The following is a 72,089-nucleotide window of genomic DNA, read 5'->3' as shown; positions in this document are numbered from 1 at the left end:
GGGCTAAAAATGGATGGCAGATGGAATTTAATGCAGACAAGTGTGAGGTGTTGCACTTTAGGAGGACCAACCAGGGTAGGTCTTACTCAGTGAACACTAGGGCACTGAGGAGTGTGGTAGAGCAAAAGGATCTGGGAATTCAGGTCCATAATTCCTTGAAAGTGGCATCACAAGTAGATAGGGTAAAAAAGAAAGCTTTTGGCACATTGGCCTTCATAAATCAAAGTATTGAGTACAGGAGATGGGATGTAATGTTGAAGTTGTATAAGACATTGGTGAGGCCTAATTTGGAGTATTGTGTGCAGCTTTGGTCACCTACCTACAGGAAAGATGTAAATAAGGTTGAAAGAGTACAGAGAAAATTTACAAGGATGTTGGCAGGACTGGAGGACCTGACTTTTAAGGAAAGATTCAATAAGCTAGAACTTTATTCCCTAAAATGTAGAAGATTGAGGGGAGATTTATAAAAATATACAAAATTATGAGGGGTATAGATAGGGTAAATGCAAGCAGGTTTTTCCATTGAGGTTGGGTGGGACTACAAGTAAAGGTCACGGGTTAAGGAAAAATGAGGGGAAACTTCACTCAGAGGGTGCTGAGAGTGTGGAACGAGCTGCCAGCGGAAGTGGTGCCTACGAGCTTGATTTCAACATTTAAGAGGAGTTTGGATAGGTACATGGTTAGTAGGGGTATGGAGGGCTATGGTCAGTTTAAATGGTTTTCAGCACAGACTAGATGGGCTGAATGACCTGTTTCTGTGCTGTACCTCTCTATGACTCTATGACCATCCCTGAGTTTGAATGAGGAAAGCGGCGGCTTCCTCCTCCTTACCCAAATGAAGAGCTGTGCACTTTCAGGTATTCACAGTGCAGGGAGTTAGGGGTGAGGTTGAGGTTTAGGCACAGGGATGGGTCAAAATGGACTCCAGGTTGGAACGGTCTACAGTCAAAAGCCAGTGATCCCTGAAGATGGATGTCAGATTGACGAGCACTGTGGACAAAGACCACCGCTCAGGTCGGTGGGTCCCAGGATCAGAGGCACGAGAGACTGTGACCCCTTAACTTGGCGAGTCTGGATTTTAGGCCTGGATTCTTGTGTCCAGGCATCAGCGAGTCCTGGGGTCAATACCAAACATCAAAGGTCAAAGACCAAAGTCAACAAGTCCAGAAGGCAAGCCCTGATGGCCAAAACCCTGGGTCTGTGAATCTACTGGGGAAGTCAGAAGCCCAATATCTGTGAGTCCACTGAAGGCTGGATGCCCGGCGGAGGCCTGAATGTGTGTGTGTGTGAGGAGCGGTTGGGAGGAAAGGGGCTTGTTTTGCTGCTGTTATTCTGTTGCTGTTGTTGTTGTTGTTCTGATGAGAATTGTGGGCATAGTAAGTTGGTGCCGGAACACGTGGTGATACTTGCGTTCTGCCCCCAGCGCATCCTCAGGTTGTGTTGGTTTTTAATACAAACAACATACTTCAGTGTGTTTTTATGTACATGTGATGAATGTAGGAAGCTGAATCTGAATCTGAATTCTCCAGCAGAGGGCATTGCAAGCCCACAGCTACAGAGAGGGTCTGAAGAATAAAACACAACCTTAAGGTCATCCCGTAATGGAATTTTGTAGCTGTTGTGAAAATAGTTCCAAATATAAAATTCAACTCACTTGATTTCCAATGACCACATTATCAAAATTGTTTTAAAATCCCTTTAATTCAGTTTCTCTGTTAAGAATCAATCAGCTGATGGTACTTGCAAGGAATTGAACAGATTTGTGTATTTTTTTCAGTTTAATCCCTTTTCAAGAGGCCTGTTGAAAGATCACCTGCCTAAAAAATAACAAATGCTGACTGGCAAGGTAGATGCTGAAGTGCAGATTACACAGATTGAAGGGAGGCGTGTGTGTGTGGTGAGGGAAGCCTGGGGGAAGCAGAGAACAGAAACTCTCCGCATGACAACTGTCTTTACTCCAAAGTCTATGCAGCTTGGAATTCTGTTCTCCAGAGATGTGTGGATGAAGGCTCATGGGATATATTGTGGTAATTGAATCAAGTGGTGTGAGAACAGAGTGGTAAAGCTCTAATGTAGAAAGTTAAATGATAGGGTGATTACCATATTCATCTTGTGGAATTTCTGACACAGTGGCACTAGCTTTAACTACAACCAGTTGAAAAAGTAAAAGTAACTATTACCACATAGGTTATGATTGCCTGCAAACTTCATCACTGATAGCAGATCTAGAAAAATGACATGCAAAAGGACAAGGATTCTTGCAACTACAGTTACAATTGTCTGTCTTCATTCTCGAAGTGTTAAATTCTAACTACTAAGGCAGTAAGGAGGGAGGAGAAGATGGCGGCGCGATGCAGCGCACGCGGCTGTTCCGAAGGAATATCGATATGTGTAACTAGGGGTGTCGTGCACAATCCAGATTTGATGGAGGCAGCCATGAGAAGCACAGAGGAACATCCGGAGTAACTTCTGAAATGCCTGCTTCGCTGCCGCTACTACTGTGCGATCGAGAATCTCCAGAGGGGAAGGCCCCAAATCCTCGGCTTTGTGTATCGCCTGTTGCCGGGGCTGGGGTCGAAGCGCTCAGCAGAGATGGTGCTCGGTGCTCGGAGGCTCGGAGTTTTCGGAGGGACTCGGAGTCAGACTGTGGTCGGATGCTTCCAGGATGCTGCATCGGCAAGTTGGCAGCGCTGGAGGTTTACCGTCTGTGTGAGATGATGGGACTTTCGAGAGACTTTGAGACTTTTACTGTGCCATGGTCTGTTCTTGTCAAATTACGGTATTGCTTTGCACTGTTGTAACTATATGTTATAATTATGTGGTTTTTGTTAGTTTTTAAGTCAGTTTGTCATGTGCTTTCGTGATATCATTCTGGAAAAACATTGTTATCATTTCTTAATGCATGCATTACTAAATGATAATAAAAGGGGACTGCGTGTCCTCATAATCATAATAACTTTTACTGAAAGGCAGAGATGTGAGGCACCAGAGGTAGAACACCAGCCGTGACTTTGGATGACTGCAGGGATTCTTCAATTTTTTTTGTCTTTATGAAGAACTTAGACGAGGGAATTAAACGCAGCATCTCCAAGTTTGCGGATGACACGAAGCTGGGCGGCAGTGTTAGCTGTGAGGAGGATGCTAAGAGGATGCAGGGTGACTTGGATAGGTTAGGTGAGTGGGCAAATTCATGGCAGATGCAATTTAATGTGGATAATTGTGAAGTTATCCACTTTGGTGGCAAAAACAGGAAAACAGATTATTATCTGAATGGTGGCCGATTAGGAAAAGGGGAGGTGCAACGAGACCTGGGTGTCATTATACACCAGTCATTGAAAGTGGGCATGCAGGTACAGCAGGCGGTGAAAAAGGTGAATGGTATGCTGGCATTTATAGCGAGAGGATTCGAGTACAGGAGCAGGGAGGTACTACTGCAGTTGTACAAGGCCTTGGTGAGACCACACCTGGAGTATTGTGTGCAGTTTTGGTCCCCTAATCTGGGAAAGACATGCTTGCCATAGAGGGAGTACAAGGAAGGTTCACCAGATTGATTCCTGGGATGGCAGGACTTTCATATGATGAAAGACTGGATCAACTAGGCTTATACTCTCTGCAATTTAGAAGATTGAGGGGGAATCATATTGAAACGTATAAAATCCTAAAGGAATTGGACAGGCTAGATGCAGGAAGATTGTTCCCGATGTTGGGGAAGTCCAGAATGAGGGGCCACAGTTTGGGGATAAAGGGGAAGCCTTTTAGGACCGAGATTAGGAAAAACTTCTTCACACAGGGTGTGGTGAATCTGTGGAATTCTCTGCCACAGGAAACAGTTGAGGCCAGTACATTGGCTATATTTAAGAGGGAGTTAGATATGGCCCTTGTGGCTAAAGGGATCAGGGGGTATGGAGGGAAGGCTGGTGCAGGGTTCTGAGTTGGATGATCAGCCGTGATCGTACTGAATGGTGGTGCAGGCTCAAAGGGCTGAATGGCCTACTCCTGCACCTATTTTCTATGTTTCTATGTTTCTATAACTGATTACTTGCTGCAAAATGGATAATAGATCTACTGGAACTCCATCCATTGGATTTGAGTCAAATAGTTTGGTGGTGTTGCACAGTAATGTCCCCTAGGATCCTGACACGTTGTCCATCAAAACACTGAGGTTTTCTGTGAAATTAAGCATTCCAGCTTTCAAACCTTAAATGGATGCAAGCTTGAGTGCAGAGAGAATGGGAGGCACGGAGGCACGGCTGGTAGAGCTGCTGCCTTAGGTTCAGTCCTCAACTCCGGGTGCTGTCTGTGTGGGGTTTGCATGTTCTCTCTGTAACTGCATGGGTTTCCTCTGAGTGCTCAGTTTTCCTCCCACATCCATGCAGGCTGGTATGTTTTGACTTGCCCACTGTAAATCGTACACATTAAGGGTGATTTACAGTGAGGATTAGTGTAACTGGGTGGTAAAGAAAAAGATTAAAGATGAGCTTTATTTGTCACATTTAGATCGAAACATACATTGAAATGTGTTGTTTGTATCAAATCAAATCAGTGAGCATGTGCTGGGGGCAGCCCACAAGTGTTGCCACATTTCAGGCGCTAACATAGCATGCCCACAACTTAGTAACCCCTAACCCGTATGTCTTTGGAATATGGGCTGAAACCAGAGCACCCGGAGGAAACCCACACGGTCATGGAGAGAATGTATAAACTCCATACAGACAGCATCAGGAATCGAACCCCGAGCAGTGATGGGTAGCGCCAGTACGCTGAAGGGCCTGTTTCTGTGCTGTACTTCTCCATGACTCCATGGTCTTTGAATTTATTTTAAGATTATGGCAATGATTTATACTTACTATTGATTTTCACATCACTTCATAGTGAGATCTGTCTTTACTCGTTAGCTGTGAACATGCAGAAATTAACTAGATTCAACGCAGCGAGTCCAGAATTTCAATCATCTCATATATTGCCTAGGAACTAGTTACCCTGAATCAGACTGCTGTATCGGTCTAAATTCTTTTTGTGGGATAAGATCAGGACTGGGAAGATCAATGGACCTAATTGTTCTTGAATAGGAGACGTTGAACACTTTCTTAAACTGCTGTAGTCCAAGTTCATAGTTTAAGTTTAATTGTTGTTCATCCATACATGAAAACAGCCAAATGAAGCAGTGTTTCTCTTGGGCCAAGGTGCAAAACACAATGCCAACAGCACAGCAAATCGTGCATATAGTTACAATAGCCAGAAAACATAGGTTATATTATATTTTTTGTGACTACGTCCCTGAATGGGCTGGCTTGTAGACTGATGCTGTATGGGATGTTGTCCTGGTCCGGCTTGTCTTCCACCGAGCAAACCCCGAAGGGCAGAACCCACAGAAGGGGGCCAGTCCCCACCCAGCCCAGTATAGATTCCACGGAAGACTCCGCTCTCTCCCACACCTATTTCTCAGTCTAGGTAAAAATGGAATGGGACCCAGGTGATTGCTGGAGATGGGATTCCCATGTTCCTAGTGTCCTGTTTTTTTGGTTAGTGGAAGTAATGGGAAATGCTGTTCAATAAGCCTGGCTACATTGCATCTGGAAGATGGAACTGATTACAGCCATAAAGCACCATAGAAGCAGTGTTGAATGCTCAGTGTGCTGAATGTGGTCAAAACAAGCAAGCGTCTTTGTCCTAGATGGGGGTGATCTGTTGAAGTATAGCTGGAACTGCTATATGCTTTTGAGGTATGAGGAGATGAGTTGATCACTCCAGAATACCCAGACCGATTGTAATCTCAGTACTTATGTCATTGTTCCAGTCACGTTTGTGGTGAAAGGTGGCCTCCAGGTCTCTGGTGATGAGGAGCACAGGAACGTTGGTCTACAGCACATTGATGCTCTCTGACTGGTGATTGGCATTGATTGACAGTTGTGTGGCCTGATTGTTGATGCTGAACCAGAAAGGAAGGTGGAAAGTCACCTGGCCAAGTAGATTTTTGGGGGGAAAATTCTGAAGTAGCAAGTGCAATGCCAAAAAAAGGTGAAGCACAATAATGAACAAATATTTGAATTGTGGTGTAACAAACAATCTGCTGGAGGAATTCGGTGGGCCGAGCAGCATTTGTCATGGAAGAGAATTCATGATGTTTTTGGTTGAAACCCTGCACCAGAACACACAGTTTTAGTTATAGTTATCATAGTGTTCGTTAGTTTTAAGGAACTGGTGTTGACCAGAACAGAAGGGAAATCTTAACAAACTTCTCTCCTTCCCAGTTCTGATTAAGGCTCTTTGATCTGAAACATTAATTCTGTTTCACTTCCTACAGACATAGCCTGATCTGTATTTCCATTATTTTCTGTTTTTTTATTATGTTGTAGTGAAATGTTGTGTCAGGTTGTGATTACTTTGTCATTGATTGAGCTGAAATCAGCGTAGGAGCTTTAACAGAAATGTATTGACATATTTAGAGTACAACTCTGCTTTAGGGCCAATGAAACATCATTAGAGATAGTTGATGGGATTATGCTAAATATTCTGACTGTTTGCATCGCTGTCTGGTATGGAGGCGCCAATGCACAGGTTTGGAAAAAGTTGCAGACGGTTGTAACCACAGCATGGACACTTGCCTTCCCTCCATAGAGGACATCTTCAAAAGGCTATGCGTGGCTCAAGAAAGTGACATCCATCACTGAAGACCCACGCAATTCAGGCCATTCCCTCTTCTCTTTACAGGTTGAGAACCTCTTATCTGAAATTCCAAAATCTGAAAACCTCCAAAATCAGATTTTTTTTTTGAGTATTGAGATGACGTCACAAATGGAAAATTCCATATTTGGCGCCCTTATTTACAAAAGATAGGATGGCATATTTAAGTGCTCCGATAAAGACCTTGGTCCCTTGGGGAAAGTAACGAATAATTATACCAAATTTATTTTGAATCCCATGGAGCATGTGGAAACCTTCCAACACCCAGGCGGTTCTTTTCTTTTTTCTCTCTTTCTTTCTTTTTAGGTAGGACTATATATATGGGGGGGGGAGGGTTAAGGGGAGGGGGGAGGGTAGATTTTATCTTTTCATGTATTCTTTTTGAAAACTCAATAAAAATTATATTACAAAAAAAAATGGAAAATTCCACAAGGCACTGGGAAGGTTCCTAGTGACGTGCAGGTCTCTACACAACCCAGACAGTTCTGAGAAATGATCTCACATATGTATTGAACAGAAGTTAACAAAAAATAGAAAAACACTGCACAAAGTGAAAAATGAAGATCTCGATCGTGTATTGAAAAAGTGGAGTTATCAGCACCAGAATGAACATATGCCGCTTAACTGTATGCTGATCATGAAACAAGCAAAGATCTATCACGACAAACTGAAAATTGAAGGTATTTGTGAATATTCATGAGGTTCATTGCAGAAATTTAAGAAAAGATGCAATATTAAATTTTTAAAGATTTGTGATGATAAAGCGTCTGCTGATCACAGAACAGCAGAGCAATTCATTGACAAATTTGCCAAGATTGCCGCTGATAAAAATCTAACACGCTGAACAGCTGCATCAGTACATATGTGTGATAAACAAGTGTAAGACAAAGAATGCTTACCAGTGGCGCATAAACTCGGAGTCAGGAATGATGGTGATCCCAAGCTATTCATTATATATTCCAAAATCCGAAAAATCTGAAACAACTCCAGCCCCAAGTATTTTGGATGAGGGGTACTCAACCTGTACTACTATCAGGGAGGAGATATAGAATCCCGAAGACACACACTCAATGTTTTAGAACAGCTTTTTCCCGTTCAGCACCAGATTTCTGAATGGTCAATGAACCCATGACCATCACCTCACTCTCTTGCTCTCTTCTTACAATACTTATTTTTTTATATTTTCGTTAACTTCTGTTCAATACATATGTGAGACCAGCTTGCTGTTGCTTTAGGAGTTATCTGAAAACTGTCAACTCTTCACATTACAATGAGCTTCCAGTCCTTTAGCTTTTGAGATTCAGTTTATTTTCCCTGCTTTGCAAAACTCTACCTGTGATCTTTAATGATTGGCCAATTTTGCAATGCCATCTCTTCAACATTTTGTTTTTATCTTCCTTGATTCCACCATAGCTCTAGGACTTCTAACCTGCCCCTAACATTGGTTGTCCTGTCCCTCATAAGCCTCCAATGCGCCCTCATTCCCCCATACATTGACTTGAAGATCCTTGTCCATGTTCTTGAATCTGTCAGCAGCCTTGCTCCTTTCCCGCTTCTTCCTCTGGAAGAAGTTTCTCCCATGTGTAGCTACCACTTGCCGTGCTTGGTCTCCATCATAGCGGTGCCATCCCACCATATCGATAAGAACAGCGCCCGGTGTAAATTCTCAGCAGCTCAGGTGGCATCTGAGGAGGAAGAAATGACATTTAACAATTCAGCTTGATTATATGTCAGTCCAATGTTTCATCAGAATGGTCATTGACCTGAAATTTAACTCTTTCCACTGATCCTGCCTATCTTGATGAGTGCGCCAAGCAACTTCTATCATTACAGATTACAGCTTTGGCAGTTTTATGCTTTTGAATTCCCTGCTGTGTAAAGAAGTTCCATATGTACATAGATGCACTATGTTATGGGACTAACTGAAGCATTTGTTGTATACAGAGCTATACGGCGATCATTTCTAAGAGGCAAGGCAGGTAGTTCCATTCGGCTTCTCCATTTGACCAAAAGACAACATTTTATCCTCCATAGACCTAACATAGAAGAAGATTATATTAGCTAAGCTTTATTTCTTACACATACATTGGAACATACAGCAAGATGTGTTATTTGCATCAAATCAGTTCTTTCTTCCATGGCCTTCTGTCTCTTTCACCAATCAAATTCCCAGCTCTTTACTTCATCGTCCCCCTCCAGGTTTCACCTATCACCTTGTGATTCTCTCTCTCCTCCCTCCACCTTTTAAATCTACTCCAGTCCTACTGAAGAGTTTCAGCCCAAACTGTCGAATGTACTCCTCCTAGATGCTGCCTGCCCTGCTGAGTTCCTCCAGCATTTTGTGTGGGTTGCTTGAATATTGTGCTGAGCAGCCCACAAATGTTGTCATGCTTCCAGCACTAGCATAGCATGCCCAGAACTTCCAACCCATGTGTCTTTGGACTGTGGGAGGAAACCAGAGCACCTGGAGGAAACCCACGCAGTCACAGGAAGAATGTAAGAACTCCTTCGACAAATTGAAGCCTGATCTTACAACTAGTGCTGTAAAGTGTTACACTAACCACTACATATACATAGAAACAAGGACAGCAGAGTTGTCCTTTGGCCCTGTAGTATTTGTGCTGAACATAATATCAATTCCTCCTGCCTGTATATTCCCCCACTGGGCATTTTCATGTGCCTATCTATCTAACAGGTTCTTAAAACTCACATTTCCACTGTCCTCATTGCAACACCCACCACTCTCTGAGTGAGAAAAAACCTTGCCTCACAACTTTAACCTTTTCCTCTCCCACCTTAAATCTATTCCCTTGAGTATTTATGATTTCTATCCCGGCAAAAAAGATTCTGACCATCTACCCTATCTATGCATATCACAATTTTATAAATCTTTGTCAGATCTCCTCTCAGTCTCTGGTGTTCCAGAAAAGAAAATCAGTTAGTTTGTCCAATCTCTCCTTACAGCTCATGACCCCTAATCCAGGCAGCATCTCGAAAAACCTCTTCTGGACCCTCTCCAAAGCCTCCGCAATTTCTCCTGTAATGGGATGACCAGAACTGCACATGATACTTCAAGTGATGCCTGACTGAAGTTTCATACAGTTGCAACGTGACTTCTGGGCTGTTAAACTCAATATCCCAATTGATGAAGGTAAGCATGCTGTATCACTCTTGTCTACTTGTGTTGTCACTTGCAGGGAGAATCCCAGAGGACAGTACATGAAGGGAAGGCAGGAAGGTTATACTTAGACCCATAACTTTCTTGTAAATCTTCTTTGATATATTGTCTACAGCAGCAAGATATTGTACATCCTATACTTTTATATTCTCCCACTTCAACATCTTGTGGGTATGATCTAGTTAAAAAGGTATTGATCTTGTAACTCAATATTATCAACATATATTTAATTAAATGTTATTAACTTCCCCAATGTGCTATGTGACATAATCAGTGCTATAATTTGCATATTGAATCAAAAGCGAACATCACATGGAGCGTGAATGAAAATCATTTGCACAGATTCCTATTGCATCCAACACATCCTGTGAATGAATCATCTGAAACACACAAGGAATTTGAAAGTAATTCATAACACTGACGTATGTACTTATCAACAATTAGCAGTCCATGTTTTTGCATGAAGGCTTCCAGGTTCCTGGGCTTAATAAACAATCTGCTGCCTTACCTTGTTCTAGTTCGTGCCATTATGAGACTGAACCCTTGTGCTTGTTAGCCCATGATGTCTAAGGAAGTGTTTTAGTGCTTTTGTCGATCAGGTGAATGTGGGAATTGAACCTGTAACGCGTTGTGCTAACCACTACGCTACCATGCTGCCTTTGACCTTTGAACATTCACTATCTACTCTCATTGGCGATGGTCATTTGGATTTCACTATCTTCTAATGACACAGGCAAATCAGATGATTGCTCCTGGACCTGTAGTAAAGTGTGGCATCAGACATCATACCACAACCTTGCCGGTTGATACAGGACCAAAACAAATGGATTTGGTCATTAACATATTCATGAGTTGAGAGCCATTGCTCTATTCCGGTTTAAGATGAACACATTCTTATCTGTGGAATGGTTGAAATGCAGATAGGAGAGGGTTCAACTTTGACCTTTATCTGAATCTGAGTTAGACCATAGCCATAGCAGCAGGATTAGGCTATCTGGCCCATTCAGTCTGCTCTGCCATTGGATCATAGCTGATGCGGTGGGAGAGTCACAGTACTTCAAATGCTGTCTGACTAATCAGTTGATGTTGTAGTGTGTGAAGGAAGAGAAGTGGGTGCAGTTACTATGACAAGGGAGAAGGTGCTCAAAAAGCTGAAAGACCTAAAAGTACATAAGTCACCCGGACCAGATGAACTACACCCTAGGGTTCTGAACGAGGTAGCATTAGAGATTGTGCTGGCATTAGAAATTATCTTTCAAAAATCATTGGACTCTGGCATGGTACCAGAGGACTGGAAAGACCGGCCAGATTTGGGAACAGCTTCTTTCCAACTGTGATAAGACTGCTGAATGGATCCTGTCCTGGATCTGGGCCGTACCCTCCAAATATCCAGACCTGCTTCTTGGTTTTTTTTGCACTACCTTACTTTCCATTTTCTATTTTCTATTTATGATTTGTAATTTAAATTTTTAATATTTACTATCGATTTGTACTCCAGGGAGCGGGAAGCGCAGAATCAAATATCGCTGTGATGATTGTATGTTCCAGTATCAATTGTTTGGCGACAATAAAGTATAAAGTATAAATTGCAAATGTCACTCCACTCTTTAAGAAAGGAGGAAGGCAGCAGAAAGGAAATTATAGACCAGTTAGCCTGACCTCAGTGGTTGGGAAGATGTTAGAGTCAATTGTTAAGGATGAGGTGATGGACTACTTGGTACCACAGGACAAGATAGGATAAAGTCAGCATGGTTTCCTTCAGGGAAAATCCTGCCTGACGATCCTGTTGGAATTCTTAGAGGAGATTACAGGTAGGATAGATAAAGGAGATGTAGTGGATGTTCTATATTTGAACTTTCAGAAGGCCTTTGACAAGATGCCACACATGAGGCTGCTTACCAAGTTAAGAGCCCGTGGTATTACAGGAAAGTTACTGGCATGGTTAGAGCATTGGCTGATTGGTAGGAGGCAGTGAGTGGGAATAAAAGGATCCTTTTCTGGTTGGCTGCCAGTGACTAGTGATGTTTTGCAGGGGTCGCTGTTAGGACCACTTCTTTTTATGCTGTTTATAAATTATTTAGGTGATGAAATAGATGGCTTTGTGGCCAAGTTTGCAGATGATACAAAGATTGGTGGAGAGGCAGGTAGTGTTGAGGAAACAGAGAGGATGCAGAAGGACTTACACAGATTAGGAGAATGGGCAAGGAAGTGGCAAATGAAATACATTTTAGTAGTAGAAATAAATGTGCGGACTATTTTCTAAATGGGGAGAAAATCCAAAAATCTGAGATGTAAGGGACTTTGGAGTCCTTGTGCAGAACACCCTGAAAGTTAATTTGCAGGTTGAGTCAGTGGTGAGGAAGGCAAATGCAATGCTAGCATTCATTTCAAGAGGTCTAGAATACAAGAGCAAGGATGTGATGATGAGGCTTTATAAGGCACTGGTGAGGCTTCACCTTGAGTATTGTGAACAGTTTTGGGCCCCTCATCTTAGAAAAGATGTGCTGGCATTGGAGAGGGTCCAGAGGAGGTTCACAAAGATAATTCCAACAATGAAAGGGTTATCATATGAGGAATGTTTGATGGCTCTGGGTCTGTACTTGCTGGAATTTAGGATGGGAGTGTGGGGGGGATCTCACTGAAACCTTTTGAATGTAGAAAGGACTACACAGAGTAGATGTGGAAGGATGCTTCCCATGGTGGGAGAGTCTAGGACCAGAGGGCACTGCCTCAGAATAGAGGGGCATCCATTCAAAACAGAGGTGTGGAGAAATCTCTTTAGCCAGAGGGTGGTGAATTTGTGGTATTTGTTGCCACGTGCAGCTGTGGAGGCCAGGTTGTTGGGTGTATTTAAGGCAGAGATTGATAGGGTCTTGACTAGACATGGCATCAAAGGTTACGGGGAGAAGGCTGGGAAATGGATCAGCCATGATTTAAAAAAAAAGGACCAGCCACGATTAAACGGTGGAGCAGACTTGATGGGCCAAATGGCCTAATTCTGCTCTTATGTCTTATGATCTTATAGTCTTGATTTACCCAAAGCTATAGCTTGGCCTCAGTATGTTTCTTTGACTTAAGGGCAGTTGGGTAAATTGGGCTGAAAGATTAGATTAGATTATGAGGACACGCAGTCCTCTTTTATTGTCATTTAGTAATGCATGCATTAAGAGATGATACAATGTTCCTCCAAAATGATATCACAGAAACACAAGACAAACCAAGACTAAAAAAACTGACAAAAACCACATAATTATAACATATAGTTACAACAGTGCAAAGCAATACCGTAATTTGATAAAGAACAGACCATGGGCATGGTAAAAAAAAAGTCTCAAAGTCTCTCGAAAGTCCCATCATCTCACGCAGATGGTAGAAGGAAGAAAAACTCTCCCTGCCATGAACCTCCAGCACCGCAAACTTGCCGATGCAGCTCCCTGGAAGCACCCGACCACAGCCGGCTCTTGAGTCTGTCCAAAAACTTCGAGCCTCTGACCAGCCCTCCGACATGGAGCACCGAGCACCATCTCTGCCGAGCGCTTTGACCCCGGCCCCGGCAACAGGCAATAGGCAAAGCCGAGGATTTGGGGCCTTCCCCTCCGGAGATTCTCGATCGCACAGTAGCAGCGGCAGCGAAGCGGGCATTTCAGAAGTTTTTCTAGATGTTCCTCCGTGCTTCTCACATCTGTCTCCATCAAATCAGGATTGTGCACGGCCCCTAGTTAACACACACGATATCATTTCGGAGCAGCCGCGTGTGGAGGAAGCATTTTTCCATTTTATCTTGCACGTGTCCTGATAACACTGTCAGGTGTGTCAGACCTGACAGTTCACTCCAAAAACATCCTTTGAGAAATAAGCAGAATTTCCACTCTGTTACTGCCAGTCAGTTTAGCAGCACTGATAGAGAATCATCTGCACACCCTTTCACCTGATCAGTTAGTAATTTTGTCCACCATCTATTAGCTTCAATATCCAACCAACAATTAACATACAAGTTGGTACATAACATAATTTAAACGTTTATCAAAATTAAATATATCAAGAATCGTCTAGCTAGCCCAGGCCTAAATGTGTATTAAAGCTGACGTTTAAACCTGCTTTGTTAGCTATGAATGATCTGAATTTACTTTGCCCTGTAGGTCAGAAGATCCTGGGTCCCTGGATTCAAGTCTCAGTCCAGGGAATTGAACGCAGTAGTGAAGAAGCATTTTGCTCTCAGAGATGCCATCACAACATCTTGGAAACATCATCTTCCCCTCTGCTATTGGTCCATGCTATTCCTCTTTTGCAATAATTATTTATTTTTTGTGAAACTCAAAGAATTTTTTATGTTTGCAGTGTTCTTCTGCCACAAATCAGTAAATTTCATGGTATATGGCCGTGATAATAAACCCCATTGTGATTTTGATTTTGATTCATTCTGGTCAAGCAGAGAATGCCTGCTTGCAGTTCTACTGGTTAACCACCAGGGGTCAGGATCGCCATACAGAGCTGAGTTAACAGGAGCTGGTATTGAGATTGGATTTGGTTGAAAGGACTATTAAATGTTGGTTCATTTGTTAAGCTAGAGACTATGGCAGAGGTATAATTTGCTGTAGTTGTTGGTGTCTGCTACATCTTTCTATCCAGTCTTATTTATTGCAGATTCCTTGTCAGTGGAACATAAGATATTCTTAGATTTTTGAGGCACTTGACTGAGTATTTGACTCAACAGGAAAATAAATGGTGGATACTGGGAGGACATTTCCCCAAGTGATGGGTTGTATAGAACTAGGGAGAATGGTTTCAAAATTGGAAGCTGTCCATTTAAGACAGAAATGAAGATAGATTCCATCTCTCAGGGAGTCATGACTTCTTACAGTTCTCTACCCCAGAAAGCTGTGGAACTGCAAGTTGGGGTCAATCGCAAACACTCCAGCTAGACCTCAGGGGCCTGTGCATGAACGTGGCCTAGAGTCAGGGGGATTAACATTCATTTTGGGTGTCTGGGGTGTGGGTGTGAAGTAAGTGTGTGAAAACTATATGTAATTCAAAGGAGGCATTGTAGATACATCGTACGTTTGTAGATACATTTGTCCTGCTGTTACCTTTGATCTGTAGCACATAAAAATGTCATGTAATATTGGGTTGAGGAGGCCTCTTCTTCTAAGAGTGTCTCAATACAATACCTGTTGCTCATTTTTGTTGAATAAGACACTTCTTCAGTGTCTCTCTGGTGACTTTGTTCACAGTTACTACAGGGCCATTGATACCTCTCAACAACAAGTATACCGCATTGGATACTGTTGGGTGGGGATGACTTACCCAAGCTGCAGTAGCCGGATCTCTGGCACTGAGTCTGGCTCTGCAGTGCAGAAGGGAGGGTGGAAAAAGAGGAGAGCGGTAGTGATAGGGGACTCGATAGTTAGAGGTGCAGATAGAAGGTTCTGTGGTCATGACAGAGAATCCAGGATGGTTTGTTGCCTCCTGGGTGTCAGGGTCAAGGATGTCTCTGATCGCTTGCATGACATTCTGAAGTGGGAGGGTGACCAGCCAGATGTCGTGGTGCACATTGGTACCAATGACATAGCAAGGAAGAGTGAGGAGGTCCTGGACAGTGAGTACAGAGAGCTTGGCAGGAAGTTGAAAAGCAGGACCTCAAGGGTGGTAATCTCAGGATTGCTACCTGTGCTACATGCCAGTGAGGGTAAGAATAGGATGCTCTGGAGCAGGAACAAGTGGCTGAGGAACTGTTGTAGGGGGCCGGGTTTCAGATTTCAGGATCATTGGGACCTCTTCTGGGGCAGGTGGGACCTGTACAAGAGAGACGGGTTACACTTGAACTACAAGGGGACCAATATCCTTTCAGGGAGGTTTGTTAGTGCTATTGGGGAGGCTTTAAACTAGATTTGCAGGGGGATGGGAACCAGAGTGCCAGAGCTGACAGTGTGGCTGGGGTGAAAATAAATGATGTTAAAATTCAAGCAATGCCACAAATAGAAAGGTAGTGAGTGGTGGTAAAAATCTTCTGAGGTATATATATTTCAATGCTAGGAGAATTGCGGGGAAGGCAGACGAGTTGAGGGCGTGGATTGACACGTGGAATTATGATGTTATAGCAATTAGTGAAACTTGGCTACAGGAGGGGCAGGACTGGCAGCTTAATATTCCAGGGTTCCGATGTCTCAGATGTGATAGAGGCAGAGGAATGAAAGGTGGGGGGGGGGGGTAGCATTGATTGCCAGGGAAAATGTTACAGCAGTGCTCAGGCAGGACAGATTAGAGGGCTTGTCTACTGAGTCCTTATGGGTGGAGCTGAGAAACAGGAAAGGTATGGCCACATTAGTGGGATTGTATTATAGACCACCCAATAGTCAGCGAGAATTGGAGGAGCAAATCTGCAGAGAGATAGCAGGCAACTGCAGGAAACATAAAGTTGTGGTGGTAGGGGATTTTAATTTTCCACATATTGATTGGGACTCCCATACTGTTAGGGGTCTAGATGGGTTAGAGTTTGTAAAATGTGTTCAGGAAAGTTTTCTAAATCAATATGAAGAGGTACCAACTAGGGAGGATGCAATATTAGATCTCCTATTAGGAAACAAGTTAGGACAAGTGACGGAAGTGTGTGTAGGGGAGCACTTTGGTTCCAGTAATCATAACACCATTAGTTTCAATTTGATCATGGACAAGGATAGATCTGGTCCTCGGGTTGAGGTTCTAAACTGGAAGAAGGCCAAATTTGAAGAAATGAGAAAGGATCTAAAAGGCATGGATTGGGACAGGTTGTTCTCTGGCAAGGATGTGATCGGTAAGTGGGAAGCCTTCAAAGGAGAAATTTTGAGAGTGCAGAGCTTGTATGTTCCTGTCAGGATTAAAGGCAAAGTGAATAGGAATAAGGAACCTTGGTTCTTAAGGGATATTGCAACTCTGATAAAGAAGAAGAGGGAGTTGTATGACATGTATAGGAAACAGGGAGTAAATAAGGTGCTTGAGGAGTATAAAAAGTGCAAGAAAATACTTAAGAAGGAAATCAGGAGTGCTAAAAGAAGACATGAGGTTGCCTTGACAGTCAAAGTGAAGGATAATCCAAAGAGCTTTTACAGGTATATTAAGAGCAAAAGGGTTGTAAGGGATAAAATTGGTCCTCTTGAAGATCAGAGTGGTCGGCTATGTGCGGAACCAAAGGAAATGGGGAGATCTTAAATAGGTTTTTTGCATCTGCATTTACTAAGGAAACTGGCATGAAGTCTATGGAATTAAGGGAAACAAGTAGTGAGATCATGGAAACTGTACAGATTGAAAAGGAGGAGGTGCTTGCTATCCTGAGGCAAATCAGAGTAGATAAATCCCCAGGACTTGACAGGGTATTCCCTCGGATCTCGAAGGAGACTAGTGTTGAAATTGCAGGGGCCCTGGCAGATATATTTAAAATGTCGGTGTCTACGGGTGAGGTGCCGGAGGATTGGAGAATGGCTCATGTTGTTCCGTTGTTTAAAAAAGGATCGAAAAGTAATCCAGGAAATTATAGGCCGGTAAATTTGATGTTGATGGTGGGTAAGTTATTGGAGGGAGTACTAAGAGACAGAATCTACAAGCATTTGGATAGACAGGGACTTATTAGGAAGAGTCAGCATTGCTTTGTGCATGGTAGGTCATGTTTGACCAATCTATTGGAGTTTTTTGAGGAGGTTACCAGGAAAGTGGATGAAGGGAAGGCAGTGGATGTTGTCTACATGGACATCAGTAAGGCCTTTGACAAGGTCCCGCATGGGAGGTTGGTTAGGAAAATTCAGTCGCTAGGTATACATGGAGAGGTGGTAAATTGGATTAGACATTGGCTCAATGGAAGAAGCCAGAGAGTGGTAGTGGAGGATTGCTTCTCAGAGTGGAGGCCTGTAACTAGTGGCGTGCCACAGGGATCAGTGCTGGTTCCATTGTTATTTGTCATCTATATCAATGATCTGGATGATAATGTGGTAAATTGGATCAGCAAATTTGCTGATGATACAAAGATTGGAGGTGTAGTGGACAGTGAGGAAGGTTTTCAAAGCTTTCAGAGGGACTTGGACCAGCTAGAAAAATGGGCTGAAAAATGGCAGATGGAGTTTAATACAGACAAGTGTGAGGTATTGCACTTTGGAAGGACAAACCAAGGTAGAACATACAGGGTTAATGGTAAGGTGCTGAGGAGTGCAGTAGAAAGAGGGATCTGGGAATACAGATACAAAATTCCCTAAAAGTGTCGTCACAGGTAGATAGGGTCGTAAAGAGAGCTTTTGATACATTGGCCTTTATTAATCGAAGTATTGAGTATAAGAGCTGGAATATTATGATGAGGGTGTATAAGGCATTGGTGAGGCCGAATCTGGAGTATTGTGTTCAGTTTTGGTCACTAAATTACAGGAAGGATATAAATAAGGTTGAAAGAGTGCAGAGAAGGTTTACAAGGATGTTGCCGGGACTTGAGAAACTCAGTTACAGAGAAAGGTTGAATAGGTTAGGACTTTATTCCCTGGAGCGTAGAAGAATGAGGGGAGATTTGATAGAGGTATATAAAATTATGATGGGTATAGATAGAGTGAATGCAAGCAGGCTTTTTCCACTGAGGCAAGGGGAGAAAAAAACCAGAGGACATGGGTTAAGGGTGAGGGGGGAAAAGTTTAAAGGGAACATTAGGGGGGGGCTTCTTCACACAGAGCGTGGTGGGAGTATGGAATGAGCTGCCAGACGAGGTGGTAAATGCGGGTTCTTTTTTAACATTTAAGAATAAATTGGACAGATACATGGATGGGAGGTGTGTGGAGGGATATGGTCCGTGTGCAGGTCAGTGGGACTAGGCAGAAAATGGTTCAGCACGGCCAAGAAGGGCCAAAAGGCCTGTTTCTGTGCTGGAGTTTTTCTATGGTTTCTATTACATTCAGGGTGGAGACAGACAGATATTTGAATTATGAGGGAACTAAAGCCTTAGGGAAGAGTGGAGGAAAGTGACATTGAGGACAGGATTGGATCGGTCATGGTTTTATTGAAGGATGCAACAGGTCTGAGTAGCTGATTCGCAAACTCCTGTTCCTGTTTCATTCACTTATTTTCCTCAAAAACACAAAACATAGTGCACAAATACATTTACTCCATGAACTAAAGTAAATCAAGACTGCTAACCACCACCTTTTTGAGGGTGACTATGAATGGGCATTAAAGACTGGCCTTGACAACGATGCCTTGTATGAATTAAAATAAATTCTTATTTTTTTTTTTTTTTTTTACAGTCCATGGGATTGCCAGAGTCTGAATCTGCTGCAGAATGTAAAAAAAAGACTGAAGGTAGAAGATAAATTTCAACTCCTCTCCAGAGAAAGTGACTCTAATAAAATACTGATTGCTTGGCAAAGCTTATTGAACCTGTCATGTTAGCCCGAGAAGTACTAATGACTGTTTGAAACTGAATCAATCTTCCAGTACATTAGGTAGGTATAATTGTCTAGACACTGAAACCAACCAGGATTCTTCACATGCCATTGTAAATCACCTGTACACCCTGCCCGACATGTACCTCTGTGCCCCCTGTGGCCAAACATCCATCAGCCACATTTTTTTCTCATGAAGACATTTAATGCAGGTTTTGAAACATTATTGTAAAGTTTTGCTTTTATGAAACCAAGCTGGGCTCAAATTGCCTGTCACATTTCCTCCATTACTACAGTAATAATATTTGAAAATATTCTCATTGGATTCAAGTTAGTTATGACATCAAAAACTCATGCAGAGTGTTTAAATGCTTCCTTTTTTCATATTTCAGAACTATTGTACATCAGCATTGCTGGACTCAATGCTGGATATCCAAGTATGTGTATTAGGCGCTAACAATCTACATAGGTTATCCCAAAACTCTAATAGTATTCTCCCACAATCTCCCTCTATTTTAAATCAAACCATTATGACCAGATTGACACATTCGGGTTCCCAGAACCAAATCCAACATGCCTCATTCTTTATAGGGTTAAAAACACATTAATCAAGATGTTCTCCTTAAATACATTTTGAAAGCCAGCATTAAAGTTTAGTTCTTGCTTAATGATTATCTGATCATCAGAAAGTTGCTAATTATCTGATAACTCCATCCCCAGACCACAACAAGTTTGGGCACTTTCGTGAGACTACTGATGATCTGGTAACATCCATTGAAGTGGAACAATAAAATTGCCAGCCCTGGTTGGTCAAGACTTCATCACAGGTCCACTTACACTCAGTGGCCGCTTTACTATTACCTCCTGTACCTGATAAAGTGGCCATCGAGTGTACGTTTCACAATCTTCTGCTGCTGTACCCATCCACTTCAAGGTTTGACATGTCGTGCATTCAGAGATGCTCTTCTGCACACCACTGTTGTAATACGTGGTTATCTGAGTTACTCTCACCATCAATCAGTCTGGCCATTCTCCTCTGACCTCTCTCATTAACAAAGTGTTTTCACCCACAGAACTGCTACTCACTGGAAGTTTTTTTTTGTTTTTCACACCATTCTCTGTGAACTTTAGAGTGTTGTGTGTGAAAATCCCAGGAGATCAGCAGCTTTTGAGATACTCAAAACACCCCATCTGGCACCAACAATCATTGCACAGTCAAAGTCACTTAGATCACATTTCTTCTCCATTCTGATGTTTGGTCTGAACAACAACTGAACCTCTTGACCATGTCTGCATGCTTTTATGTATTGAGTTGCTGTCACGTGATTGGCTGATTAGATATTTGCATTAATAACCAGGTGTACCTATTAAAGTGGCCACTGAGTGTTTCACTCCTCTCTCATTCTGCCACTATCAGACTCCCAGAATATCCATCCCTGCACTGTCTCCCCTCTCAGGTCCATTAGAAAGTGAGAAACTTACTGGCTGGAAAAGATATTCCACAAAATGAACAACAAACACTGTTAACCTTTGAATGAAACACAGTTTCTCCAGGGATTTGCTTTCTACAAGTATGCAGGAGATTGATTTATTTGCCAAATTTAGAGTTCAGTAACCCAAGTGAGAAGGGGCATAGTGCATGGCAGAAAAGATAGTGAATGTTATGAGAAAACCAGTTTAAATTCTGTTTGAAGCCAAAATATAAATAAAAGAACAAAATGGGACAGGTGATAAGATTTTCTTGAGGAATTTCCTGATTGTCTGCATTGTTTTTACTGAGATCTGCAGAAATCTTGTATTATGGCCAGGAATTCTTCGGAGCTTGAACATAAGATATGACAACCTAGAAAGAGACACACTGAAACACACACACACAAAAACAAGCTTTTGGAGGAAGTCTGTGGAGGGAAATGGATAATTAGTGTTTTGGGTTGAGGCCTTGTATTTTCTTTGTTGGGCTCTACTTTGTTACGAGTCTGATGAGATTCAGTGACTCTAAATTCTCCTGGAGTGAATTTTCATTCTGTATCTGAAGATTTTTAGTGGTGATTTGTAAGTGTGTAAAACAAGTTTCTGCTGCCTGAACTCATGGATACATTATACATTTCTAGTCATAGTCATACTTTATTGATCCAGAGGGAAATTGAGTATAACCAAGAATACAGTATAAATATAGCAATATAAAACCATAAATAATTAAATAGTAATTTGTAAATTATGCCAGGAAGTAAGTCCAGGACCAGCCTATTGGCTCAGGGTGTCTGACCCTCCAAGGGAGGAGTTGTAAAGTTTGATGGCCACAGGCAGGAATGACTTCCTATGACGTTCAGTGTTGCATCTCAAAAAGATTACCTCTCATTCTTCTGAATTTCAGTGACTGCAGGCTCAGTGTGCTCCATGCCTTCCTATTACCAACTCCTTCATCTCAGGCACCAACCTAGTGAACCTCCTCTGCACGCCCTCCTGTGCAAGTATTCTTTCCTTAGGTATGAAGACCAAAGCTGTGTGTAGTACTCCAGGTATGATCAACCCAGAACCCTGTCAATTCGCATCCAAACTTCCTTCATTTAATACCTCATATCCATTGCAATGAATGCTATCATTCCTAATTACTACTTCTATTCTCCCTTTCCCTCCATTCCGCACTCTGCCTTTTTACCTCTTCTCACCCGCCTATGACATCCCTTGGGTTCATCTTCCTTCCTTTTCTCTCATGGTCCCCTCTCCTCTCCTATCAGATTCCTTCTTCTCCTTGACCTTTCCCACCCACCTGGCTTCACCTGTCAACTTCCAGCTAACCCCTTTACCCTCCCATAACCTTTTTTATTCTGGCATCTACCCCCTTCCTGCTCAGTCATGAAGAAGGGTTCGCAGCCTGAAATGTCAACTGTTTATTAGAAACCATAGAAACTACAGCACAGAAAAAGGCCTTTTGGCCCTTCTTGGCTGTGCTGAACCATTTTCTGCCTAGTCCCACTGACCTGCACACGGACCATATCCCTCCATACACCTCCCACCCATGTATCTGTCCAATTTATTCTTAAATGTTAAAAAAGAACCTGCACTTACCACCTCGTCTGGCAGCTCATTCCATACCCCCACCACTCTCTGTGTGAAGAAGCCCCCCTAATGTTCCCTTTAAACTTTTCCCCCCTCACCCTTAACCCATGTCCTCTGGTTTTTTTCTCCCCTTGCCTCAGTGGAAAAAGCCTGCTTGCATTTACTCTATCTATACCCATCATAATTTTATATACCCCTATCAAATCTCCTCTCATTCTTCTACGCTATTCTTTTGCATCGATGCTGCCCGACCAGCTGAATTCCTCCAGGATTTTTTGTGTATTCCTAATTACTCTCTTGTATCTGCAGTTTTAATGCTCTAGGATCTCAAACAATTTTGCTCTGCGGCATTTTATAGTTCACTCCATTTACACATTATACCTCCAAATAACAGCACTTTTTTCACTCATTATACTCCATCTGTTACTGACTTCCCCACTTACCTGCCCTACCCCTATCTTTTTGCAGGCTCGTTTTGTCCTCACCACTTGAGAATCCACCTAACTCTGTATCATCAGTAAATCTGGCAACAGTACACTTCACCCCTTTGTACACGTCCTTAATATAAACCCAGCACCTTCCCTGTAGCACAGCAGTGAGTTCTGTGTGCCAATCTCAAAATGACCCAGTTAGCCCCACCTGTTTGCAAGTAGTTAGCCCTTTCCATGCAAATTTTAACCCATTTTGCTTCCTTTGTCCTTCTTGGTGCTAGAGTGATGCAGACTTTGACTGGCCTGGGGCTGTTGCAGTTTGTTAAACTTGTGCAATTATTGATGCTCCTTCCAATTTTATTCTGAGGCTGGCATTTTATTCCATCATCCAAATGACTGAATTTAAATTCCACAGTTGCTGCTGATGATTTAGAAGCAATGCCCGGTTGCAGAGTTCTAGTCCTGCAATGTAATCACCTTTCTCTCATATGCTAAGATAACATAGATTTGATGGTCAGAATGTTATTGACAAGCTTTATATATTGAAATATGATAGATATCTTTCCATTACTTTCATGAATATTTTTGCTTCCTCTCGTCTGTTTACATACTTAAGCCTCATGGTTTGTCATGAATTTGCATTTTCCTCTTCTGTTCTGAGCTGGTGAAGATTGTAACAATTGTATGGGTTCCTGCTGGATATTCTGTACACAGCCAATGATGAGACATAGATAAAATAAATCGCTAGAGATTTATCAACTAGATAAGTAGATCTATCTTAGTACAACTTAATAGAATCTCAACCATCACCTCCCTCTGGTGCCCCTCTTTCTTCTTTCTTCTCTTTCTTCCATGGTCTACTGTCCTCTCCTATCAGATTCCTCCCTCTTCAGCCTTTTACCTCTTCCACTCACCGTCTTTCCCTTCACCTGGTTTCAGCTATCTTGATCCCATCTTGTACTCCTTCTCCTCCCCCTACTTCCTCTCCAATCCCAATGAAGGATCTTGGCCCGAAATATATACTGCTTGTTCCTCTTCGTAGATGCTTACTGACTTGCTCAGTTCCTATAGCACTTTGTGTGTGTTTCTCAATACAACTCAAGAAGGTTATTGGCACTCCTGCAGTAGATTTCAATCTTTCTCACTCTTCTCAAACTAAACCTTTAGGGTAGAAACACTTATTGTGGTCTGGTGTCTATACTTCAGTGATTTCCAAGGCCTGCACTGATGGGGACTCACAGCTTTAATATATTCTTGCTTTTTAACCCTTCAGGTCTTTCGCTTTTCATCCTTGTCACAGTGGCCCAGTCTCCTCCATATACTTTGCATATGAGGACAATATGGCAATGTGCATTAGAGGCATTTTTTTTCCCCTCAGGAAGTACTTGCTATTAAGTGAGTTACTTGCTGTTCCGTGAGGATCATTCATGAAGAGAAATATGTCTGACTCTGAGATCTAGGGTTTTGGGAGATGCTTGCAACTGTTTCAATTTATTTGTTTATTTATTGAGATACAGCAAGGAATGGACCTTTCCGGCCCTTCAAGCTGCGTCACCCAGCAATCCCCCAATTTAATCCGAGCCTAATCACTGGGCAATTTACAAAGTCCAATTAACCTAACACCCGGTATGTCTTTGGACTGTGGGAGGAAACCGGAGAACCAAAAGGAAACCCACGCAGTCAAACGGAGAACGTACAAACTCCTTACAGACAGTAATGTCGTTCAGTCTACTGAAGTGCACTGAAAGATGAAACTCCAGTAAACACACAAAAACTTAATCTTCCAAAATTTCACCAAACTTAACTCCCCATTTGACTTTTTAATATAACTTGATGCAGCCTGTCAGAATGCTCTCCACGGTACATCTATAGAAGTTCTTGAGTGTTTTTGTTGACATACCAAATCTCTTCAAACTCCTAATAAAGTACAGCTGCTGCCTTGCCTTCTTTATAACTGCATCAATAGGTTGGGACCAGGTTAGATCCTCAGAGATCTTGACACCCAGGAACTTGAAGCTGCCCACTCTCTCCACTCCTGATTCCTCTATGAGGATTGGTATGTGTTCCTTCGTCTTACCCTTCCGGGAGTCCGCAATCAGCTCTTTCGTCTTACTGACATCGAGTGCCAGGTTGTTGCTGTGACACCACTCCACTATTTGACATATCTCACTCCTGTACACCCTCTTGTCACCACCTGAGATTCTACCAACAATGGTTGTATCGTCAGCAAATTTAGAAATGGTATTCGAGCTATGCCTAGCCACACAGTCATGTGTATATAGAGAGTAGAGCAGTGGGCTAAGCACACACCCCTGAGGTGCACCAGTGTTGATTGTCAGCGAGGAGGAGATGTTTTCACCAATCCACATAGATTGTGGTCTTCCGGTTAGGAAGTCGAGGATCCAATTGCAGAGGGAGGTACAGAGGCCCAGGTTCTGTAACTTCTCAATCAGGATTGTGGGAATGATGGTATTAAATGCTGAGCTGTAGTTAGCGATTAACAGCATCCTGACACAGGTGTTTGTGTTGTCCAGGTGGTCAAGCTGTATGAAGAGCCATTGAGATTGCATCTGCCGTTGACCTATTCTGGTGATAGGCAAATTGCAATGGGTCCAGGTCCTTGCTGAGGCAGGAGATCAGTCTAGTTCTAACCAACCTCTCAAAGCATTTCAGTACTGTCGATGTGAGTGCATCCGGGCGATAGTCATTAAAGCAGCCCACATTATTCTTCTTAGGCACTGGTATAATTGTTGCCTTTTTGAAGCAAGTGGGAACTTCTGCCCGTAGCAGTGAGAGGTTGAAAATATCCTTGAATACTCCCGATAGTTGGTTGGCACAGGTTTTCAGAGCCTTACCAGGTACTCCATCGGGACCTTCTGCCTTGCGAGGGTTCACTTTCTTTAAAGACAGTCTGACATCGGCCTCTGAGACAGAGATCACAGGGTCCTCAGGTGCAGCAGGGATCTTCACAGCTGTAGTTGTATTCTCCCTTTCAAAGCGTGTATAGAAGGCGTTGAGTTCATCTGGTAGTGAAACATCGCTGCCATTCATGCTATTGGGTTTCGCTTTGTAGGAAGTAATGTCTTGCAGTCCCTGTCAGAGTTGCCGTGCATCTGATATCACCTCCAACCTTGTTCAAAATTGTCTCTTCACCCTTGAAATAGCCCTCCACAAATCATACCTGGTTTTCTGGTACAGGCCTGGGTTACCAGACTTGAATACCACAGATCTGGCCTTCAGCAGATGACGTACCTCCTGGTTCATCCACGGCTTTTGGTTTGGGAATGTACAGTAAGTCTTTGTGGGCACACACTCATCCACACAGGTTTTAATGAAGTCGGTAACAACTGCAGCATACTCATCCAGGTTCGAAGATGAATCCAATTCAAAGCAGTCCTGTAGGCGCTCCTGTGCTTCCCTTGTCCATACCTTCTTGGTCCCCTCTGCTGGTGCTGCAGTCTTCAGTCTCTGCCTATACTCAGGGAGTAGAAGTACAGCCAGGTGATCAGACGTCCCGAAGTGAGGGTGTGGAATAGCACGGTAGGCGTTCTTGATGGTGGTGTACAATGGTCCAGTGTGTTGTTTCCTCTGGTGTTGCAAGTGATCTGTTGATGCAGAAAGTTGCAAACTCAGCCAGCTCCATCATGGGCACGAGCTTCCCCAGCATCGAGGATATCTTCAAAAGGTGATGTCTCAGAAAGGCAGCATTCATCATTAAGGGCCCCCATCACCCAGAACATGCCCTCTTCTCATTGCTACCGTCAAGCAGGAGGTACAGGAGCCTGAAGACACAGAGTCAATATTTCAAGAACAGATCTTCCCCTCCTTTTATCAGATTTCTGAATGGACAATGAAACCATGTACATATCTCACTCACTTTTCTCCTCTCTTTTTGCACTACTTATTTATTTTAGTTATATATATATATTTTTTTTTTGTTTAAGTTTTTTATTATCATTAATTGTAAAGTACTGCTGCTGTAAAACAACAAATTCTACGATATATGCCGGTGATATTAATTCTGATTCTGTGCTTTATCCAAGCAGGTGATGCAGATGCAGTGCTGAAGATGTCCTGACTCCTTTGTGCAGTGGCTTTTATTACTGTGACAGTCTACAACCACAAGGTACTTCTTGTGGTCAGAGTGGACATTTAGTATATTGGAGAAACCAACAATTAAGCAAATTATTTTATCCTGACCAGTTGTAGATGTTACTGGAACTTCATTCATTTCAAGTTCAAGGTTATTTTCAGCTAAATGGATCCACGTTCTTCTGAGGCCAAGGTACAAAATACAGTACACATAGTCACACACAGCACATAGAGTTCTGGTCTAGCACATGCAGTCACAAAATAAATTGCTACAAGTCTCTGAGTGACATGGCCTGAGAATTGACAGGTTGACATAAAGTGTGAGGTGCATGTTTCTGTAAGACAGTATAATGACATCGTATAATAAAAGAAACAGTCCTATAAAGATATGAAACAACAGCAATACAAGATGAAAAGTGACCAGAGCAGGATGAGAATGTGAGTTTGGTAAATTTCAGCAGACTGGACATCAAGGAACAGTTTTAAATGTCTGCTGAAACCCAAGATCGCAGAGTCTGTCAGACTTCACTTCATGGATGTTCCTCATGGGTCATGAGCTGATTGTAAGGACAGCAAATAAATCACTGGGTAGCAAGTACTTTCCGGAGAGAAAATGTCCCTAAAGCACATTGCAATGAAGCCTTTATATGCAAAGCGCATGGAGGACAGAGGGCCACTGTGGCAAGAATAAAAGGTTAAAAAGCAAGAATACAATACAGAATTGAGCAATTTTTTTTAAACATTGAAAGCTGGAATGTGCTACAGTGGAATCAGATTCAATAAGAATTTACAATCATTAATTAGTCAAGTTTGGAAGAATAATATTTTATAGGGATGTGGGAATAGAGCAAGATTTCAATATTAATGGAATAGTCCCACTAAAGAGCTCATAAAGGGGCCAAATCAATGAGCCAAATTGCTCCCTTGTGGGTTGTGTCATTGTTTCACTCGAAGAAATAAAAAGGGCTTGATTATTAAAATAACAGTGCTGAAGGGAAGGGTTAAGTTGAGAACCAAAAATTGAAATGCTATTAAATAGATAAAGGAAGGGCATTTATGGAATTAAAAGCAGTAAGTAGATACAGTTAATGACTTTTTGTGATATTCACATTATATAATGCTTCTTTTGGGACATTTCTCTGTTACAACAGTGAGGTCAACAAAAGAGCTGCAGGTATTTCCGAGTGTCCTGAGGTAGTGACAAGTGGGATACGAATAGATCAGCATGCACATCAGTATTCACCCAGGTGTAAGTATGGTATCTACCAAGCATTCGGTATGTAGTGTTGCTGAGGGACATATCATGGGGAAAGCTCCTTCTTTGTTTGAAATTATACAATGGGATCTTAAAAATCCAATTGAGGATTGCAATGAAAGTACACAGATTGGTGACCTACTTGGGCGGTGAATAGATCACTGGGTGGATGCAGGAAAATACAATTTGATTGATGCATACATCAGGATGATCTTTATTGACTACAGCTTGGCATTCAATACTACCATCGCCTCAGAACTAATCAATAACCCTCAAGCTCTGGGCCTAGATTCTCCTTGTGCAATTGGATCCTCAATTTCCTCACTTGCAGACCCCAGTCAGTTCTGATTGGCAACAACATCTCCTCCACGATCTCCATCAGCATAGGTACTCCACAGGGCTGTGTGCTTAACCCCCTGCCCTACTCACTTTGCACTTACGACTGTGTGGCTAAGCACATCTCCAATGCCATATTTAAGTTTGCTGATGACACCGCTGTTCTTGGCTGAATCAAAGGTGGTGATGAATCAGCATACAGGAGGGAGATTGAAAATCTGACCGAGTGGTGCTACAACAACAACCTCTCACTCAATGTTAGCAAGACCAAGGACTTGACTTCAGGTGGAAGAAACTGGAGGTCAACGGACCAGTCTTCATCAGGGAATCAGAGGTGGAGGGGGTCAACAACTTTAAATTTCTTAGTGTTATCATTTCAGAGAAACATGTCCTGGGCCCACCACATAAGTGCAATTGTGCAATTATGCAAAAAGAAAACACGGTGGTGCCTCTACTTCCTTAGGAGTTTGCAAAGATTTGGCATGACATCTAAAACTTTGACAAGCTTCTATAGGTGTGTGGTGGAGAGAATATTGACTGGTTGCATCATGGCCTGGTATGGAAACACCAATTCCCTTGAACAGAAAATCCTACAAAAAGTAGTGTATACAGCCTTGTGCATCACGGGTAAAGCCCTTCCCAACCATTGAGCACATCAACATAGAGCCTTTTCACAGGAAAGCAGCACCCATCATCAGGAATCCCCACCACCCAGGTCATTCTGTCTTCTCACTGCTGCCATCGCGAAGAAGATACAGGACCCTCGGGTCTCACAGCACCAGGTTCAGGAACAGTTATTACCCCTCACCTATCAAGCTCCTGAACCAGTATGGATAACTTCACTTGCCCCATCACTGAAATGTTCCCACAACCTATGGGCTCACTTGCAAGGACTCTTCATCTTACATTCTTGATATTTATTGCTTATCTATTAATTATTATTATTTCTTTCTTTTTGTATTTGCTCTGTTTGTTGTCTTTTGCATACTGGTTGTATGCCTAGTTGGTGTGGTTTTTTTATTGACTCTATTGTGGTTATAAGATTTATTGAGTATGCCTGCAAGAAAATGAAACTCAGGGTTGTACAGTACATAGTGACATATATCTAGTTTGATAATAAATTTACTTTGAGTTTTGAACTTTGATTGATTGTCCTTGCAGGTGTCCTTCCTTCTATACATACTATTCATTACGGATTGGATAGTGACAGCTTTTTCAAGAGTTCCCCAGCTTTTTACTATGCAGCTTCCACCATTAGCTTCTGGGTTGTAGCACCTCATCTTGACTGTGACCTGATCTAGCTTTACTGCCTGTTATGTTCTCCAACAACCACTTCTGGTGCTCGTCTTGTGTTGACCCCAGCCATCTTTCTGCCAGTGGCTTCCTTTCTGCTTTCCTCACTGGGTGTTAAATATGTCATTAACTCCTGAAACGGTTGCTTTTTAATGAGCCACTGTGCCAACAAGACCTCAGAGTGACCTGGAGTGGTTGAATCAAGCAGAAGCCAAAGCCCCCATCAGTACAAAACAACACACACAAATGCTGGAGGAACTCAGCAAATCAGGCAGCATCTATGGAGAGGAATAAACAGTTGATGTTTTAGGCTGAGACTCTTCATCGGGACGGTAAAGGAAGGTGACAGAACCCAGAATAGGAAGGTCAGAGGAGGGGAAGGAGTAACTACAAGCAGCAGGTGAGGGCGAAGGTGGGTGGGCGAGGGAAGATGAAGTAAGAATCTGGGAGGTGATAAGTGGAAGTGTACTTTCCTTAGTGTTAGTATCTTTTTATATGGTTACTTATTCATTGCTATACAACATATCTCCTCTTGCATTCAACAAGATGTTTTAATTCATTAATGGATGTGATGTGGATGTCATTGACAAAACTTACATTTATTTTCTATCCCTAATTACGATAGATTAAATATATTAGTAGATTATTCTACATGTGCTTGAGAAGAACAATTTAGAAAACATCATTAAGCTCACACTGGTGTGAACAATTCATGATGTTTTACCATCCAGAGGGGACCCAGATTCAACCTCCGATCTTCTTCCCTAATTTGCCAGGAGACATTCAATTGCCCTTGTCCAGTGGAGGCGAGGGGAGTGTGTGGGAGTGGGGTGGTTAACTTCAATAGCCGTTCCTGCTTTTGATTGTTTTAAAATATTTTCTAGTAGATGGTCTGAATGTGTAAACTCTGGGTGAGGCACCTTTACATAGTTAGTGACAAGTAATTTGGCTCTCCCATCTATGGCATTTTAAAATCAAGTTTTAATATTGAAGTCTGATTTTTTTTAATGAATGGGACAGAAAATGAATTGTTGAAAGATTTCCATTATTGGTTCCGTTTTGCAATATGGGGAGCACATTCTTTATTCCCTGAGTCTCAAAATGACTATTCTTTAGGCAAATTATCCTGTTTGACATTATATTTAATTCCAAATCTTCAATCTCTCTTATTGTTTCAGTGTTTTCTACACCCATCCTCAGATCATGTTTTTGAGCCCTTATTATTGTTTGCTATAGTGAATTTATTGTGATATAAAATACTGTACTTGTTTCTTCTTGGAGTCTGTTTTCATTTTAACTCACTGCTTTCTGAGGGTTGAAAATAGCAATTCCCATATTTTGCCTTAATAGATTTGATTATATTTCTAGAATTTAATTGAAGTCAACTACTTGTTATATTTTATGAATATTGGCTGGTAAACAATAAGCCAGGCAACACACCATAACCTCGAAAGAAGCAAAAGATTTTTAAGGCCTTCCTCATGGGGGATAGAAGTATGTAACAAATCGACATCCTGTGCTACATTGATGCTGCTTCATGCATCCATGCTGAGCTCGTCAATTACATCAACTTCCACCCTGCCCTCAAATTTACTTGGACCATCTCTGATACCTCTCCTCTTTCTCAATCTCCCTTTTTCCATCTCTGGAGACAGATTGTCCACAGATATTTTTTATAAACCTATTGGCTCTCACAGCTGTCTTGACTAGACCTCTTCTCACCCTGTCACTTGAAAAAATATTATTCCCATTTCTCAGTTCCTCCATCTCTGCTGCATCTGTTCTCAGGATGAGGCTTTCCGGTCCAGAATATCTGAGGTATCTTCTCCTTCAAAGAATGAGGTGTCCCTTCTGTCGCCACCCACGAGCCTCTGCATCCAGCAAATCAGGCTCTGTTACTTCTGTCATCTTCAATGGGATTTGAACATGAAACACATCTTTCCCTCCACCATCCAAACTCCCCACTTTCTGCAGGGATCGCTCTCCCAGTGTCTTCCTTCTACATTTGTCCCTTCTCACTGATCTCGCTCCTGGCACTGATCTCTGCAAGCTGGACTGTTGTTCCTCCAAGGGGGAATGGGAATAGGAAGTAGAATTAAAAGGGGTGGCCACTGCGAAATCATGCCTGTTGTGGCGGACAGAGTGAAGGTGCTCAATTAAATCGTCCTCCAATCTGCATCAGGTTTCACTAATGTAGGGGAGGCCGCGTCAAGGGCATCAGACACAGCAGATGATCCAGATAAACTTGCAGGTGAAGTGTTGCCCGACCTGGAAGGACTGTTGCTCCAAACCATCATCGATGGCACTGTTACCAACCTCATCGATTCTGGAGATCTCCCATTCACTTCCGGCAAACTCATAGTTCCCTTATCCCACACTGCTCATTTGTATCTCCCACCCAAGATCCATAAAACTGACTGTTCAGGTAGGCCATTGTCTCTGCTTGTTCCTGTCCCACTGAACTCATGTCCACATATCTTGACTCCATTTTATCACCATTGGTTCAGTCCCTTTCCATCTACCTCCACGACACTTTACATGCTTTTAATCTCCTCACTAACTTTCAATTCCTTGGCCATGATCATCTCATTTTCATCATGGATGTCCAGTCCCGATACACTTCTAAATCTCATCAAGAAAGCCTAAAAGCTCTCCACTTTTTTCTTGACATCAGACCCAACCATCTCCCCCCCCCCCCCCCACTACCCTGCTCCATCTGGGGGAGCTGCTTCTCAAACTCAATGATTTCTCGTTCAGCCCCTCCCAATTTCTCCAGCTCAAGGTGTACCTATGGGCCCCCGCTATACCTGCCTTTCCATTGGCTATGTAGTCCATGTGCTAAGTCTTCTCTGGTATTGCTCTCCATGCTTTCTGCACTTCATTGACGACTGCATTGCTGCTGCTTCATGCACCCATGCTGAGCTCGTCAATTTCACCAACCTTGCCTCCAACTTCCACCCTGACCTTAAATTCACTTGGTCCATTTCTAACACTACCCTCCCCATTTTTGATCTCTCTGTCTCTATCTCTGGAGATAAACTATCTACCAACATCATTTATAAACCTGCTGATTCTCACGGCTATCTTGACTCTACCTCTTTCACCCTGTTCCCTGTAAAAAAAAAAGTGCCACTCCCTTTTCCAAGTTCCTTCATTTCTGCCACATCTGTACCCCGGATGAGACTTTCCTTTCCAGGACATCAGAGATGTCCTCCTCCTTCAAAGAATGGGGTTTCCCTTCCTCCACCATTGATGCTGCTCTCACCTGTATCTCCTCCATTTCCCAGATATCTACCGTCACTCCATATTTCTGATGTCTTAACAAGAGTACCTACTACTGTACCCCTTTAGCCTCTGTATCTGGCACGTCATTCTCTGAAACTTCCGCCCTCATCAACTGGACTCTGGCACCAAACACATCTTTACCTCCCGCCCTTTCTCTGCTTTCCACAGGGATTGTACCCACTGTCATTCCCCTGCCCATTCATCCCTCCCCACTAATCTCCCTCTGCAAGCGGAAAAAGTGGTATACCTGCCATTCACCTCCTCCCTTACCTCTATTCAGGGACCCAAACAGTCTTTCCAGGTGAGACAACACTTCACTTACAAATCTGTCGTGGTCATCTGCTGTATCGCGTGCTCCTCATGCGAAGGGACCCGATGTAGATGGGGGGACTGCTTTGTTCAGTACCTTTGCTCCATCAACAAAAAGTGGTATTTCTCATTGGCCAACCATTTGAATTCTGATTCCCATTCCTGTTCTGATTTGTTGGTCCATGGCATTCTGCATAGGTATGCTCCAATGAGACAGGGAAAGGATGGTAGGGTACAGGAACTGTGGTGTACAAAGGCTGTTGAAAATCTAGTCAAAGAGGAAAAGAAAAGCTTACGAAAGGCTAAAAAAAACTAGGTAATGATAGAGATTTAGAAGATTATAAGGCTAGCAGGAAGGAGTTTAAGAATGAAATTAGGAATGGGAAAGAAGTACGGAGACTCCTTACAGGATGGTGCCAGAATTGAACTCTGAACTCTGGAACAACCCAATCTGTAATAGCGTTGTGCTAACCACTATGCAACCGTGGTGCCCAGTAGGATAAACCTTTAACAAAATACTTTGAAATAAAAGCTTAATCCCTCAACTAATTAGACAGCACCTGTGGAGAAACAAAGAAAAAATATAACAAGGCTATTTATTTAACTTTTAGGGCTAAACCTGAAAAATTTTATTTTTTCATCAGTTCTGAAAGATTAACACTAGTTTGTTTCCTCACAGGTGCTGTCTAATCTGCTGAGGTTTTACAGCATTTAAGCTTTTATTTGAAAGTATTTTGTTGTTGTCCTTTTCTGCACCTCCTTCCCCCTGGTTGTAAATCTATTCAGCTCCATCTTGGGCACTAGCCTACAAAGTACCCAGGACATCTTTAGGGAGCGGTGTCTCAGAAAGGCAGCGTCCATTATTAAGGACCTCCAGCACCCAGGGCATGCCTTTTTCTCACTGTCACCATCAGGTAGGAGATACAGAAGCCTGAAGGCACACATTCAGTGATTCAGGAACAGCTTCTTCCCCTCTGCCATCCGATCCCTAAATGGACATTGATCCCATGAACACTACCTCACTTTTTAAAAAATTTTATTATTTTGCACTACTTATTTTAACGTAACTATTGAAATATTTATGAAAATATCTGGTTCATTGGGACTTGGGGACAGCAGGCACTTGGGGTACCCAGGAGTGATCGCGTGCCCGTTGCTTAGTGACTGCGTGCCCAATAGGCGCTGGAAGAACTCCGCGGTGCGTAACAGCGACACGGGCTATTGGCTGACTGCCTGAGGTAGTTTGGTAGCAGTGTTAGGAGACATGGCTGGAAAGGTGGACCCGGAGCTGGAGCGGTTTTTGCAGGAGGTGGATGAGATCAGTAAGTGAGATCTCCGAGTGGTAAACGATGGGCACAGGTTACACATTCCCAGTTATAAAGCCGCACAAGCGGCTAACATAACCTGAAGCATCGATTCCCCCCCCCCCCATTTTGTGAAGGGGTGGGTACATCAAATTCAATAGAATTTACATAGGGAAGCGTACTTTCATTCTAAATTTTGACAGGATAAATTCTGTAGTTTATATTAGGGAACATATATCTAATTATGGAGTTTAGATAAGGGGGTGCAGTTCTAATTTTAAGGAGTTTATAGAAGAAGCACACATTTAATTCTTTAAAGAGTTCATAAAGGGCAAAACTCATCTAATTTTACACACAAAATACTCTGCAGATGCTGGGGGTCAACGCAACACTCACAACGTTGACTGATCGTTTCCACTGCTGAGTTCCTTCACAACACGGTGGAAACGATGAATCGACGTTTCTGGAAAGATCTGGAGTTTCAGTTAAACGACCGGTAATTTGAAAGACAAAGGGGGCGGGGAAGCTCTGACGTCATAGCCCTGAAAACAATGGCGAGGCGGGCCGCGCGGAAGCTGGGGGAGGGGCAGAATGACACCTGGTTGATCGGTGCCGCGACGCCGTCCTCCCGCAACGTCAGTAAACTGGGCCCAGTCCAAAAAAATTATAACTAAGAAAGTGTACCAACATCTACTTTCTTAAGAGGTTATTTTGCAGTTTGGAGATTGTTTGGGTGTTTCAGCGCTCTGCAGTCTCTGAGGGAATTCTGGAAGACAGGCAGCGGCAGCGTGCGGAAACCTTGTGAAGAAAGCTGTGAGCCGATGTTCGATTCCGTTTTGCTGATTACAGCTTCTGTTGTTTGCCCATTATGCCACTCATGTATATGTCCTACACTGGTTTGTCCACCCAAAGTGCAACACCTCACACTTGTCTGCATTAAATTCCATCTTTCATTTTTCCAGCTGATCCAGATCCCACTGCAAGCTTTGAGAGCCTTCCTCGCTGTCACTACGTGGTACAACCAAGTTGCTTTAATACTCACTTTCTCTACTTGCTCCTTTACGTTTAGCGGATCTAGTTGAAGGAATTAGGTCTGATGATCCTGCAGTAAGAGATGAGGCTTTTCAGAAAGCAGATGAGAAGTTGGTGAAAGACTCTGAAGAATCTGACGTCCTAGAAGGGTGCGGAGTTAAGACGAACCGGACACTGATCAACAAAAACCCTCCCTCCAGTGCACCACCCGGATATTCCAACCTGCCAGAAAAATATGTGAGTCTTCAGTTAGTTTTGTCATTTGAAATATCATTAAATGCTTGTTTACTTGTGGCACAGTGCTTCAAAGAATATAAGTCCCTGATATTCAACTATTGGACGATATTACTGCTTGCCTCACTTTGAACATTATAGATATGAGATCAGTATCAGTGTAAAAATACAGTACATTTTGTGAAATTTAGGGCATAAGATGTCACAAATTGTTATCTTTATGGATACTGAACAACCTGTATTGTGTTTTGTTATTTTTGAATTTTGTAGCTCTTTGTTTTAAACTTAGGGACACTTGTGAAGAATTCATTATGCAGGACATTATGTAAGTCGAATGAGGTGACAGAGACAAAGTTAAAAATCTGATGTTAAGTTGGCAGTAAGCTTAGTCTTGAAATCTGATGCAAGTTGGATTAAGAAACACAAGTCTTGCAGTTTGGGAGGTGTTGGGAATCAGCCATGTTCATCTGTGTGAATCCTGGGGACAAAGAGTGTACACAACTACAGGTATGAGTGCACATCTGTATATATATAGATCCATGTACTGTATGTGTGTTAAGTCGATAAGACATAGGTGCAGATATAGGTCATTAGGCCCATTGAATCTGCTCCACCATTCCATCATGGTTGATTTATGATCCCTCTCAACCCCATGCTCCTGCCTTTTCCCCATAACCTTTAACACCCTGACTAATCAGGAACCTATCAACTTCTGCTTTAAATATACCCAATGACTTAGACTTCACAGCCATCTGTGACAATGAATTCCACAGATTCACCATCCTCTGGTTCAATGCATTTCCCCTCATCTCTGTTTTAAATGGATGTTCTTCTACTCTAAGGTTGTGCCCTCTGGTCCTAGACTCCCCCAATATAGGAAACATCCTTGCTATATCCACTCTATCTTGGCCTTTCATTATTTGATAGGTATCAATGAGATTCCCCCGTCCCTTTATTCTTCTAAAGTCCAGCAAGTACAGGCTCAAAGCCATCAAACACTGCTCATATGTAAACCCTTTCATTCCCGGAATTTTTCTTGTGAACCTCCTTTGGACCCTCTCCAATGCCAGCATATCTTTTCTTAGACAAGGTGGCCAAAACTACTCACAATACTCTAAATGTGGTCTGACCACATTAGGCCTTAGTCCATGTAACAAAGCCTGCTTTCCAGTCATCTTGGACATGAATATTGTTGGACAAAAACCTCAAACGACCCATATTGTGGAAGCTACCATGCAATACCCATCCCACATTCAAAGAATTTTCACACAGCCTCCTGGCCTATGAAAAAACAGGTCATATTTGACTTTGGGAGACTGTCTAATAAGGGAATATATGAAATAGTTTGAGGTTTCAGGTTGTTTTAGGGAAAGGTAAACTGGACAAATATTACATAACAGGAATTCTTAGTCATATTAAATCTAAAAATCGCCATAAGGACAGTAGTAATACCTGGGAACATTTTCAATGTTCTATTAAAACTAAGCAAGATATTATTTTAAACCAAGTGTCGTTATGCATTCCTGGATGTTGATTACAGCAATATCTTTGGTTCATTATGGTTGAATTGAAGCAAATGAGGGACTGGCTGCAGTGTAGTTTACCTAAATGGTGACTATGTTACTGGGTTTCAGTTATCTGGCATCACTTAATTATTCTACTGATCGTTGTCTATTCATGGCAGCTAACTTCAAAATTGTTTCTCGTAGGGAATGCAAGGAAATGAAGGAATGAGTCAAGGTAAGATTTATTTTTGTTAAATGTAATTTCTGACAAGTTTTTGTGTAGCTCCAAGGTGGCCTTTTATTATATGCAAATAAGCAGAGTGGTCTGTACTCTATAAAGAACTAGCAATTGCAGTAATGAACTAGTAATTTGCAATTGCAGTAATGTGTAGCATGCATTATACTGTTTCTATGTTGGCACCATGTGCCTTGCATATTGAAAATGTGGTAAATCAGCACTGAGGAAACTATACTTCATAACTATGGGCCAGCTATACCACAGCAGATACTATTTTCTGAGTTAGGCAATAGGGGCTTTATCGATTCCAGTGTAGTTGGCACTGTGCCCAAATAGAAAATGTTCATTCATTAATATTAATACTTCAATGTGTCATAAAATCTTGATGTAACCCAGTAAAAGGAAGCTTAAAGATTTTTTTTCATTGCTGAATATCTTTTTGTGGCATTTCAGAGAAATTCTTATCAATTCTTGAGAGGGACGCAGAGGAGAGAGGAGAAAGAAGAAAGGAAAGTGAAAAGCTAGCCAATGGTAAGCAATTTATCCATAAACCCTTGTAGGAGCCATTTATTCTGTGTTGTGCGTTTATTGTGTTTATTATGGTAACCAGCATTGGAAAAACGAAGGGAATAAGGTATGTATTCTTGCTTATTTCATGGCAGTTTGTGGCTGGGGACCAGAGGAAGTTGTATCTTTTGCTGACTGTTGAGATAACGCTCAACAATGCTCAATATTGTTTAATTTACATTTTGGTATGCTTCAAGATTGTATGTTTGCTAATTGTTAATAAAGGATTGAATAAAGGATTCGACTCAATGGAATAATTCTTTCATTGGAGCTGAGGGCAGTCATGCAAGTATAACAGAGAATGGATTCCAGAAGATAAGTCATAGCATAGATATATTTTTCCCTCTGTTTCCCCTTTCATCTTTTTTTATGTTTCTATTCTCACTGTAATCTTCTGCAGCATTAAAAGAGAAGGGGAATGCAGCATTCAAAAACGAGGACTACGTTACTGCTGTGCAATACTACACAGAAGGCCTGGAAAAACTTCGAGATTTTCAAGTCCTGTACACCAATCGAGCACAGGTGTGCATATCCATTTATCTATCTCCTTTCCCGATACCCCGGCCAGCTCCTCTCCAACATGCCGGCCGGTCCCTTCGACGACTCGGCTGGTTCTGCCGCCGACACCAGTCCAGCTGCTGTGATCAATGAGCAGCTCACTGATGGAGTAGCCCTGTAGAATACAAAGTTCTTGGAGTAGAATTGTCTTTGGATTGTAAAAAACAAATTTTACAAAGAAAAATGCACCTTTGGTTGGCCCCCATGAGGCCTCTGAGTTTGCATGTACTGCCATCTTACTGGAAGTTTCAGTTGGCCAGGATATATTCACGAAATAATTTCAAGGATCTTTACGATCAATCAAAATTGTCAAAAGAATAATTTATGGATAGAATTTATATTGTGCAGTACTGTATATTCTAGTATTGGAATATCTGCAGACAGTCCAGTAATTTAACAGTTAAGATTCCTAGTTCTGGCCTTGGCAACTGACTGAACCAAACAGACTAACGTGTACATATTGTGGTAGCTGTCAACCATAATAGAAGTGCTCCCTTAAAGTCAGAGTCATACAGTATGGAAATGAGGTCTACAGTCTATTTGGTCCATGCTAATCAAGATCCCCATTTGCCTGTGTTTAGCTCATATTCCTCTAAATGTTTCCTATCCATGTATCGATCAGAGTAACTTTTAATGTTGTCAATATTCCTCCTTCAACCATATCCTCTGGCAGTCATATACTGACTACTCTCTGGGTGAAAAAGTTGACCATTGGGTTCTGATTTAAATCATTCCCCTTGCACCTAAAATTCATGCTCATTAGTTCTTGATTCTCCAGCCTTGGGGGAAAAGGAAGTGTGCATTGGCTCTGTCTATGCACCACAAGATTTTATACACCTTTATAAACCCACCCTTTATTCTCCTACCTTCCAGTGAAAAATGTACCAATCTGCTCAAACTTGCTTCACAACTCAGTCCCTCAAGTCCTGGGAACATCCTGGTAAATCTTTCTACTCTTTCCAGCATAATGACATCCTTCCTATAGCAGAGTGTTCAAAACTGAATGCAATATTTCCGTTGTGGCCTCACCAGTTATCTTGTACAACTGCTATGTAAGATCCCTACTTCTATATAAATGCCCTGACTGATGAAGGCCAATGTGCCAAAAGTCTTCTTCAATTGCCACCTTTTTGACCTGTGATGCCACTTTAAGGAACCTTGTACCTGCATTCCATGGTCCCTTTAATCTACAACATCTTCTTGAAAGTTCTACCTTCACTTATCTTCCCAAGTTGCAACACCTCACACTTATCCAAATTCAGCTCCATTTGCTGTTCTTTAGATCACTTACCCAGTTGATCAAGATCCTTCTATAAATCCTAAAAAAACATGATCACTGTCAATGACATCACCTCTTTTAGTGTCATCTACAAAATTACTGACCGTGCCTTGTACATTCTCATCAGAATCATTGATACAGATGACAAATAGCAATCGGTCTGGCACCAAGTCCTGGGGATACACTAGTAGTCATGGGCCTCAATCTGAGAAACAACCTTCCATGTTCACCTTCAGCTTCCTATCATTCCTATCAGCTAACTCTCCCTGGATCCTACGCAACCTGTCAGGTGGAACCTTATCAGAGGTCTTACTGAAATCCAAAAGACTTATGTCTGCAATTCTGCCCTCATTGACCTTGTTTACTTCAAAAAAACAATCAAATTTGTGAGATATGATTTCCTATGCATAAAGCCATAGCGATTATTTGCAATCAACCCCAGTCTTTCCAAATGTATGGATGTCTTAACCATCATAATCCCCTCTATTAACTTAACACAAATATTAGACTTACTTGCCAATAATTCCCAGTGTTCCAAATACTTCCTTTTGCAGCTGGAATTTAGGGTCAAAGCATATTTTGCAGACAGAGTAGAGAACTAGATTAAAAAAAAATAGAAAATGTTAAAATGTCTAACAAAACTCAGGCTCAATAAACTAATTCAGGCAAAACATTAAAAAATTCAGCTTTTGTAAAGATAAAAGGTTGCAGCATGAATTACAAAGGTTAATGGTTTGAGGATTGTTTTCTCTACAGCATCACTGTTGATTGGAAATTGTGGAAGAATATATTATCCATTGTCATTAGTATGTAATGATTTTCTTCTAAAATAGCCTGAGGCGAGTGGTGGTACAGAATACAGATTATCTAGAAAGTAAGAGTGTTTACAAATGGAAAATAGAACCCACAGTGTCTTTGCTTTGTTTATTTTACTTCTCTATCAAAAAACGCACTATATAATTTGTTTCATTATCTGTTTTACTGGCTTTCCTGGTGATGTATTTCGGAGCTTTATTTATTTGAATGAAAATGTCTGTCTAGCTTCACTACTGTTGATTTGCCTAATTTCTGATTTTCTGTGGTACATTTGCGACTACCAGACGTGTTTTTCTATTTCCAGGCTTACAATAAACTAGGAAAATATGAAGAGGCAATCACTGATTGTAAATGGGCCTTAAAGGTGAGGATAATTACATTTAAGGTTATGAACATGACTCTGCATTTCTTAAGTCAAAATATTGGTCAGCTGAATCAATTTCAGCCACTTCCATATCTTTTTTTTCCCCCTGAAAAGAGACTGGTCTAAATGCAGGATCTTTTCTCTTTTAAGTCCTTTGAGTATGAAAGGTAACAATTAGAAATCCAAGAAACTGCTGATTCTTACATCTAAAGCAAAAAAACAACTGTTGGAGGAATTCAGTGGGTTAATCAGTAGGAATGTCAACATTTCAAATTAAGATCCTGTATGTGGACGGAGAGTGGAGAGGGAGGATAGCTGGTATTTAGAAGAGAGGGTAAGGGATGAGATCAGGGCTGGTGGGACCAAGAGGGCAGAGGGATCCAGATGGGAGAGTGGGGAAGTGTGGAATTGGGAGACAGACAGCTGGGTGATAGGTGGAAGCAGACAAGGAGTACAAAAGGCAAATGTAATCAGGTGCACAAGCTAACAGTGCTTGTATGTGATATAAAGAAAGTGATAATGGAAGCTATTGGAGGAGAAATGAAATGCTAGAAACCAGATGGGTGAGGGAATCCAGTGGGTCAAATGTGTGGATGGTAGGTGTGTGCATCTAGGTGGGGAAAGGGGAGCAAAGGAGTGATGGGCTGGAGGGAGTTACGGGAAGGGGAGGACTGAAGATGTTGCTCAGCCTTCTAAGTGCCTCCATCAGTTTGTGTTTTGCCTCTGCAGGCTCTTGTGTCTCAATTGCAAATGAAACATAGCATGCTGTAGGCATGAGCATAGAATGTGCATAGGAATGTGCTCTTCAGCTTACAATGTCTGTACTGAACATGACACTGAATTAAACTAAATCTCTTATACTTGTACTTGTTCTATATCCTTGCAGCATATTCTGTATTATCCTGCATATTCATGGTTATCTAACAGCTTTTTATCTACAACATTGTATCTGCCTTCTCTACTATCACTCACACTCTCTGCGTAAAAAAACATGTCTCGCAGATCTTGAAACTCTTCCCTCCTCTCACTTTAAATGCATGTCCTCTAGTACTTTTCTACCCTGGGAGAAAGATTGTGATGTTTACCCCATCCAGGCCTCTCATAATTTTTTAAACTTTCATCAGGTTTCCCCTCAGGCTAGTTTGTCTAACCTCTCCTCATAGCTTTAAGACAGGCAGCATCCTGGTAAATCTTATCTGCACTCTTAAAACTGCCACATCCTTCCTGTAATGGGGTGATCAGAGTTGCATACAATATTCCCAAGGATTTATACAGCTGCAAGATAACTTCCTTACACTTAAACTCAATGTTGTCTGTAAAGTAAAATAATACATTGGGCACATCCTTTCATAAAATGAAGGTACATTTTTGAGTTCCATGTCAAAAATTATTAAGGCAGGACACTCATTTCAAGATTTTAATATTATTTTGAAATTAAGTGCTAATAATTTGGAATGAGCTTATTAATGTTTTGTATATTTGTCTTCCAGTCAAGATGGCGCCAAGCTGTGGTTTCCATCGAGGTTGTGGTTCAGACTTAGTTTTTTTTTAGGCTTGTAGGAATGGTTTTGACAGAGAGTGGTTAAGGTCAGATTAGGGTTTAGGGGTAGGAATATGGGGGAATTCAAGGTCAAGTTGAGGCCTCTGCTTCACGTTCAAAGGCCAGCAATGTGGACTTGTAATGAAGGACATCCATGGATGGATATTGGACTGGCAACCGCTGTGGAAGAAGACCAGTGAGGATGCAGGCTGGTATCTTCCCAGGTCAGCGAGTCCTCCCAGGTTGGTGGGTACTGGGATCAGAGGTCCATGTGTGCAGGGGGCACAAGGGCCAGTGACCCTCCAAGTATGCGAGTTGGCAAATACGGAGTTCAAGGTCTGGTGTTCAGGGTCCCACCATCAGCAAATCCTGGGGTTGATACCAAAGATCAAACCCTGAAAGTCTGGAGGTTGAGGTCTGATGTTCAAAGCCCTGGGTCTAAGAGTCCACTGGAGGCCCAGAGGTGGCCTGTCCAGGAGTTGGAGGCCTGTTTGCATTTATCTGTGTGAGTGGATGGGTGGGAGGGTGGGAGGGTGGAAGGGGGTTGTTCTGCTTTTGTTGTTTTGTTGCTGCTGTTGCTTGTATTGTTCTGTTGAACGTTGTGGGCGTGCTATGCTGGCACCAGAACGTGGGGCAACACCTACAGGGCTGCCCCAACACATTATCAGGTGTTGGTTGTTACACAAACAATGTATTTCACTGTATGTTTTGATGTACATGTAATGAATAAATGAATCTGAATTTGAATATCAAGAGTAAAAGGTTACATAATAACGTTCACTGTGTATCAGAAATATCTTGATGTGGCTTCTGCACAATAATTACTACAAATTGTAATTGCTGATGTTTAACTAAATGAGGTACTCATATTTCACAGAGTCCGACAAGTATTCAAGATGAACAATCACTACATCTGTTTTTGCATTGTGTTGTTTGAGGGTGGAATGCTGAAATCATACTTAAGTATCTAGAAATCAGATCATGTCTAGACATTAGCCTTTGATTTAGGTGCCATTTATATGGAATTAGGTTTTACCTGGAGTTGCTCACACTCACAAATTTCTAGGCAGCATCATGCCAATTGAGAAGTTGGATTGGCCACTTCCATACTTACGATCTTTATCCAGTAACTCATGTAGCACCTTTTTCCACCTGCACTGACAAAGAAAATTGGTGCTCAGTGTTCTAATCCGCTACTCTGTTGGCATCGGCAGAGTTGCAAGGCCAATTTCAGACTGATTGCAGGCTGCTGAGACACCTGCCAAAGGTCACGTGTGCCTCAAATAACGGAGTATAACAAGGTTTACAGTATGTGCTGATGTAGTTATTCTACAGGTTCCTCAGTGTGACACTGTTGGCAGTACTCCATTACTGGAGGCTTCATAATGGCCTTAGTTGTCAGGTTGGATTAGGACACTTGGGTCAGGAAGTATAGATATGCCCATTAGCAGAGAACCTATTCCTACAGTCCTCAGAGATACTGCATCCTGTCTAGAGCACTCTGATTAATGAACAATGCGTTTTCAAGCTTGTGTTTTCAAAGTCTGGCGTCATTGAGAAATGGGTACTGTACTGTTATACTTTTGCCTGAACTCTCTATGAAAGTTAAAGATACATTAATTCACGACTTCTTTACAATAACATTTTTTTGCAAGCAGCCACATCAGCAGAGAAATAATTCGTCTACTTTGGTTTTAGTTAGGGACAGGTGACACCTGGGTCATGAGGAACGCAGCTGCCTATATTGCTGCTGTCCTATGAATGCTGACAGGCTTGACTATAGTCCAGACTATCTGTATTCATAGGAAAGCAACAGTATGGTAGAAATCATCTCTCATCCCTCAGTGTGAAGATCACTGTATTATAAGAAAGCTACTCACTAATGAATGCCTTATTTCCAGCAATTACGCATGAATCTTCCATCTGGAGGAAGATCACACTGCTAGATGTTTTCCATGAGGAATGGATCCAGGAAGACAAAGGTCACTTTCTCTTCTTCGGATGTGAATACTCCAACATGGCAGCTGAATGTAAATGCAATGTTAGCTATAGAAATACCAGAATAAGAATGGGAAATAATGAACTCCTGAAGTACATCCCTTTAGATTCTCAGTCTTCATAATCATATGCAACATTTTAACAGCCTAGCAAATATCAAGAGCTCAAAGAAACCTATACCTTGAGAACCATGAGATGTATCCTAAAGAGCGCAGGATCAAGAAGGTATAGAGACTGAAGTGTTATTGCAAAGATTTCAGCAGCCATAGCCTCAACAATTATTAGAATGGAGATGCATTGTTGCCGTGAACTATGATATACCCTCTGATAAAGAGGTACTTCCAGGGAATGAGAAAAATCATATTTCCTAATGCAAGCTAAGTGACTCACTCTACACTCCATTTGTTTACCATTTATTACGTGAAGAATCGTAAAAGACACCCAAAAATTAATTGAATGTTGTTTTGCAAGTTTAGATGCACTGATTGCTACATATGAATTCCTTTTCTCTTGCCTTGTGTAGCTAGTTAGCAACGTTTTCTGACAGGTAGCACCTTTAAGAACTCGTATCTTAGCATGTAATGTACTTTTCATGATGATCTTCACTCTGCACATAAAACATTGGTGTGAAGGTCATGGTATATTTTGTGAGGATATGGATTTTTTTTTTAGTACTGCTCTGATTTGCAGAGATTGTCACTTGGGGGAGCCTACCGTTCTCATATTGACCATGGCAGGTCTTCTGTTCCTTCCTATCACACAGGTTCTTCTTTGTATGTATTTCATTGACCCTTCGAATATATGGTTTATGATTCTGTTTCAGTAATTGCATCTAACTGCTGTTTCATTGCTTTTATTTAATGTATTTTGCAAGGGAACCAGTTTGGGTATTAATGCTAAGTTGAACAGAAAAAATGTGCAATGCAATTTCTAAGCAAGGCAAGGAAGAATTATTTTTTTTTCTATTTTACTGTGAACTTTAATGTTTGCTACTATTCTGACAAGTGAATGGGACCTAATTTGATTGAACCACTGATGGTGCAGCGCACCCTTTATGCTGTACTAGATATCAGTCTAATATTTGTACTTGGATCCTAAAATTTGCTGCAACCTACAATTTATTGGATAACTAGCAATCACGCATGTTTATGTAGAGTACAGTTACGTTAGTTTTGGTCATTTAATTTGCTACTCTTTATTTTATGATTTCAGTGCAATGAAAATTGTGTAAAAGCTTATGTTCATATGGCAAAAGCCAACGTAGGTTTAAAGAAGTATGAGAAGGTAAGATTTCTTTTAGATATTTAATCTGACGGGTCTGGTTTCAAAAGCTGATTGCTTTAAATTGCTGAAATGTCATATATTAGAGTTGGCTGAATAAGTTCTTGAACTAATTAAATGTAAATCATTGCAGATAATGCTAATAATTTGCTATTGCTCTTCCCATTTTCTTCACTTGGTCATGTAGGGTTTGGGTTTGGATAGATTAAAGCTAGTTAGCCATTCGTATTCATTTCCACTTTTGAGTTCCTATGAAATCATCATACTTTGCAGAAGTTTAAATCCTGAATCAAAGAGGTAAAACACAAGAGATTCTGCAGATGCTGGAAATCTTGAGCAATACATAAAATGCTGGAGGAACGCAGCAGGTGTGGTGGTATCTATAGAGGGGAATAAACAGTGGATATTTTGGGCCGAGATCTGATACGTTGGCCGTTTATTCCCTTCCCTAGATGCTGCCTGACTTGCTGAGTTGCCCCAGCATTTTATGTCTGTTGCTCAAAGGGATAGAAGTTAGTTTCTAAGCTGAGTTATAAATGAAATCGGGCTTGTAGGGCAAATAAAGTTTTAATTTAAACTACAGATTATTAAAATTTTGTAAAGATTCCAGACGTGATTGAAGTTTCATCCAAGCTTTTAGTGAATGTCTTTATCTTTTTACATCATAGCGTGAGTGACCTTTAATGTCACAACTTTAAAAAAAATGACAGGGAAGGATTTGTGATTGAGGAGCAACCGAATTCAAATGCAAGCAGTGTTTATGTAACAACAGATAGACTTTGCAGTACTTAAAGTGTAACTTCATCTTAATAGCAGAATAGTATATTGTCTACAACACGATATATTATTTCTGCTGTTATAAAACAGAATATTATTTTGCATGAGAAGTACCTGTTTGATTTGCTAATTTTCATACGTGTAAAAAGATGTTTTCAGGGTCATGTGTGATTTTTGAGGTTCGGACAACTGCATTATCCTTGCTATTTTAGTTGCTGATTCTCAGTAAGCTCTTCCACTGGAGTGATCAATGAAGTCATCAGGATAATTAAGTCTGTTTTGCTGAAGTGGGAAAACCTCTGAGCCAAATGTTTATGTTCTCTACCAGGCTCGAAAGTATTATCAGAAGATAATCACGATCGATCCAAACCTAGAAAAGATGGTTAAAGGTAGGAGAAATATTGGGTTTAAGAAGCACCAAACAATCCAATGTAAAGAATTATACACATGTGCTTACTTGTGTTCTAATTAACCTGTTCTTATTTAAATTCTGCTTTTGAGTTTCCAGTTAGGGTTTTCCCATGAGTATGTTTATGACTCCTAATACCTGAAGTACTGAATACAATTTTATTCCACTTAGTTAAAATAGAAATTGGGCCTGGCATTTTTTTAGTCTTTCTAAGCTGATGTTGCAATGTGGGAAATGACAGACACAACTATCATTGTGGTTATAATAAGATTCTAATAATGTTTATAATTTATTATACTTTTGTTCTTAATGCTGACAAATATGTAATTTATATTTAGAATATATAACTTTACTGGAACTAGACCAAAAAAAGGAACAGCAAGAGAAAAGAGTCATGGAAGTACTTGAACTGGGGAATGTGACTACAAAAGCTGGCCGTGAAGCACTAAAGAAATTATCCAGTCCCAATAAGATCCCCTTTTTCTATCTTGGTGGTCTGAGGTTTCTGACTGAACTTATGAAGGAGTGTAAGTAGATTTAACAAAAGCAGTGCTTTTAATCAGAGCTATCAAGAGGTATGAATTTTCGAGATGATACTTTATCACAGTTGTGCTAGTGTTAGATCCAATGGTATATCTGTGCGTCTAAGTTGAAATAGAAATTTGTTTAAGCAGAAATGCCTAATATACATAACAGACTTAACAGAACTGGACCCTCATGTGTTAAAAAAAGTTTGGGTTCTAATCTCTCATTGTGCTAATAGGAATACTAGAATCAGCATCTGCTGAACGAGATGCCAAGCTATTCAATTTATGAATAGTTAAAATGACCAGAACTTTATTGTATTATGCAGAGGCATACAGAAAAGTAGGAATAAGCTTTTTGGCCCTTTGACTCTACTCCATAATGATTCCATCTCATTAATGTATTCCCACATTTTCCACACTCTTAGATGCCTTATATGTCCAAAAATATTTCCCTCTTAAGCATATGCAGTGGCTTGGCTTCCAAACACCTTTTTGATAGTGGACTCTATAGAGTCGCTATTCTTATAGGCTGGGCATTGGATTGGAGAAGAATATTTGCATCTGTTTTTTTGTGTATATCTAGCATATCAGATACAGTTTTAGGAATGTTGATATTTATGATCTTTTCTTATGAAGCCCTTTCCTACTAATCCAGGAAATTACACTGGGTAATCACTTCTTCCCATAGTCCATATTAACACTAATGAATCAGAATCAGGTTTAATATCATTGACATATGTTGTGAAATGTGTTGTTTTGCAGCAGCAGTGCAGTGCAATTCATAAAATATTATAAATTCCAATAAGAAATATATTTAAAGTATAAAATGAAATAAGTACTGCAAAAATAGTGAGGTAGTGTTCGTGGGTTGGTTTGTTGTCCATTCAGAAATCTGATGGCCAAGGGAAGAAACTGTTCCTAAAATGTTGAGTGTGTATCTGCAGGCTCCTGTACCTCCTCTGTGATGGTAGTAATAAGAGAGCATGTCCTGGGTGATGGGGGTCCTTAATGATGGATGCTGCCTTTTTGAGGCATCGCCTTTTGAAGGTGTCCTCAATTTTGGGAAGGCTAGTGTCCGTGATGAAGCTGGATGAGTTTACAACTTCCTGCAGCTTTTTCCGATCCTGTGCAGTAACCCCTCCATATCGGAAAGTGATGCAGTTAGAATGCTCTCCATGGTATATCTGTAAAAATTCACAAGAAATGCAAAATTCACAGGAAATTGTATATCTGATGACATCAACAGCATGCATGGCATCCCCTAAACACTGAGAAAATAGATCAAAAGGTCATGACAAATGACCTTCAATATCAACACTCAGTTCAACAAGCCATATCACATTTGAGAGTAATCAGACTTGAATGATGTAAATTGTCTGCAGGGACATGTGATAAAAAGCATCCACTACAATTTGCATATATCTGAAAACTTCTTGGTGTCAGTCTTTTATGTATATTGAGGCTTCTTTGAACTGATAACAACAGTTCATTGTTGTCTTGGTCTTGGCCCAGGTGCTACTGCTGACCAAGGGAATTTGGCATCGCCTGCAGCTATAGGGTCATTAATGTTGGGACTCTTAGGAGTTCTACTCAAGTGAGATTATCAATTGATGTAAAAATCAAAAAATGCTGGGGGAAAAAGAACTCAGCAAGACAGGCAGCATCTGCTGAAAATGAGACACTTAATGTTCCAGGTATGAGACCTTTCATTAGAACAGAGAAAGAGAGATTTTAGTTTAAGTTGCAGAGAAGATTCTCTGCTCGGGTGAAATTATATGGCTGTTAAAAGGCTGCTCATGTAATGTGTTACTAATGTTGTGAAGTTTGTGTAATGTTATTTATGAACAAAGAATTTGTCTCTGTCTCCATTGCATATGCTCAGATGTTGACAATTCACACGGAGGCCTCTGAAATGTCACTCCTCTTTATCCGTGGCTTTCTCTTTCCATGGATGCTGCCTGACCTGTGAAGTTTTTACAGCATTTTATGTTTTTATTTCAGATTTCCAGCATTTTCAGTTTTATTTTAAATTTTAATAACAGTTTAATTTAGTGGATTAACAACACCCTCACTACTGAATCTGAAGATTGAGGTTTTAAGTCACCTGGGACTTTGTATCTTCCTGAAACTATTCAGAATCTTTGTTTTTTTGTCAGCCTGATTGAACTAGTTTGCTTGTCTCATTGTTTCTGGTGGTTATAAATTTGAAACATTAATTCAACTTTCATTTATGAGCATTGATATATCTATATGGTATTTCTATATGGGATTTCTTTATCGATTTGTTCTGTTATCATCTGTAGTAAAAGCTGATAAGCTGAATATATTTACAAACTTCAACATAATTGACATTTGCCTATTGTTGCAGGTACTGAGCAGACATTATTTAGAATAAATGGTGGATTCAGCGTTATCAATGACAATGTGATTCTAAGAAGGTAAGATTGTTTGTTTCAGATGATACCGATTTTGACACCAGCTGAAGGTTTGGAAAACAAGGATAACATACTGATGTATTGAAATGGTTTTTGTATCCATTAACCTTTATGGCAGATACTTGAGTAGACACAATAATTCCTGGACAAGCTGGTGTTTCATCCAGGAGTAAATAAATGACAGCTCAAATATACCTGGGTAGTAGTCTGTATCTTGAGTTGCACTGGCAGAAAGCAAAATAAGTATTTATTTGACACAGGGTCACATTCTGCCAGATTTTATAGGCTATCTTGAGAGGTATCTATATGCTTCACAGCAGCCACAGTATAATTGCTACAGGAACAAGAACTTTCCATCTCCAGCAGTCATTGCATCAGGGATACGTACACATTAGATTCGGTTTCCACTAGTGGATGAACTAACTGTAAACTACCTAACATGGACAAAAAATATTTCATTACCTGTATGTACTTTACAAGTAAATGCTCATTGACTATCTACAAAAGTTTATTTATAATGTACAAACCTGTTGATATAGATTTCATAAATACAAGAGGTTTTGCAGATGCAGGAAATCTGGAGCAATGCACACAAAATGATGGAAAGCTCAGCAGATCAGGCAGCATTTTTGGAGTGGAATAAACAGTCACTATTTTGAGCTGAGACCTTTCATCAGGACTGTTAATATATATTTCAAACATCTATTTCTTTAATTAAAACAGTACATTGTTGGATTCTTTATGGAACTATTCTTTTCCTTTTGGAAAATGTTTGGATAACCACTCTTTTTACAAAGGTGTTTTAATAGTTTGTATAATTTTGCAAGAACCAACAATAATTTATTGACGGGCATGTCTTTAACAGGAGTCTTGTCAGGTCACAGAAGGAACCATGTGAGGTGGAACTTTGTGTCTCTGTCCTTGTGCTATGGAAGGCCGTCTGTCATGAAAACGGTAGATAGATGTATTCTACTTTTTGGTCATTCTTTTATTACTGTTCATTTTAGTTCTTTAATTTGTCTAGTGCGCATGGCAGAGAAGAGAAAATGAAGAAAAACTTTTTCAGTTGCAACTATTGGGTAATGTTCTGTGGATGGGCAACCAATTAGTATGAATAAAGTAGGGCTAGAGGATTAAATTAAAAAGTAGAAATAAATTTAAACCTAATGAATCAGATAAATAGGTTTGTGGACAATGCTTTAAACTAATTAGTATGGGGAGGGGCTAGTACTCTAGTGAGAAAATGTTTAAAATATCAAAAAGAAATGAGGATTGTGGGGGAGGGAGGGATAAGACATTGAAAGTAGTAGAAAATATAAGCAGAAGTGGAATCTGCAGTAAGAATTGCAAATAAAAATTCAAAGCTTAAGACTTTGAATACATATTAGCATTTGTAATAAGTAGATGATTTGTGAAGTTGACGGCACAAATAGTAATAAGGAGTATAATCTAATAGTTCTTTTGGTGACATGGTTGCAGAATATCCAGGACCATGTGCTCAGTGTTGTGGGTTGTACTATATTCTAAAAGGATTAGCAGGTGGGATAATGTTGTTTATCAAGGAAGATTCAGAACATTGAGGCTATGATGTCCAATATTAACCTGAAATGGTAATTCTGTTTTTCTGTCCACGGGTACTGCCTTATCTGCTTGAATATCTTTAGCGTTTTCCATTTTATTTCACATTGTGATTATTTGCAGGTTTTGTTTTGCTTTTCATTTCCTTCCCTTGGAAGCTGCTAAATATTTGGAATGATTTGCTTGATGATGATATAGAAATTAATGTATTTAGCAAGTAATTGGATACATGACCAGCTGAGTTACGATATGAAATAAATGTTAATAACGTTTCAATTCCTTTGTTGGTTTCATATTATGTAATAAACAGCATATTTAAATTGCAGGCCTCTCTGAGGACAAGGTATGATTAGAAATTGATTATTCCAGTAAACAGTGTATGAAAATAAAACCTAGTGCCAATCCTTTATGCAAAAAGAGATCTCAAGTAATTCATCTCAAGAATTTTTATTTGGATCAATAAAATGTCTAATTTGTTTCTTTCTCTAAACTTTCTGTTTATAGAGGAAAATCAGCGAACTCTTATCACTTCTTCTGATACAAGTGAACTAGTACTGAATCTGTTGTCATGCAAGGAGAGTGAGATCTATAAGGAGTGTCTAGCTCTACTGTCTACTTTCCTTTCGACAGAATATGGCAGAGATCTTCTGCTACGTAATCTCAATTTAACCAGGTAATCTCTCTATCACATATGTAAATAGGAGTCTTACTTTGTGCTAACATTTGAAATAGAGTTTGAAATATCTATATGTAAGCCCAGTTCAGATAAAGTTTAGTGAGAAAACATTCCACTAGAAATAATCAGAAAAAAATATTGTTTACATAAACATCTACTGTATGGCAAAGCAGATTGATTGGTGTTTTCATTTGTCCTCGAGTCTTCAGAGCATCACAATTAAAGTATTGTGTTGATAAAGTTAGCTGAGCTGCTTTCATTCTGATTGAAGATTTTTATGGAATTTATTGATATTCTTTTTACTACTACTGAAAAGAAATATTAATTTAGCATGCCTTTGCAGCAGATATCAAGAATGTTGGGTGTGGGGATGTGGCTATAGCTCATTAATTTGCCAGATGCTCTTATGGAATAATTTTGTTGTTTTAGAGGGGGTAGAAAGCACAGAAGATAATTTGCCCCATCAACTTCATATTTACTCTGGAATAACAAATCCGCTGTCATAGTTGTCTTTCCTGTCAAGGCACCTTTTCAGCTTTTAAATGCTGCAATTAAATTTTCCCTGGTATCCAGTACTGCACTGCGATCTGACCAGTGTTTTAAAAAGATTCATTAGGATTTCCCTGGGACTTTATTCCCATTGTCAAGCTCATGGATCTTTATGTTTTTCTTAACTATGTACAGTCACTTCTATGAGCAATAAGTAACATTTTAAAATTGCCTGTAGATCCTGAGATCTTCATCTTCTTGTACATTTTATTTAGAATCAGGTCCTCTTGTTGATACTTTACTCATTTCCCTTGCAAAATGGAAATCTTAACATTTCTTTAAATCTGCCATCTAATTATCTATCCTACCTTTGCCATCTCATATCGATGTCAACTGCTGCCTTCCTCACGGTTCATGTTTAGTGTCATTGGTAACTTTGGAAATTATGCCCTGTCTATTAAGAAAGGCAATAGTTATGCATCAACTCCTCTAAGATCTCCACTGTGTCGTGCCTTTCAGGCCAAGAATATTCTCCATTCATGAGTATTCTTAATTCCTATTAATTAACCAATTTTATATCCTTGTCGCTATAGTCTTTTATTCTATGGCCTTTAATCCTGATGACATGCCTAGCATTTGGCACTTTATCAGAACTATTTTGGAAGTTTATATGTACAACACCAATTGCATTTTCTTCATTGATTCTGCATAATACACCATCAAATTACTCTATTATCAGTTAGATGTGATTTGTCTTTAGTATGCCTATGTATACTTTCTAATCCACAGTTAATTCTCAAGTAACTGCTAATTCTGCCCTTCATTATTAACTTAGAATTTTTCCTACCACCAAGGTTAGACTGATTGGCCTAAAGTACTGGGTTTATTTCCACAGCCTGTTTTGAACAAGGTTATAATATTTTCATTTTTCCAGTTCTCTGCTACCATCTCTGAATATGTTAAAAAGATGGTGGCCACTCCTTTTGCTTTTTCCTCCTTTAATTATCTCAGAAACCCATGATGAATCCCACCTGGACCAGGTGATTGAATAACATTAACCGCAAGTGGCCTCATTAGTCCATCTACTATTTTTTATCTGGCGCTAAGCTCAGTTACATTTATTGAGACTCCAACAACAATATGTCCTTAGTGAAGGCTGATGTAAAGTACTTACTTTGTATATCTGTCTTCATAAGCACTTTTCCTCTTTGATCTCTATTTGGCAGCATCTCTCGTCTTATGATTCTCTTTCTGATCACACACCTAAGTAATATGTTTTTGGGTTTCATTTTGTATTTCCTATCAATCTTTGTATATGCACTCTTCTTGCTTCCCTCATTTTTTAAAATACCTTCAGTATTTTGTAATCAACCAGTTTTTTTTATGTGTATTAACAACCTGGCATCTGCCTTATGCCTTTATGTTTCTGCTCCATTTTATTCTCCATCTTTTTAGTCAGCCAGGGAATTGTATGTCTTTATTCCCCTAATCTTCTCCCTCGAGGGAATATACTTCATCTCTAGCTGAAACAGTATATCCTAGGTGCTTCCCTTTATTCAATTTTAATTTTTTCTGCAAGGCTTTGTTTCTGGGACAAACTCGTTTTCATTGAAATTTAGTTCTTCTCCAATTGACATTTTTTTTTAATCTTAGAGAGGTTCACATATCTTTCCATTGCTGTTTTAAACTTCATGATATGATCACTATTTTCTGAATGTTGATCCATTAATATTTGTTTCAATTAGTATGTTTTATTTCAAAGAGCCAAGTCCAGCCATCCCCATTTAATGGGAAATGTACTGGTCGCAACATCTTGAACACATTTTCCCTTTTGGTGTTTGCTGTGTTGATCCCCCATTACCATTGCTCTAGAATTTCTGCACATTTCTGCAATTTTTCTATAAATCTTCACAATATACTGCTCACTAGGTGATAACCTATAGTATAATCCTAATCAGATAATAGGACATTTATTGTTTCTTAACTCTAAAGAGATTGATTCTGTCTTCAATTTTGTTTTTCAGGAAATCACTTTTCAGCACTACAGTATTCCCCTTAATTAATTCAGCCAGTCCACTTTCCTTTCCCATGTTTCCTAAATGCATTGAATGCAATGATATTTAGAGCCTGTTTAACCCCTTTTCTTTAAAGTCAGTTTTCTCTTATTGCTAAAGCATCATACTTCCATGTGATTCATTGCACCTGCATTTTACTAACCTTAATACAATTCCTTGCTTACATACATGTATTGGAGGTGTGGGACAAGTTGAGAGTTTTGTATGTATTCTAGTGACACATGGATTGCAAGTAAGTGTGGTTAGGTAATTAAAGTAGGATGTACTGTACTGTTTTGTATTTTCAGAACCAAGCTAGGACCTGCTCAGGGAGAAGGCCTTTAAATCATGCTGCTCCAGAGAAAGCAATGCTATCAAAATCTTGCTACTCCAAGACTACCAAACAACAGGGGTGCAGTAACTAAGTTAAAAAAAATCACAAGAATAGAATAATTATGTTGATATCTAATCTGGAAATGAGTTTGGTAGTGCAAGTACAATTTGTGATCAGATATACCTGATCAAATTTCTGGAGTGACATGATATGGCAGAGAAATTACACTAATCAGATTCCACTTAGAACAAATGTCGACTTCCCTATTCTGCACATCTGAATTCTTTGGCCACAGTGTTATTAATTATGCTTCTATCAGTTACAAGTGAGGTGACAGCAACTTCCTTGTTTTTGAAGCGCATAAGGTTTCTGAGTTGTTTCTTGAAAATTAACATGGCTTCTTTTTGTACAGATTTATGAAGATTCTGATAGGATTCACTAATTACTCTGATGAAGCCAGTGATAGTGCCATGAAAATGCTCACCGACCTAATTCCAGAGAAAAAGTAATCTATTTTATCACTTAAAGCTTTATGTGATGTATTCCAAGCTTTGTATTTGCACTATTTAGTATTACCATGCTGTTATAAATTAGATCAAAGGGGGATACCATTCGTCTTCCATCAGCTACCTAGTGTTTAACAATGTCTATCAGCAGAATGTTCATCCTTTGTCTCAAGTTGAACATGAGGCTTGTCATCTCCAAGCACCATGAAAAATCCACTACTAACATTAAATGATACAGAATGAAAATTAGCTCTTCAGCCCAATGGATCAGTGCATCTAATTACTACATACAAGCATCCTCCCACCAGACTTAATTTAATATTACTAGCATATCCCATTTTCTTCTTCCTTCACTTAGATATTTAATCTTCCACGCTATTTGCTACAACCACTTCAACCAGTAAAAAAAAAGCTTCTTCCAAGTTCTTTAGTAGATTTATTATTATTTTCTTTAGTCCTTGGTTTGTACTCCCTACTTGCAGAAATAGCTTCACAGCAATTTACCTTATTAAATGCTTTCAAAATCTTATTTTTTTTTATCAAGTCCCTTCTCATTTTATTGAGAGAAAAGGCCAAACGTGGTCAATTCATTTGCAATCATTATAATTTTTCAGACCTGTATTGTACTGCAATCTATTTTAGACTTTCTTATCTCTATATTCTATTTATTAATATGGAGTTTTGAACTGTGCAGATATTCCGTATCATCGACTTCAATGGCAAAGCTGGCTGACAATCTTTCAATTATTACAGACAAAATGCTGGAGGAACTCAGCAGGTCTGGCAGTATTTATGGAGAGGAATGAAAATTGGCATTTTGAGCCAAGACCCTTCATCAGGACTGGAAAGGAAGGGGGCAGAAGCTGGAATTTAAAAAAAAAAATGGGGGCTGGGAGAGGAACATGAGCTAGCAGGTGATAGGTGAGACTGGGTGAGGGGGAAGGTAGGTGGGGGATGAAGGGAATGATGTGAAAAGCTAGGAAGTGATAGGTAGAAGAAATAAAGGGTGGAAGAAGGAATCTGATACGAAAGGATACTAGACCATGGAATAAATGGAAGGAGGTGGGAAACTAGAGGGAGGTGATAGGCAGATCATGAGGGAATTTCAATTCCATTTCCCCTTCCCACATTGACATTTCTGTCCATGACCACCTCTACGCCATAATAAGGCCAAATGGAGGTTGGAGGAGCAACACCTCATTCCTTCTTGATAGTCTCAAACCTGCTGGCATGGACATTGATTTTTCCAACTTATAGTAGTCACTCCCCTCTGTTTTCCCCCTTTCTCCTTTATTTTTCTCAAAAGCCATTAAATTGGGATCATTAAAAATAAGTCTGATCTACTGTCCAGATTTGAAAAACATATATAGGCATAAACATTCAAATTTGTTCACTAAAATTGTGAACATTTTTATGATTTTAACATCTTTATTTTCTTCCCCATTAGGTTTAGGAAAAATATTCAGGAAGATTTTGCAACTCATGTAATACCGTCATTTGAAATTCTCCTGGTAAGGAACTGATTCGTACCTAAGTGTTCTCTGCATCTGTGGAAGTGGGTGGTTTGAAAGGATTGTATGGCCTATGCATGCGTCTTTACCTTACATTGCATGTTATTATTAAAGCTTGGCATAATAACATCTTCTATTTTTATATTTCAAATATTTAGTTTGATATTTCTAATGCATATTTTAACTTTGCTGCTTGAAACATTGCAGAAAAACTTGAAGTTGGCGAATAGGCAGATCCTTCCACAGTGCATTTCAATCATAGGAAACATCGTGTCTGATAAGATCATTTCAGGGAGAGTAGCAGGAAGAGTTGAGTTTTGGGAGTCTTGTCTAATCTGCATTGTAAGTTGCCGAAGAATATGCTTCCTTTCTTTTGCACTCACCATTGTGTATACCGTTTACTTTGTGAGTTTCATTACACACTGTGTATATGACAAACTAATTTAACCCAATATAATTTACTTGCAATATACAATTTCCAGTGCCAGTGTCTGTTTAGTAAGTACAGGTGCACATTCCTTTATCCGAAATTCTGAAATCCAAAAAGCTCCGAAAGCAGAAGTTTTTTTCGCCAACAGCTGACGTCACTCAGGTGTGACGTGGCAGCACTAGCAGAGGCCGTCAGACGTCAGTTGTGGCTCAGCGCTCGTACTGGTTACACGTGCATTTGCTGTTCGCTGATATTTTGTGTTCACTGTTGACTTTGTGTTTAATTTCACTGTGAAAATGTCAAAAAGAGCTGCAGATACCCCTATGGGTAACAATGAGAAAAAGAGAAGGAATCTTCTTCATCAATAACGCAGAAAGTGGAGTTATTGCAGAAGCTTGATCGTCCTGTGTCTTACTGAAGAAAATAGTGTTGGAACTACCACTGTATATGATTTAAATAAACAGAAAGACAAGTTACTTAAGTTTTATAGTGACAGTGACGTTCTACATTTATTCCAATAAGTCATTTACCATGTGTTTGATCCGGTTCGTTTGAAGCTGTATATTTTTGTTTTTTTGAATGTTTTTGTTGGAAATAAAATTTTTTCTTGTCATTATTCCCTAAACAATACAGTATAACAACTATTTACATAGCATTTACATTGTATTAGGTATTATAAGTAATCTAGAGATGATTTAAAGTATACGGGAGGATGTGCGTAGGTTTGGTGTGCCGCAGGGTCCTAAAGTCCTATTCAATGAGACAGGTTAAGTAAGGGACTTGAGCATACGTGATTTTTGGTATGGGGGGGGGGCTGAAATCCGAAAAATTTTGAATTCCGAAATGCAACTGGCCCCAAGGATTTCAGATAAGGGATTGTGGACCTGTACCCCTTTTCAGGAAACAACTTTTCTCATCATCAGACATAAACAGTGAGCTGTTTTCAGTGACTTTGTATTTTGTATTTATTTTACATGGGGAAATCAGTCAGTGGAATATTTCATATCTTTATTTGTACCCATTTGTAATGATTTGCTTCGTACCTTATCCCTCATTATTCACGAGGGATAATGGGGCAGTCTTCACATGGATGATTTAAAAAAAAACATAAGCTCCCTCTCATTCGGTACACTTAGAAAGTGTGTTTTGAGAACCTGGTGGTTGTCCTTTGTATCTGACGATGACAGGAAACCTGTGCGGGAGAGTTTTTAAAGTGGAAAAGCCATTGCACTGGGTAGTTCCACTCTCTTGACCTCAGAAGTCCAGATCCAGTGTCCCAATTGGGATCTTCCTTGGTTGCAGTGGATGACCATGACTTCTGTGCCTCATAACGCCCTTCGTTTCCAACGAAGCTTTGCAGAACAGCCTTCCTTGCTGATGGATCTCACTGTAGATCTCATCCGTTCAGTCCGCTGGGGCTGACCTTGCATGCTAGGACAGGCATGTCCCTATCTCTCTGGGGTATAAGCCCCTCCGGCTACCCTCACCTTGTTTAGCCCGCCTGTCGAAGCGGTGTGCTAGGGTGGGGTTACTGTCGCATGCATCAGCTACTTGGAACCACAGATGAGAGCCGAGTGTCCAGTGGGGACTAAAGGTGAGTGAGCTGCCCCAGAATGGACACAACATGTCCTTTCATCAGAGGTGCTACCCCCCTGTGGACACCCCATGCAGCCCATTAAGTGCTGATAAGCATTTTAAAACTTCTATCATTAGAAAGAAAATACTTGTTGATTCATTTTCAGCATTATTATTGGTGAATTAGCACTTTACGATGCTAAACTTGGAATGTGAAGGGCCACACAATGTTTACTGAGGCAGATTGCATGTAGAATACACAAAGCAATGGAAAGTGGATGCTCACCATGTCTGCACACCTCCGTCAAATTGTGTGATATATCTGAATCTGGGAATGCACCTATATGTATACCATTCTTTTAGGAGGTCCCCCCCCCCCCCCCCCAAGTGGAGCTTATTGCCTCTGGAAAATATTTTGGATGGGGTCTGGGGATGACCCAGATAGTAAATCAATGTATAACGAGGACTGAATGTAGCAACAGTATTAAATGGATCACAGGCAGCTGCTTAGTTTATAGGAATTATGTAGTGAATGTCAGCCTTGCAGCCTCTTAATATGGTTCTAGTGAAAATATGGCAGAACCTAATGTGCCACACTGGATCTATGGCTGATGTAAGTGATTGTTTGGATGCACTGTAGTTTTTTGGGTGGGCTAGCCACCTGAAATCAGAAACAACATTGAAGGTTCAGGAGAATTTTATGAAATGTGTTGCAAGAAAGTTAACAGAAATCTTAGGTATTATTGCATAAAGTCGGTGATTGGTCCAGTTAAAAGAATGGTTTTGAGATCCAGTGATCCTTATTCAGTCATGGTAATTCTTTAAGTTATACGGTTATACAAGGACACATGGGATTTCATATTGCTCTGACATTATACTGCATTAACTTCTAAACCTATATTTTATGTATTGATTTCTGTTGCATCTCAAGAATTTAATGATCACCCAATATTTAGTAAGAATGTCTTTCAATTCACATAGGATGAGTCTATAATGCTAATTACCATGGCCGAGTACAGAGAAATCCTATATACTCTTCTGGGCCTGATGATAAACTTATCGATGGAACAATGCACCACCATTCAGGTAGGAAATTAATGACATTAATTGCAAGAGTTCTTCTTTGAAGCACCATTTATATCTTTAATTTTTCCCTTTGATTTAGAAGGTCTTTCAGCCCATCAAGTCCTCATTGTTGGAGCAATCCCATGAGTCCCATTATCTTATTTATTATAACCTATTATCTCACATTAAAGACCCTTGAACCTCCTGCCACACATCAATACAAGGGGCAATTCACAGTAGTCAGTTAACTTGGGAGGAGCCCAGAGTCCCCAAAGATAATTGGTGTTCACAGGAAGAAAGTGCATATTTGACCTAGAGAGCACCTGAGGTCAGAACTGAAACTGGGTTGGTGGAATTGTGAGATAGCAGCTCTTCTGGCTGTGCCAACATGCAGCACCGCTATGTTCTGCCGCACCAGATTTTCTCTGAAGGCAGTAGTAGTATGGTTCCTGTTCCTACTCTATGCCTCTGCACTTATAGTCTTGGCAAACCTTTCAGCCCAAAAGAGTCAAGAGTGGCCATATCTATCAACATCTAATAGTCACTTAATATAATTTCTTGCAAGAATTATTATACAGTGGTGCATAATGAGAATAAGCTGAGAATTGCACATTCACCATTTATTAGAAATTGAATGAGTGGTTACTTTGATGATTATTGGAGTCTTTAAATTTTACTTACAGCAAAACTAACAGCTTACTGCCCAGTGATTAGTTAGTAAATAAGCCTAAATTTTGATATAACTACCAGAACGAAAAATCTGTAGACATAAAAGAAAATCTGTAAAATTTACTATGGAAAACCTTTAAATCATTACCATATATTGACAAAAGCACTAATTGCAAAGCTACAGCCTGACTAAGTTAATACATTAAGAAACAATGCTGGAAATATGAAAACATTTCCACATTTCATCTAAATATCACATTGCTTCTTAATATTCTGTGGCTATAAAAAGTATTCACCCCACCTTGGGAGTTTTCATATTTTATTGTTTTACAACATTTAATCACAGTGGATTTAATTTGGCTCTTTTTGGCATTGATCAACAGAAAAAGTCTCTTTTGTGTCAGAGTGAAAACAAATCTCTACAAAGTGATTTAAATAAATTACAAATATAAAACACAAAATAATTGATTGCATAAGTATTCACCCCCTTTAATATGACACACCAAATAATCATTGGTGCAGGCAATTGGTTTGAGAAATCACATAATTAGTTAAATGGAGTTCACCGTGGATGTTGAGCCAGCTGTCCATGTGATATGTAAGCCAGTACACAAGCCAGGACAGTATGATATGGAGAGCAAACTGTCCCCCATGTAGCAGGCTCCCCCTCTCCATGCATTTGATGAATCCAAAGGAACAGAGAGATCGATACAGTTTGGTACCAACGGCGTCACAAGAGTTACCAGTCGGTGTTGAACTCAATGTAGGACTGCCTTGGGGACTCCAGCTCCAGACTTTTTCTTCGAGATTTACTCCCGAAGCCTTTCCCTTGAGTGGGTATAGCCACATGGCAGCAGAGGTACTGTACTAATAAGAACTAGCAGCATTCATGGAGAGAGAAACAGAATTAACATTTTGAGTTGATAAATTCCTTTAATTTAATATTTTAAATTATGGAAAGTAGGAAGTAGTTGTTTATATTTGTGATATTATTCTGTGATCACAGCTCAACTGGTTGGAGGGGAATCTGAAAATTGGGGCAAAGCTGTATAGTTTATCATGTCTCATTTTTCCAACCTTATTTTCTGTCCATGTATCGTAAGGTAAAAGCTCCAGATATTACAGAAAGATGCATCTCCCTACTTGCCAGCACGGATGGAGGGATTCTAACAGTAAGTGTCATCACCAAGTAACTGTTTAACCGAATTTATGTCTGTGAGGTCTAGGTGACTCAAGATTTGGTCTAATGTATAATTTGTTTCATGCTACGATGCTTTGCAATTCAATCACTTTTGTATTTTTCAGAGAGCAGCAGGGCTTCTGAGTCATGTGCTCCCTCAGTCTGATGAAGTAGTAGAAACAGCAGTGAAAGCAGGAATGGTGAAGAAAATGCTCACATTTATAAAAGTAAGAAGCACGGATGTTCAGCATTTAGTGTACTGCATAACTCTTTAATAATACTGCATTGGGGTAGGAATATAAACTAGGCCACTTGTACTAATCGTGCAACATAGTACCTACTGCAAATTTCAATTGAGCAGAATGAGGAGCTGCTATTATAATGCACATTTACCACATATAATTGAGCACCAGTTCCTGCTTCATTAACTCCTGGTCTGTATCAGTGCCTTAATTCTTCTTCAGCTGAGCATGTGCTTTTCTTGGTAATGGGAGACAAATTAAAATAAAGTAAGCACCACATAGGAAAACTCATAGGAACTCAGCAGGTCGGGCAGCATCTTTGGAAGGAAATGGATGGTGGAAGTTTCATGTTGAGTCCCTTCAACAAGACTAGAAAGAAAAAGGGGGAAATAGCCAGTATAAAAAGGGGTGGAGCAAGAGCTGGTGAGTGATAGGTGGATTTAGGTGTGGGGTGTGATAGGCAGGTGAGGGAGGGAGGAGAGTGGAGATGATACAAGAAGCTGGGAGCTGGTAGGTGGAAGTGACAAAGGGCTGGATAAATTGGAATCCGATCGGAAAGGACGGTGAGCTATGGAATAAAGGGAAGCAGATGAGGAGGGGTAATGTGTGGGTGATGGCCAAATTGAAAAGCTGGGGAAGGAAAGTGATGGGGTGAAAGGGGCTGGAGATATAAGTGAAAAAGGAGCAGAGGGGAGTAATTACTTGAAGTCAAATAAATAGATGTTTATGCCAGTAGGATGGAGACTACCAAGATGGAATATGAGGTACAGTTCCTCTAATCTACATCTAGCCTCAGCTTGACAGCCATGTCAGTGTGGGAATGGGAAATTGAATAAAAATAGCTGACCAATTTTATTCCATTTACTGTTCCAGCTAGGATCTCCTGGTGTCCAGCCAATATCCTGTGCTGGTGGGAAGTGTCGATGTAGTCAGTGGAGGAAAAACTTGTTTTTGTGATAGACTGAGTTGTATACACAATTCTTTTTGTAGTTTCTTGTGGTATTGTGTTGACGTATGTTTTTTGCAGTTGCCATATCAAGCTGTGATGCATTAGGATAGGTTGTTTTTGGTGGTGTATCTGTAAAAATTAGTGAGGGTCTTCAGGGACATGTCAAATTTCCTTAGTCTTCTGAGGAAATAGAGACATTACTGTGCTTTTTTGACCATAGTTTCTATGGGGTTGGTCCAGGGCAAGCTATTACACTTACGATATTTACACTTAGGAACCATCTCCACCTCAGTACCATTAATAGAGACAGGTGCACATGCTCTGCCTTGCTTCCTGAAGACAATGACAAGCTATTTGGTTTTGTTGACATTGAGGGAATGCCTGGTGACTTGACACCATGCCACTAGCCTGTCAATCTCCTTTGCTATTCTTCCTGTACTCTGTCTCTGGCGGTTTGATCGAGGGACGACTCCGCAAGCGTGTGGACGTCAGCAAGTTAGACTGGCGCGAAGAGTTTAAAAGGAGCCAGATTTTTCTTCAGCGGTTTGATCGAGGGACGACTGCGCAAGCGCGTGGACGTCAGCGAGTTAGATGAGCGGGAAGATTTATAAAGAAGACAGCTTTACAGAGCAGGTGTCAGAGAGGAGGGAGACAGAGTAGGGGGGCTTTGGTAGTAACTGGTCGAGGACGTAGGTTATCTGTGAAGAACAGAAACAGGAAGTATGGGTGTCAGATGTGGGAAGTCTGGGAGACTCCCAGCCTCCCAGAAGGCCACATCTGCTCCAAGTGCGTCAAGCTCCAGCTCCTTAGGGACCAGGTTCGGCTGTCACCCTTAACAATAAGTACTCCTGTTTGAATACTGTTAGGGGGGACGGCTTACCTAGGGGAAACAACGGTGGCCGCGCCTCTGACACAGAGTCTGGCCCTGTGGCTCAGAAGGGTAGGGAAAGAAAGAAAAGGCAGCGGTGATAGGGGACTCTATAGTTAGGGGGTCAGAGAGGCAATTCTGTGGACACAAGAAAGAAACGTAGATGGTAGTTTGCCTCTCAGGTGCCAGTGTCCAGGATGTTTCTGATCGCGTCCACGATATCCTGAAGTGGGGTGGTGAACAGCCAGAGGTCGTGGTACATATTGGTACCAACGACATAGGTAGGAAAAGGGAGGAGGTCCTGAAGTTAGGAAGGAAGTTGAGAAGCAGGACCTCAAAGGTAGTAATCTCGGGATTACTGCCTGTGCCACGCGACAGTGAGTATAGGAATAGAATGAGCTGCAGGATAGATGCGTGGCTGAGGGATTGGAGTGGGGGCAGGGATTCAGATTTCTGGATCATTGGGACCTCTTTTAGGGCAGGCGTGACCTGTACAAAAAGGACAGGTTGCACTTGAATCAATTGGCAGGGAGGTTTGCTAAGGCTATTGGGGAAAGTTTAAACTAGAATTGCTGGGGGGATGTGGGAACCAAACTGAAGAGGTGGAGGAAGGGGCTGTTGGCTCACAAATAGAGAAAGCTTAAAGACAGTGTGAGAGGGAGGATAGACAAGTGATAGAGAAGGGATGCGCTCAGACTGATGGTTTGAGATGTGTCTATTTTAATGCAAGAAGCATGATGAACAAAGTGGATGAGCTTAGGGTGTGGATCAGTACTTGGAGCTGTGATGTTGTGGCAATTACAGAGACTTGGATGATTCAGGAGCAGGAATGGTTACTTCGAGTGCCAGGCTTTAGATGTTTCAGAAAGGACAGGGAGGGTGGCAAAAGAGGTGGGGGTGTGTCATGGCTGCAGAATAGGAGTAAGTCATAGGATTGTCTACTGAGTTTCTGAGGATGGAAGTTAGAAACAGGAAGGGGTCAATAACTCTACTGGGTGTCTTTTATAGACCACCCAATAATACAGGGACATCGAGGAGCAGATAGGGAGACAGATCCTGGAAAGGTGTGATAATAACAGGGCTGTCACAGTGGGAGATTTTAATTTCCCAAATATTGATTGGCATCTCCCTAGAGCAAGGGTTTAGATGGGGTGGAGTTCGTTCGGTGTGTTCACGAAGGTTTCCTGACACAATATGTAAATAAGCCTACAAGAGGAGAGGCTGTACTTGATCTGGTATTGGGAAATGAATCTGGTCAGGTGTCAGGTCTCTCAGTGGGAGAGCATTTTAGAGATAGTGATCACAATTCTATCTCCTTTACCATAGCGTTGGAGAGGGATAGAAAGCATTTAATTGGATTAAGGGGAAATATGAAGCTATCAGGCAGGAACTTGGAAGCGTAAATTGGGAACAGATGTTCTCAGGGAAATGTATGGCAGAAATGTGGCAAGTATTCATGGGATATTTGCATGGCATTCTGCATAGGTACATTCCAAAGGAAAGGATGGTAGGGTACAGGAACCGTGGTGTACAAAGGCTGTTGAAAATCTATTCAAGAAAAGAAAAGCTTACAAAAGGTTCAAAAAAACTAGGTAATGATAGAGATCTAGAAGATTGTAAGGCTAGCAGGAAGGAGCTTAAGAATGAAATTAGGAGAGCCAGAAGGGGCCATGAGAAGGCATTGGCGGAGAATATTAAGGAAAACCCCAAGGCATTCTACAAGTATGTGAAGAGCAAGAGGATAAGACGTGAGAGAATAGGACCAATCAAGTGTGACAGTGGAAAAGTGTGTATGGAACTGGATGAGATAGCAGAGATACTTAATACTTTGCTTCAATATTCAGCACAGAAAAGGATCTTGGTGATTGTAGGGATGACTTACAGAGGATTGAAAAGATTGAGCACATAGATATTAAGAAAGAGGATGTGCTGGAGCTTTTGGAAAACATCAAGTTGAATAAGTCACCGGGACCGGACGGGATGTACCCCAGGCTACTGTGGAAGGCGAGAGAGAAGATTGCTGAACCTCTGGCAATGATCTTTGCATTATCAATGGGGACGGGAGAGGTTCCGGAGGATTGGAGGGTTGCAGATGTTGTTCCCTTATTCAAGAAAGGGAGTAGAGATAGCCCAGGAAATTATAGACCAGTGAATCTTACTTCAGTAGTTGGAAAGTTGATGGAAAAGATCCTGAGAGGCAGGATTTATGAACATTTGGAGAGGCATAATATGATTAGGAATAGACAGCATGGCTTTGTCAAAGGCAGGTTGTGCCTTACGAGCCTGATTAAATTTTTTGAGGATGTGACTGAACACGTTGATGAAGGTAGAGCAGTAGTTGTAGTGTATACGGATTTCAGCAAGGCATTTGTTAAGGTACCCCATGCAAGGCTTAACTGAGAAAGTAAGAAGGCATGGGATCCAAGGGGACCTTGCTTTGTGGATCCAGAATTGGTTTGCCCACAGAAGGCGAAGAGTGGTTGTAGATGGGTCATATTCTGCATGGAGGTCGGTGACCAGTGGTGTGCCTCAGGGATCTGTTCTGGGACCCCTTCTCTTCGTGATTTTTATAAATGACCTGGATGAGGAAGTGGAGGGATGAGTTAGTAAATTTGCTGATGACACAAAGGTTGGGAGTGTTGTGGATAGTGTGGAGGGCTGTCAGAGGTTACTGCAGGACATTGATAGGATGCAAAACCAGGCTGAGAAGTGGCAGATGGAGTTCAACCCAGATAAGCGTGAGGTGGTTCATTTTGGTAGGTCAAATATGATGTTAGAATATAGTATTAATGGTAAGACTCTTGGCAGCGTGGAGGATCAGAGGGATCTTGGGGTCCGAGTCCATAGGACACTCAAAGCTGCTGCGCAGGTTGACTCTGTGGCGAAGAAGGCATATGGTGCATTGGCCTTCATCAACCATGGGATTGAGTTTAAGAGCCAAGAGGTAATGTTACAGCTATATAGGACTTTGTGCTTAGTTCTGGTCACCTCACTACAGGAAGGATGTGGAAACTATAGAAAGGCTGCAGAGGAGATTTACAAGGATGTTGCCTGGATTGGGGAGCATGCCTTACGAGAATAGGTTGAGTGAATTCGGTCTTTTCTCCATAGAGTGACGGAGGATGAGAGGTGACCTGATAGAGTTGTATAAGATGATGAGGGGCATTGATCATGTGAATAGTCAGAGGCTTTTTCCCAGAGCTGAAATGGCTAGGATAAGAGGGCACAGTTTTAAGGTGCTTGGAAGCAGGTACAGAGGAGATGTCAGGGGTAAGTTTTTTATGCAGAGAGTGGTGCCAGCAACGGTGATGAAGGCGGATATGATAGGGTCTTTTAAGAGACTCCTGAATAGGTACATGGAGCTTAGAAAAATAGAGGGCTATGGGTAACCTTAGGTAATTTCTAAAGTAAGTACATGTTTGGCACAGCATTGTGGGCCAAGGGCCTGTATTGTGCTGTAGGTTTTCTGTGTTTCTATGTTTTTATGTCTCATCTTTATCAATGCCCCTGATTTCACAGACACTGACACTTGGGGGATATGACAAAGAACTGGTATCATGATGAAATATACTTTCAATACGAAATGGAAATAAGACACAAATTTTTGGTCATCTTCTTTAATTTCCATTGTAAATATGTTTATATTTGATTTTTGTTTCAGACAGGGGAGAAGACAACCATACGATATGCCGCAAAGATCTTGGCAATCTGCAGTACTAGAAGTGAAGAAGCTCGAGAAGAGATTGTCAAAAATGATAAAAGTTGTGATGATTAACTTCTTGTTTCATCAATTATTTAGAATTAATTTTTCTAGATAGTTGCTCAGTAGAATGATGACATAGGACTGAAATGTAGTGGAATCTATTTAAATTCATTAATAATTATGCTCTATATCTGATATTTTTCATCATTATTAACAGTTCATGATAATTGATGATAAGCAGTTACTATTCATAAATTATTGCCTGACTGTTTTTAATAACTACCTCTGTCTCTCAAGAAAAATGAAATGAAAACAATGTGCAGGGCAGGGAAAATTAACACCTAAAAGATAAGTACGGCTCAGTATTCAGAATAATATAATTTGTTGTCTAGTAATATTTGGTGATTACAAAATTTATATTTAAGGCCCATGAAAACCATCAATGTCTTTGCTAGCATTGCCACTATGGCAGTGTGCTGCGTAGTAATGATGCTTCCTCGATCTTGAATCCGAAAGCAGTTGCTCTGTAGTTCCTTGTGTATTATAATGTTTTGAGTCAAGACTTGTCTTCACTGCCAGAGCTGATTTAAAATATGTTAGCTTTGGAATGGAGCTGATGATTTTGTTTAATCCTACTGATTTGTTGGTAGTATTTTTAAAAACGCAGATTTTCTGATTTCTCTCTTCTTCCATTATTCCTTGCCCAGAGTTCAGTGTTCTGATGAAGCTGCTGTCTTTGGATGATGAGCAAGTAGTGGGCAATACTGCTGTGTGCCTTTCGCACTGTTTCGAGATCCCAGGAGCTGCTGCATCTCTGCTCAGAACTGACATTGTCAGATTGTTGTTAAAACATGCTGGTGGCGATGCAAAAGAAACCTCCCTCCAACAGAATGCTGCGATTGCCCTAGGTAAACTCTGCTTGGCAGAACCCAGGTAAGATATAACCTTAACCCTCAACAGAAAGACATCAATGGGATTTGTAGTTTAACGCAGTCTGTAGAATAAGTGAAATCAGTAGGAGGTGGTGTCAGAAAACTCTGACTTAGTAACTATTTAAACCTTTCATATTAGAGAATGTAATATGCTTTATTAGTGTTTACTATCCTTTGAATCCAGTAAGTGGAACTTTGCAATTCCATCACGAAAAGTTTACTTTACGTTAGCAATCACAGGAAGAGGCCATTTACCAAAATGGTTTATTATTGACAGGTATTTCCTCCTCTCTTGCTTTAAGCTATAGTACACTCTAACGGTGCCTCACAGAGCACTAATCTATTATATTGCTACCCTCCAGTGCAAACACTTGTACTTCAACAAAGATAGCCATTCAACCTGCCCCACACTCAAGCCCTCACAACAATGAATTGCCTGTGACTCAGTGTGGAAAGGGTTCTGTGAGGGTTGGTGCTGGAGGAGGGATGTAGCCGCTCAGTGCTGAAGTGTGGGGTTTAGGCCTGTACCTTGACTGGCACAGTGAGTGTGGGCAGCACACCCTCCTTGTGTTACCCACTCTCCTTATCCCTCAGTCTCTCTCAACGCCTCCCTTGGGCATGTTTTTAGTTGCTGTCTCCCCTTCTCTTTATCAGGCCACATAGCTCCTTTAAGTTCATAGAGTTAATTATGATGATGACTCAGTGGTGCTCCATTTGCTGAAATTCCTCGATTAGGAAGAATTTTGCAGCCAAAGAAGGAGAGGTGGCGGCAGCAGTTTCTGTCACCTCTTTTAGCTCTGACAGCTATTGTTTCTGGTAATGCATTCTCAGTACTAAATAAGATACCGGTGTATGGAGAGAGTACTGAAGGTTAGAGGTATATGTGTCTGTATTGCTTGAGATGAGCGTCATCTTAAAACCTTTGCTTTTAATCTAACTTTACTAAAAGAGTATAAAGATCCCAGAATTGCTGTTTTCTCGTGAGAAATGCCTGTGATTGAAAATTGGAAAATGAGATTTCTTTCTGCATGTGTGTCTAAAAATTTTCTTATTATACTTAGGCATAAGATTCAGCTCAGCGAGCTACATGGATTGGAAATTCTGATGTCCTGCATGAAGTACATAAAATGAGATAAGAAACCATAGAAGCTGGAATCCAGACCAAAAATTAACTGCCGGAAGAACTGAATGGGTCAAACATCTACTACAGAGGCAGAGTAATGGTCAGCACTTTGGGTCGAGAGGGAAGACAGCCAGTATATAGAAGTGAGAGAGAGAGAGAGAGAGAGAGATGATAAAGGTTATATACTGGCTCTTTTCCCTCTACTCTCTTAGTCCTAATGTAATATCTCAACGTGAAATGCTGATCATCCCCATGAAATGCTACTAGCCACGGCTTGGAGATAAAGTAATCAGTAGTCATTCCTCGTGTGAATTACCTGAAGAGATTTGTCTAAAACATTTACACAAAAAATACAACATTTCAATTCCAGAATTTCTAAAAAGAATTTTAAAACTAATTTATTTCTGATATATTTTATCCCATTTATTATATTCTAGCCCTGTGCTTCATTCTCTTTCCCTACAGCTGGCTTTAATGATATATTGAATTTATTTGTGCTGTTCATTTCAATCTTTCTTGATAATTTAATTCCACAAATCTCGCTAAATGTTTAATGCTATTTTACCACAAGTTAATCCATTTAAAATAAGATTTACAGTTCCATCAGAAAGGGAAAAAAAAATTATATATTCAGAATAGCATGTTAGGATTTGAAACACTGTTGAAACGAAGTGCCGAGGTCCAGATCTGTATAGATTAATGGCCTCTGACTGGTTCTAAGTCCTCTACTCTCAGGATTTTTTAAGGTTATAAAGGTTGCACATGTGAAGTTGAATCTTTGTGTTTCTTAGCTTTTACATATTGGAAGACATTTTGCAAACTATTTGTCATTTCTTTTGGTTTTCATCTCAATTCAAAAGTTGATTTTTTTCCCTCAGGGGTAACTGTTCAGACAAAAAAAAAAATTCTTTGTGTAACTAGCTAATTCAATAAATGTTCTGAAAGTGCTATTTGAGATAGTTTGTATGTGCACAAGTATATGGTCTATAGTTCATGTTCAAAAATACCGCAGGTGATAAAGTGTTCCTCTGCTGTGATTACTTTTTAAGAAAACCGTCACAGTTGTTATGTAGGCGAACAAGGCCATTCTTTTTCCTCAGAAAAATCCCAAAAAAACCAAACAAACATTAAATGACCATTTATTTTTGGTGATGATACTCAAAGGAGTATAGTTAGCTAGGACCACAAAAGCACTCAGTACAATTTTCAAATAATGGCTTTTATGAGCTTTATTTCACCTCTCTGAATTGGCTTGAAGGCATTGGTTTGACATTGGATGTGAAGGGCTGCAGCTGGGGTAGCTCCCCCCAGTACCATCCTGCCCTCCAGAGGTAACTTGGCACAGAGCTTCATTCAAGCAGTTTGGAATAGATCAGGAATGTTCTTGCTTTATCTCCTACTTGTATAACCAAGTATGCTAGTGAGGATGGTGTGTTTGTAACAAGACACAGAATTAAAAATCAGAATTTTAAAGGTTGGATCGTCCTTGATAGTAAATAATGATCTGCCAAAGTAAATCATTTATTGATTGTCTGTAGTCTGCCTTGCTGCTGTTGAATATGAGCCCAACACTGATTGCTGTAATCATCATATCAGTTCATTCTCAGCAAAACACAAGGGCCTTGAATATGCAATTATAGAATTATGTGTTTGCTTGTTATATAAAAATGAGGAAAATCTTCAAATTCAAAGTCCCCTTTGAAGCTAATAATAATTGTAATGTATCAAGCTGATTAGCTGCAGTTTATGCTGGTAGGAAACATACTAGAATTTGCCTCAGCGACTGTACATTTTACCCGTGGCACCTCAATCCCAGACAGACAAGGTATTCATTTCTGTGACTGGTGAATTAGGTTAAGACCGTTTCAGCCAAATAGTTCAGCACCAAGAAACTCATTACTGTTTTTCAAATTGCCAGCATGTAAATTTGCACCTCCACCCTGATGAGAATTAATTGCTCTTAACTTGGAAGTAAAGGCTACACAAAAAATTGTCTGTTTCTTTAAAAGGTTTTAACTTTCACTTGATTTCT

General features: G+C 40.6%; 1 protein-coding gene across 2 annotated transcripts; it reads left to right on the top strand.

Moving 5' to 3' along the window:
* The first annotated feature begins 34,530 nt into the window (after nucleotides 1-34,530).
* Nucleotides 34,531-71,554, top strand: ttc12 (tetratricopeptide repeat domain 12). Of its 2 annotated transcripts, XM_072283910.1 has the most exons (21): nucleotides 34,531-34,631; nucleotides 35,683-35,882; nucleotides 37,589-37,619; nucleotides 38,076-38,153; nucleotides 38,590-38,711; nucleotides 41,147-41,206; nucleotides 45,957-46,028; nucleotides 47,131-47,191; nucleotides 47,550-47,738; nucleotides 50,107-50,176; nucleotides 51,039-51,127; nucleotides 52,256-52,424; nucleotides 55,717-55,809; nucleotides 57,258-57,321; nucleotides 57,529-57,663; nucleotides 60,308-60,412; nucleotides 62,164-62,232; nucleotides 62,366-62,467; nucleotides 67,961-68,060; nucleotides 68,710-68,935; nucleotides 69,996-71,554. In XM_072283910.1, exons 1-21 carry the CDS (start codon nucleotides 34,574-34,576, stop codon nucleotides 70,063-70,065), a joined length of 2,163 nt encoding a protein of 720 aa, XP_072140011.1. In that variant the 5' UTR covers nucleotides 34,531-34,573; the 3' UTR covers nucleotides 70,066-71,554. The 2 variants fall into 2 exon arrangements, with proteins under 2 accessions (XP_072140011.1, XP_072140012.1); XM_072283911.1 differs by lacking the exon at nucleotides 57,529-57,663.
* The last annotated feature ends 535 nt before the right edge of the window (nucleotides 71,555-72,089 follow it).

The sequence above is a fragment of the Mobula birostris genome, chromosome 20 (assembly GCF_030028105.1).
Source record: "Mobula birostris isolate sMobBir1 chromosome 20, sMobBir1.hap1, whole genome shotgun sequence".
NCBI lineage: Eukaryota > Metazoa > Chordata > Chondrichthyes > Myliobatiformes > Myliobatidae > Mobula > Mobula birostris.
Note: the sequence above shows the minus strand (reverse complement) of the source record. Positions and strands in the feature narration are given on the sequence as shown.

Bases quoted from the DNA above. Each gene is read 5' to 3' on its own strand.
- ttc12 (XM_072283910.1), top strand. From the start codon at position 34,574: ATGGCTGGAAAGGTGGACCCGGAGCTGGAGCGGTTTTTGCAGGAGGTG. The intron at 38,712-41,146 runs GTGTGCATATCC...TTCTATTTCCAG, and splicing joins TGTACACCAATCGAGCACAG to GCTTACAATAAACTAGGAAA. The intron at 41,207-45,956 runs GTGAGGATAATT...TTATGATTTCAG, and splicing joins ATTGTAAATGGGCCTTAAAG to TGCAATGAAAATTGTGTAAA.